Raw genomic sequence first — 59,755 nt, forward strand, 5'->3', positions numbered from 1 at the left:
TATTTCTGTGCAGATAGTGTGAGATAATACAGTCTGTTATGGTCAGATGATACATCTGATTGACGGCTTTAGAGCATTTGTAACTACAGCCAATATGAGAGGTTATATTATAAACTTGGGTAGTTTTATCACCGAATGTCTTGAAAAATCAGGATTGGAACCTCTAAATTAGTGCCCTATAAATTAGTTCTCATTCTCTTTTTTTATCTAGTGCTTTACCTGAGCATGAAATGCTCCATAGGTGCTGCAGAAATGCTGATCCATGTCTGAAGCACCAGAACACTGTAGTGATGAGTATTACTGAGGAGTAAACAGGGCTTTACTCATTCCATCTTCAAATCATGATTTAAATGGGGTGATAACATTGAACAAGGGGAAGAAAACAACCTACACAATAGCTGCTCATTGGTTTATGTTATCTGTGTGTGTACTGAGTGACACAGAGGTCATTAGTTCATCATACATTGTGTCAGAATATAAGTGGAAAAGGAACTGATTAGGGTTGTACATGCAAATTTGAATAAAAACGTGCAGTGTAGCAACCGGAATTTTTAGCAAGTGTATGTTGCACATGCTCAGTCTGATGTCTGAGCATGATGTGGAGGTGGTAGAAGGCAGGAGAAATCACAAGAAGGGTTTATTCTTCTGTCTGTGGACTTAAATCTGCTTTTAAGCCTCAAGAGAGGAAGGAGAGATGATTTTCTGTTCTTTAAGCTATAATAAATCTAACAATACCAAGTAGTGAGGTAATTGTGAATGTTAATGAAAAAAACATAATGTGAATGTAGTTGACATTAACAATATGAAAAGGAATTAGTAAGATGACACTTTGTAAAGTCTGTTTTGCTTAACTGGAAGTGTAGCACCATTATGGGCTACTCAAAACCAGGGTAAAAAAACATGGTAAAATGTGACATGAAATTCGTGCTGGCAGCACAGGCAATCAGGCTTCTTATTTTCAACTGTCCACATCTAAATATCTTCTTTTAAATGGTTGTTTCTTGTGCCAAAGGGAAGAAAACAGCCCAGCTGACAACAGCACAGTCTCAGAGGAACTTTCAATGGAGCTTCAGCTTTGCTGCCATATGATAGTAAATGTCATATCCCAGGCCCAGGGAGGTGAGCGAGGAGAAAGGAAAAGGAGAAAGGAAAAGGAGAAAGACATTGTCAGTATAAAATAATATGCTAAATTACTATTTTACTACTATAAAATGTCAGGGTTTTTCACTTTTACTATTTTTTTTAGTAGAAAATACTATCTGCTTCAAAGAAAATATTAGCACATAGCTAAATTTACCCCAAGCCCTGCCTTCTGAGTTGTTACTGACAATCTCTCTGCTCTGTTCAGATACAGAATAAAGAGAATGATGTCTGCAAACCAAAATGTTCATTTGCAAATGCCTTATTAGGAGTACAATGCTGATTCGTTTTCATATGCTTGATTAATCACAAGAACAACAAAGGACAAATTAGATTTGTTTTTCTTTTTATTGCATACAAGATAAAGAGTGCTTTAGAGATTAACCATAAACTCGTTCTAATTAGTGCCCAAAAGCAAATCAATAATTCATCTGTATATATCTTCTTGAACTTTGCTAGTAATCACAAATTAAATTAATGGCCACGCACAACAAATGAATTTATGGGCTCCAACATTTTTTCTGGGGAGATCGACACCATTTCACTGCAGGTGACACAGAGTCTCAGTGGTTCCTGTGCTATTTATTCAGGCAACAGAAGCAAAGTTACACTTAACGGGATGTCAGGCTTCAAACACCTCTATAAACACTTTTTATCCATATAAACTCTAACATACGCACATCAAAAATGGTTTTAAAAGAAACTTTAGCTCCTAATAAAAATTACATAAACCTTTTATTTTGGAAGCGATTGAGGTTTCCCAAAAGTGTTTGAATACATAATGTCTTTATATTCTGTTATTAAGACAGTTAACCTTCAAACACCAACAATACCATTTTGCTCATTGATTTTACTGTCTTTCCTGATGTTTGGGTTTGCAGCCTGTTCTCTTGGTGTCCTTTAAATCCTCCCCCTTAGTGAGCTGGAGGATTCTTCTCTGTCTCATTCTTTCTCACCCTTGCCTTTTTCTATATGCCTTTTTGATTAGTTTTATGAGATTACTCCAGGATGAATCACATTATTTGTGATTTTATTGCAGAAAAAGCCCAAGTTTCTTGAAATGAAAGAAACAAGAAAGGAAACCGTAATCCCACAGGGAATGACTAAGTCATGCTACCAATGTGTTCCCATTAATCAACCTACAAATGATCCACTAGTTCATTTTTATAATATAATTGAAAGTGATAGATCCACAAGATGAAATGAATCAATAACAGAAGAGAAAATAAGCATTTCCAAGCAGTGCCTCCAGGTTCACTTACTAGTCAAAGAGGGTTGTTTTTTTTTTTCTGATGACATAGTGCCTTTAGCTTGTGTCATTCGTTATTTTATGTCCCTACTGACAGAACCTGAGGTGTGTGTTCAGGTGTATTACCTGATGCTGGGATCAGAACATCTGGAACATCTGGTTCTACTCCATGTCACAAAGACATCATTTCTCTTTGCTTCAAATACTCTTGCCAACTCTTGCTAAGTAAGCAGAAGAGATCAGGAGATTACCGAAGATCAGTTCAGTGACAGAAGGATTTCAACATTTGCCCAGAATATGAGAAGCTTACATTTGCCAGGAGCTTTGAATTTGAGGAAAATATAGGTAGGGCTTTCTCACTCTCAGTTCTCCCACTCTGTTAAATGGGAATATAGACTGAAATCTGGTGAGAAGCAGCACTGAAGATCATGTCCTATGTGGTAGTGGGTGTCCCAAACCAGAATTCCAGTGCTTGCAGTGTGGTTGTAACACCGCACCACTTTCTGTCATGAGCGTGACAATGGCAATTTTGAGAAACTCGGTTTATCTCCCTTGTATTGAAGTCAATATCTTCAATATCTTCAAAACACGTTCCCTCTACAGGGAGCAGAACTGAGTATTTTGATAGAGGACAGAGCCCAATTCTTCAAAGTTTTGTGGTCAGTTAGGGAATAGACCTTAAACGAGTGCCAACAGTTGAATGCTAAATATTTCAGCTCGTATTCTTTCTGCTAGGTAGTTTTTGTGGCCTCTCACATCAAATTAATGCACAGGAACAAATAAACCACTGATGGCTCAAAGGATTTTATTCTAAATAAAACATGGAGCGGTTACATTTAGTATTAATAGCAGAAACAGTAAACAACACTTGCAATAAGGCGTGTGAACTGTGTGAACAGGTTTCTAAGCTAATAAAGACATTCTAAGACAAGAAAATAAATGAACTAGAAAATGCTGTTTAAACATATACAATTTTTTTTTACTTATATGAAACACAGACATACACACACACAAAAAAAGTCTTTTGAAATAATTGGCATAAAAGAGTAATTCTGGTTTCCTAGATTTTCATCTGTGTCTCGTTCATTACTGAATGTGTTCAGTATATAAAAATGATTGATTTGACAAGAAAGGTGTATTGGCTTATAGAGAAGTCAAATTTTAAGCTTCTAAGTATGACCCAGACCATATCTGAAAAAGAAAGAGAGATCTGGTTTTAATTGCATAGGAATGATTGCGATATAAGAAAAATAAGGAAAAAAAAAAGTTTTCTGAAACATATTTAATAAAATATTTAGTCTATTTAATTCAATTTTTAATCTATTTAATTTTCAGGTTGCTTAAAATGAGGTGAAAAGTTTTGGAAGGATATTCTATGTTCTATGAATTAGCTCTTCTTTTAGAACTTAGGCTGAGATTATTATTATATTTTTATTATGAAAGGGCATATGTCAGCCGTGACTGGGATTTGCATGTTCATGCAATGGAGATCACTAACTCACAAAGCACAGCCGCTCCATTTCTTCATAGTCCCATCCCATTATTAATATGTCCCATCACACTACCAGTCAAGGAATAACTGTGCACTGTTGTCTTGATGCCTCCTAAAGCAGAGCGAGAAGGTCGGTCTTCACCTTGTGGGGCTGCCCGGTGATTTTCTGTGTAAGACTTGTACATGCCGATGGGCATCTCATCATACATCACATTTCATTTGGTGCTTCATCTGTACAGGGTAAACAGTTTGTGCTTTATCGATCCCATGATCAGCCACAACCACACAGAAAAACACAGCTGAGAAAAACATACAGCTTTGGTTGACTTTGTCTTCATTTGATTCAATTTTAATCCCATCAAGCAACATTTGCAAAAAAGAAAGTAACATTGTAACTTTCCAGATTAAAACTGAAAGCAGTTCTGTTAATTGTTCTGATGTTTATCTTGAAGACAATTATCACACCCTCCTCACAAACTTATTTAGTTCATGGCCATCTATGACAATTACCCAGTGCTGACACATTTAATTGATTATACAAAACAGACTCTAATTAGATGGCAATCTTCCAATTTTAACAATACTATGCTTTATTTTTGAAATGCTTTCTTATCTAGTTCATTCTCTGCTTCAAGCATCATTTTTACATCTGGTTTTGGTGTGATAGTGCCTTTTGCTTTGATTTACTGACCTTTCCAGATGCTACAGAAAGGTGGAGAGAAGTAAATAGGTGAACAGGGCTATCACATGACTCCTTGTATCACACAAATATTTCCCAAAATACAAGGATTTTTTCTTTACTTTGGATCCTTGGGCATCCAACCGTCCACTTGCATCTTCTGGTCCAAATCAGACACTGTTTGTGTGGACCTTGACACAGCGCATGTGATGTTCATCTGCATGGCATGGAAATAGTGAATCCAGCATTTCCTGGTATCATTTTTACTGTGCATGTCCTACTCAATTATTCAGATTTTTCAGTGCGTGTGATGCACAGTAAGCTTGAAAACCCCAGCAGGAGGAGCACAACTGTTGGAATAAGTGAAAGATATTCCATTATTCAATGAAAGCTCTTTTTCATATTTCTTTTTCAAGAGAGAACAGACATGCTCTGAAAAAGTACACTCTGAATTCAAGGAGGTCCCTGAAATTAGGGAATATTATTAAGCTATTCATATCTCTAGAAATACTATGAACCTTAATTATATCGAATTAACTAAGGGAAAATAAATAATAGATCAATCTACATTTGTGACCTGGAAAATGTAATGGTGGAAGTGTTGAGATAAGCCATACTACACCAAGTGTTTCTTGACAATATCTCCATACAGTTTTATGGACTTTTTCAGGTTCCAGTTCTGAAGTTGCTGATGTCCATATTTATTGTAGGTTGTAATGGTTTTGAGAGGAGGTTTATGTAGGTGATATTTGAGCTTTCTGAAAATGCATTAGGATTTTGATTGGGTCAAAAGAGAACTAAAATATTTCTGTGTACACTAAGTTTTCCCTCCTATTACTGCTCCACATATCTGTGTATTATGTACATATATATGTGCATATTGTATGTACGTGTGTGTATGTATGTACAAACCTCAAATAGCGCTCTAATGTGGTTTGTGTTAAATTTTAAGTGAAGTATAAGCTTACCATAGAAGTAAAATTCTTGTTGCTAATTAAGTGAACCAGTTTATTTAGTTAGTTTGCTAATTACATGTAATCTCTGTATTATCTGAAAGAAAAGCACTAGAGGAAGTAAATTTGCACATGTATAAATTATATATTGAGTGTTCAGGGTGTCACAGACAGAGGCGATGTGAATGAATTCATACTGCTCAGGATGAATCGGGATCTTGCCAAACCAAACATACCTGCACTGTTTGTCCATGTCAAATGTTCATCTCGTTCACTGTTCTTTGTGCACAGAACCTGTTGTTTGATCCTCAGGGTAGAAGCAACACCTTGTCATCAACCCCTTGTCAGTCATATAAGGTGGTTTTATTCTTTATAATACCTGGATCGCCAGTTTTGCCAACAATCATTTTGTAACTTCGATTCTCAAACAGTAAGGATACTATCTAAGCATGTGACCTCAGTATAACTAAGTACACAGGCTTCAGTAGTTGTGCACGTGTAAATGTATAATATATTTCTTTCTTTGCTGTGCTTTGGGTTACAACAGAGTGAGAAAGTGTTAAGCAAAGCTAGAATAGCATCATGTTAGCTGGATCAGAGAGGACTTACATAGATACCTAATTAAAATATCTGACTGTAGTTCTAGGTTGTTTGATTATTTACTCAAATCTCCCTGTGCAATGAAAACTATTCAAGAAAAAAACACAAACAAATTCAAAATAAGTTCAAAAGCAGCTGCTGTTAAATAGTTAATGTAGACTTAGACTAGCCTTCAAACTCCTTCACAGCTTATCCTGAACGGAACAAAACATTTCATCTTTCAGAGGCAGCAAGTAAGACTGTGATGTTATCTTTCCAACAGTACGGCTTTGAACTGTGACATTTATTCTGACTTCCACATTCATCCCTATTCCTGGCTTCATGCTGAAAGAGGACTTCATTCGTATTTGCAGATATTCTTTTGTCACTGTTATTCAACCTTTACCTTGAGGTTTTCTTTTCCCCCAAAGAAAAGTGTTTTTATGAAATTGGGTCCATTGAATTTCACGATCACTTCTGAAAGCAAAGAGCACTTCATGACAGCTTTATCTCCACAACAAAGAGTACATGTTAACAGAAGGGATCTGACCAATGCAGATTCTAATGTTTTCAAAGTTGTCACTAGTGGAGTGATACTATCTAAATGAAATCATTTGGGGACATAAAGGTGAACATTTGAGGTGATATTTTAGCTCATCTAAACTCAAAGCTTTTCTAATTATTTTAATGGAGCCTGGATTCTGCCCCTCCCTTTACTTATTGTTCTTCACTGAAAAGATAACTAACTGATAAATAAAAATGTGAGTAACAATTCCTTTCCTTTTTTTTTTTTTCACCATGGTGAGTGAGCAGAGAGGGAACAGAACAGAAACAGGTGACAGGACAAAACAATCGGGTGACTGTGGACACATTCTGATTGATAAACAGGGATGGTTTGAGCTGCTAAGGGTTCCAAAGAGGAACGCTGTGCATGCAAGTGCAAGGCGTCTGCAGAGTTAGTCTTTGAATCTGAGTGCAGGAGAGAAATCTCTGGGCAGAAAGGGCACAGAAGCAGCTGAAGAGGGATGTCTTAGCAACGCTACTTCGTTAAAATGAAGTGGAGAAGAAGAAACATAAACGTATTTAGTGAGAAGGAATATAGGAGTTTAGATGAAGGGTCATGTCCCCTCAACTCCCCTTTTCCCTAAACCAGATCCAGCTGTTGCTGTTTCTCTTCGCTGAATCCTCCTTTGCAAGAACCCAATTATTTTCTCCCTTTCCCCTTCTTTCTCAGTCATGTTCCTGATGGTCATTTCCTATATTTTCCTGTGAACTGGAATCTGTGAAGAAGTAAAAATTTTAAAGCCTGTCACACTCCTTTTCCACCCCAGAATGGATTTCTCTGTGCTGCTGTTTTAAGAGGAGGCGAAAGAGTCAAAGCAGAAGCTGAGACCTAGAAAGAGAATGTGGAGGACTGTGGAGTGGTGGAGCATTTAAAGGCAGTTGTTGGGTTCCCAGTGAGTTGTGTACGGCTGAACAGTGCGGTGTCTAATGCCTGGATTAAGGTCTCTCATTTATTCTAAGTAATTAAAAGGTGTCAAGCTAATGAGGACAAAAAAAATTACCTATACTTAGTGCAAGGAAATTATTGAAACAATTCCAAAATATAGCGAACCTGTAAGATTAGACTTGAAAACTAAGAAGAATTGGTTTTAATTTTGCTAATTAGTTTTCATTTTCTGAGCTGTCCACTTACCGCAATAAATACAACAGTACTTTTACAGCCCCTATTTATCCCACTTTTGAATCTGTCAGGAAGTTTCCATGGCAACATCACACAGGTCCACCAAAACAATTAGCAATAACTTTGTGCATTACTTGGCATCTCATGACAACTACCCCATGGGTGAGGAACATTGGGCCCATTGCTGTTCTGTCTGCTTGTTTGCAACCTTTTGTTCAGTTTGGTGTTTCTACATTCTTCTATTTGGTTCAATGAAATTATTGAAGAGTAAAAATTTTGTTAGAAGAAGACTTTTAATATAGGATTTCTTGAGTTTACTAAAAAAAAATCCAAGAAGAACAGGCTGCGATGCTTTTCATTTTCTTCACAGAATGCTGAACCACATCAGCTCTTTGGTAACACAGATCAGTCTGGTTTTCCCAGTGTCACTGCACTGGCTGGCACACTGATCCTCCTGCTCCTTTGTCTTCTGTACCTACTCCAGCCGTCCTTATGAGAGGACAAAAAACAATCTAGACTTGGGCACCTCTCCCAACAAGGCAGGACACCAGGAATTCAGCATAGCTCCCAGCTGTGATGTGAGATGTTATCTCCATATCAATAGCAGAATTTATAATTCTAGTCATCTATTTTAGTCATCTATATTAAAATATGTCTAAAAAAAATGACAAGAAACTACAATGGTCCTCTTTTATATAAAAGGATAAATAGAGCATTTTATTAACACTTTTTGCAGCAACAAAAGTGACACAGTCCACATCTTTTTCATTAAACACAGCAAAAGCTATGGTCACATTTTACATCACTTTGAGGCACAAAGCAAAATACTTTTTTGTTAAGGTCAAGGTATGATTTGCATTTAAAAGAAAAATAAAAAAAAAAAAAGGAGAAGAAACAATCCTCAAGTTGTATATTGCGGTAGCAGGGTTTCCAATCACTAGCACAATACAATGAACAGACCAAGAATCCAGAATGGATTATTACATACAATAGTAATCATTTGATTGAATTAAGAAATGGATCATTGTTGTCATTTTAGAGTATTAAGAAGTGGTCTGGTGTTGCTAACTTCAGTTGGTTCAGTTTGGTTGAATCCCAACAACCCCAAATATATACAACAAGCTAAATGAAGGTTAATATATAGTCTAGAAGATTATGCACTTCATAATGCATTGCACTTATTGCTTGGTACACTAATGTTGCAGTCACTGTTGAGTTATGCTATAAAGACAAGCGTGGTGCTTGTTGGCTTCTTTCAACCCAACACTAGTTATTTACCACTTTGGTTTATTGTGAGCTTATAAATTACTCATATTCAGTGTCCATTATTATTAGGTTTAATTGAAAGACAAATACATTTTTTTTATTTCAGGGATTTCTAAAATAGCGACATTTTCTATAATTACAGTATCTTCGATAAACTTATATCTATGTATACAACTGTGGCAAGATGTGTAAAAATATGAAAGCTATTAAGGGAAGAATAAGGGTTAAATTATTCTCTGTTTCTTCTGTTGGCTTCAAAATATTCTGCAAAACAAATACATCCTTTTTATAGGGCTACTTGCTAATAGTAAATTTCTCTTTGGAATTTTGTAAAAGACTATATATTTTTCTAGGTTATATTGGTTATTTTTTCCTCTCTCTAAAGACTCCAGTACAAAGTTGGAATATACTGCAAAGAATAGAATAATAAAGCTTGCTTTTCAATAAAGGGATTTGACAGTCTGCATGACAAGTCAGACTTAACATTATATATTGTCTTTATAGTAGTTGCTAAATGCAGGGAAGAACATGACAACGCCTATAATTTCATAGGATTCTGTAAAGAATAGAAATAAGAATTTGTGCCCAAACATTCAGTATAAAACTCCTAAATAATTCCTTTATTCATCACAGAGCAGCCTGCAGCATGTAATCACGATAAACATACAATACGCCCTATTTGTTCTTTAGGCTTGACACAGTCACCATTAAAGGGACTGGATCAATCCTCTGCAAACACCTGAGACTCGACCTTTCTTCTTTAAGAAAGCTCTTGTCTTAGACTAAACACACAATTCCTACATCGCACTGAGTAAACGTGTGTATTTAACACAATCTCTTTCAATACAGTGTAACAAATATATAAGTGCATTTTTAATGATCAAGTAATTTTGGCTTTCTAAAAAGAGCATTAGATGTGCCAACTTGATTGCTTAGTTGTGCTTTAATCCTTAGTTATGAGTTTTAGCTCTTGTATACTGTAAGTATCTAATTGCCTCTATAGTTTTGACCAGTAAACCCTTAAAACTCTAATGTTTATAGAACAAATATAACCTAATGAAAGTGATGACATGTCACAACTCATACAGATTGCACTTTGATGTATTTTTTTTTACAGTAAGACCTTCCTGTTTGATATGTGTTTACATGTTTATACCACATCTTATTTCTGTGTGCAAACAATCACAATGAATTTAATCACAAACACTACAAAATATACCCAATATTTAGGTTTGTTATGAATAATCTCCTTCCTTGTAGTTGTATGAGTCTTGTACTTCCTCTTGTACAAATTCCTCTTTTTTCTCCCAACCAGTAGGCCAGCCACCGTTGACCTGGGTTGTAGCACCATAAGACTTGGTGGTACCGTAATTTACATAATTCTGAGTAATGTCCCCTGTCTCTTCAGCAAGTTCATCTTCGTGAATAAAGCCACATTTCTCTTCGCTTGTCTGTTCAGGGTCTGCCCAGGGTTGTTTCTCTCCTGAAGCAAATATGCCATAGAAGATAACACCTCCATAGTGAACTAAAGCCGCAATGAGGAAGACGTACTGCCACTCTTCACGTGTCTGTAAAGAAGAAATTTGCTAAATAAGACTAGTGCAGAGACTCATCTAACTCTTCTAAGCTGAAATATTTAAATTAGGGATTGAGGTTGTGACAGCACAGCTGAAACATTTAAGTGTCCAGTTTGCAATTTATATTCATCTTTCTTTGAAAAATCACTCTTTGTTAGCCTACAAAAGCACTGATCTCATGAGCATATAGTGAACCATGTTTCAAATTTGCGTGTTCCTGGATGCTATTCCCTGCAGGTCCCAGTCTCTAATATGAACATCCTGGCAAATTGTACTATGGAAAGGTCTTTTTCTTGAAACCAATTGTATTAAACTGGAAGATTTTTAAACTCTATTGCTATTTACCTTGTTCTTTGTCATGGCTCCGACAATTATAGGGCAAACCATTCCAGACAAGGTCCCGACTCCATTAGAAATGCCCATTAAGATGCTGGCGTACCTTGGGGCAATGTCTAAATGGTTGACATTGAATCCTGTAATACAAAGGTCAGCAAACATTCATACCAAAAGCAGAGCATTACTTCAATTCTGAAAAGTAACGCTGTCACCCGACAATTTTACTATGACATTTTGGGGCTGTTTAATTGCATTTCTTTTTCTCTAAAAGGCTTATAATTCCTAGAGACACTCTGGGATTTCATTTGCTTTTAAAAATATCTTATAAAAGGATAGCAACTGTATTATCTTCACAAAATTGCAGTTAAAAGAAGAAAATCCCAGCAGTGACTGTGTGGAGTAGAGAACCCAGAAGATATTTAGGCAGGGAGAAAGTTCATATTTCACAGTCTCATTCATGGCCACCTTATGCTGTAAATAACATTTCGTTTCTTCTTCCAACTTGTACCATTTTCCTTCCCTATTGCCTACATTTTTCTTTTTGTCACACAGACCAGCAGAAGGGAGTTTCCTTCTGTTCTTGAGTGGTAAAATAAAAGGAGTAAAAAGATAGTATCTATAAATGAGCTATGAATTATTTGTATATATATATATTTGTTTGTTCTCTTGCTTTTCCTGCAGTTTAATTCTGTTGAAATTCATGCAGTAACTGTTAAATAATCTTAGAAAAAAAACACATGCTTCACTGAAGTGACAGAACTCATTGTCCCCAAAATAAGCATTTAAGTGAAAACAGAAACCAAATCTTTGAATACAGAAAGATGATAAAAAGGCAAAGGTGGGCAGTATGATATGGAAAACTGTTAGGGTACAAAACAGGCATGATACCTTGTAGAACATGTGGGATTAAGGACAGATTTGATTAAGGAGAGTTGAGATGTTTGGCACAAAAGACGAGAGAGCCTGTTTTAGACATAAGGAACCAGCATGGGAGAGGATGCGAAAATCACAGCGGGAAACAGGAGAAGGGCACGTGATTTGTGTTTGGGAAAGGCAAAGGGGTGATGTGTCAGCAGGAGAGTGAAGAGCTGAATGTTAATTCAGAATTCAGAAAGAAATTGCTAGTAATTAGGTCCCAAAATAATAATAATAAAAAAATACAACACTAACAAAGCATTAATCAGTGTACACTGCGGAATAAAATAGTAAAAAGCTTACGTTTAAACAAAGGTGTGTAAATTTAGGTATCATTGTATAACATCAGGCCACTTGTGTTATATGTTTCATTTCATGAAAAATCTATGGTGTACCTTAGCACTTCACTGAAAAGAAAGTCTAATTTGATGCAATGAGTATGGAAAAGATTTAAGTATTTGGACAAAAATAATCTGATATAAAAGTTGTGGTACCAATTGTACTTTGTAATGATCATAAATAATGTCATTTGGAACTCTGGGGTTTGTTTAAATTACTATTAATGAATAAAAACTAGATGAGGTGTTCTATCTCTTAAAATAAAATAATTCACTAATAACAATAACATAAACTTACCAGATATGGCAAATCCACTAAAGCCTACAGCAAGCACTAAGAAGGAAATAGCCACTCCTTTGCTGTGAGAATACCCCACCACCAGAAGAAGAGTTGCTTCCATCCCAAAACCTGGGGAAATCATAAAGAAAACCAGGCATCAGATTTAATTCCCTTTCAAATACAGCAGGCCTTAGGATATGGCAATATTTCATAGGGAGACAGAGGCAAAACATTATCTCGGAATGGAATATAATCAAGTATTTATTTCATTCCTAAACAACACACGTTCTCACTATCTCAAATAATCCTTATTTTATTATTTGTATGCTAATTTATTGGTACTTCCTGCCAGTTTTAAGAGGAAAATAAATACTTGTGATTGGGTTAGGTCATTCCAGCCAACCCTAATGGGAATATACACTGAAACCGCTTATGAATTTTGCAGCCCTTATCGCAACCAGGAATCAGCTCGTGTGACTTTAACCTCTCCCAAGTCAGATACGTCACCTCAGGTGCTTGTCTGGGCTCTCTTGGTGCAGATGGTGTTTAAATGAGGAGCTGAGATTCAGTAAATAGCTAAGAGAAGGCAAATTTAACATTCCAAGTGCTTTTTCAAATGCCAAACATCTATATTGAAACTGGGAATAGGAACGACTTTGATTTAGTAACCACATCACTAATATACAAAAAACGCACAAAGGATTGATACATAAATACATAAACCCACGCAGTTTGTTTGGTTACTGTACACAGTATATATCAAGTATAAATATATACAGTGTATATATTTGTCCATATAGACTATTTGGATGTTGAATCTGTATAAGAAGCTTTTAAATAAAATTGGAAGACTTACCTCCACAGTTCATGATCTTTCTCACAGTAGTGGTTGAAAGAATCTGCTTGCTTCTTAAAAAGTCTGCAATTTGTCCCCCAATAGGAACAATAATTGTCATCACTAAATGCGGCACAGCAGACAAGATACCCACCTAAAATAATCATTCAAATTAGCAGAGTATAAACCATAAGAAAATATTGATAATTCATTTTCTGAAGCATTCAGCAACTAATTAATTGTTTCTCTTCAATTTCAAGCTATGTGCTAAACCTAAAAGTCTTGTCTTGGTTTATTAAAAACTGGTGATCTTAAGTTGACATTGTATTTTACAAAGCACAGCCAGAGTTTTTAAGAATCTCTGATGCCGTGACACTTCTTATTTATAGATGGTTTTTACACATCATATTTAAGCTAATGGATATTTCTCCCGTGAGTTATAGCCCCTCTACCCTTTCTTTTCAGAAAATGTATGATCAAATGTGTTGAGCTGAATTGCTACATTTCTGTTGGTGATGTGTCCAGCATAGCATTGCTCAGCAAACCCAACATGTCCAGACAGGCTCCCTGTGAATCATCCTCACGTACACAATGGCCACTTGCCTTTGATTTCTGACTGTCCCTCAAGCTTCAAATTTCACGTGGGCAAAAGAAATGTCTGAGAAACTCTTGTACACAGTGAAAGGTGACACACTATATATCCAGTGACAATATTCCAAATGCTATACATACAAGTAAAGACGTAGTAATCTTGTGATGACTGTCCCAATTATAATAATAGATTTGAAAACCATTTCTTCAAAGCGGGACAGGGTATCTTTGAGCGTGGTGTGAACTGCCACCCGCATGCTCCTGTCAACAGAACTGCCTTGCAGATAGCTTGTTTCAGTACATGCAAGACATTCTGTTCTAACAAGGAATTCTGATTATTGTCTATATCTGAAAAAGTGCTGAAGCACAGGGTTTTTTTGCATAATTCTTGTCTGAATAGTGGATCTGATGTCTGACTCGAGTTACATCAGCGTGCGGAGCAGACTCCATGAGAACAAAAGGAAAACAAGTTTTCCCTACTTTTCAATTAACATCATGAAATTGTGCTTTTTGCTGCAGTTTATATATGTGGCAAGTATGCTTCGACAAATAGTTTTGTGTTAATAGATGTTTCTCCCAATAAGCCATAAGTTAACTACAAGGAAACCATGGTACTGCAGTTACCACTTTGAGGTGTTCCTGACTAAATAGTAACAATTCATTTATGAGCATCCACATCCATAGCAGGTGAAAACTTTGCTGTCATTGTTTATGAAGCTCCTCATTTCCTTGAATACACTCTAAGAAAAATCTTCTGGAGCAAAATGACCAGATTAATTCTACAGGATATGACCATTCTTATCGTGTTCATAACAGTGATGTTTCAAGCACAGCAAAGCTTCTTGAAATAACTCCAGCTAAAGATGGAAGCCCATCTTTAAATGCAGGATGGCATTACAGAATTTTGACCACGCTCCATAATGCAGCAACATTTTGGAAGCCGCTCATCTAATTGCCACTTACACCACGATTTAGGGTGACTATACCTCATAGAACAATCTCAAAAGAACAAAGGCCTCTCAAAAGCACAAGTCCCCATCACATTCACAAGAAGGAAATCTGTATTAGCAGAAAGCTTGCTACACACCATGAAGGTCTATTTGTGTGTATTCATATTTACATTACAGGTCTGATACAAAATTCCTATGTATTATGTGGAAGTTTAGATCATACTTATGTCTCATATTTTGCTTCTTAAGTGCAGCGGCAGCAGTTCTCACCACATTATAAGAGGGATATATTAATAGAAAGGTGATAAAATTGTACTATCCTTCCTAAAACCAGGTGGTCCTGCTTGGCAAAGTGCACCTGGAAAAACAGAACTGTCTGTCGATGATTTCTTCACAACTTTGTTGGGATCCTGAATCCCCTGGGGTGTCAGGGACAGAGGTGTGATGAGTTTCTCGATACCTTTAAGATTTAAGACTTGTAAACCCATGATAAACGCACAGAATACTTTTCTTTCCTTCTAATACTAAATACCACAAATTTAGCTCTGATATGTACTTAGCTAAGAGAAAAGTTTTACGTTATTTTTACATACCTTGCTTATTTCAAATCCAAACACTTCCTCAAAGTAAGCAGGCTGGCTGATAAGCAGCAAGTAAAAAGTCCAGCTTCTGCAGAAGTTTGCAACAATTATTGCATAGACTGGCATAGATGTAAAAAATTTTCTCCATGGAGTTTTGTATTTCTGAAACACAAGTTATCTTCAGTTATCATAAAGTACATTAACTTCAATTATCATAAATTACATACAGCCACATTTGGATGGGCAAGCTAAATTACTGCAAAATTCACAAGTGGAGAAACTCAGTGATATTCAGCTGTATCACAACACTCATGTACAAGTGCCATTATCTCATCATGTAAGCGTGAACATACTAAGTCCAAAATAATAGTGTGTCTGTAAAAGACAATGCTGCTGTATCTAAGGCAAGAGTCAGATTTTACACCGTAAGTGCACTATTTCATCCAGATTTATTTTAAACGTATATTTTAGCATTTCAACCTTAATCCAGGCATTCTGAATATATTTTTTTTTATCAAGCCTCAGCTGAAACTGCTTGGTCAATATATTTTTTGTTTGGTTTCTTGTATTTTTAAAATCAATTGCATAATGAAAGAAAAAAGAACCCATAACAGATGGAGAGAACTCCAGCCCTGCTGAGTCGCAGCACCTCTCCATGAACCCAGCGCTCTGCCCATCTGTGTTGATCCCAATGCAGGATCCAGACCCAGATGAGTGTTTAAAAATCAATTCAGCAAGGTTCCAAGATGAATTTGGTCTATTGTGACTTGAATACTGGCTCTTCTTTCAAGAAAACAAGCCAATAGATAGATATATGTAATAACTTGTATACTTATTAAATTACACTTAAGTGAGAGCTAAGGATTAAGAGGGCCTTAATTACTGAGAAGCCAGCCAGAAAAGATAACTTGATACTATGGGAAGAAACTAATCACTTCCAAAAAATATTTAGTTAAAAAGCAAAAACAAAAACTACACAGAAAATGTCCAGCCCCAGTTAGAATTATATGGACATTCTTTGAAATATGTATTTTCACATAAGGTTTTCAAAGGCGGTTACAGGTATAAGAAAGCATGAGCACTGTTAATGCTATTGATTATCAACACAGACACTACCTCAAGAACACCTAAAAATGTCAGTTGTCGAAGGAATCATTCTGCAGTATTTCCAGTTCCCTATTTAATCTGAATCAAAGTTTTTTACTAGGTGAAAAATAGGGTCTTTTATTGAGCTCAGTCAAGAACCTGAATTAGAAAACACAATGAAAAGTGGTAATGAGGGTAAATGGGGAAAAGATATTAGTGTTCTTGAGTTAGTAAACATGGTGATAGTCCCTTTAAATTATTTCAGTAGTTAGAGAAATAAAATTATGATTTAGTATGATAAGATTATTAAGTGCCTAGAAAATTCTCTGAAATCAGCTGGTTTTTTTAGTCCTTGAGAACTAACCCAGTACAGAACTAAGTCAGGTTATGAGAGGTTCATAGCATGTTTCTAGGAAAATTACCACGATAATGAGGAATGTTTATGGCTCTCCTAGTATGCTCTATTGTAACCTGCGGTCTTTCTTGCATATGAAACATAGAATGGAATTTACTTTTCTTTTTTTCTGATGTTCTGAGGACCTCGAGAAACACTGAGTAGTGCTTTAATTCCAGTTTACTCCTAGGAAGAGGAAAACCTTCCAGAAGGGATTATATAGGAAGGAAATAAACCACTTGAACTCAAGGTGGTGCGAAAGTCTCAATCAAATGTGGCTGCAGGTTGGGGTTTTGTTATACTTTGGAGTACAAAAAGGAAAAGAAAAAGAGGCATAAATTCCATGAGTGATGTACTAGAACTGGAACCTGTATTCTCCCCTTGTACAAGCGATATTCACCCAGAAATCCATCAGGAGATTTCAGATCTCCCCACCCCAAAAAGATGCAAATGTTTGAAACATGCTTTTCTATCTTAAAGAAGGGTGTTTGATTTTTTGTTGTTGTTGCTATTGGTTCTATTTGGGGTTTTTGGTTTTTACTTCTATCTCATAGGAAACAAGGTGTGAGCAATATTCTTACTTCCATTGCACCTAGGAGGTTGGCACTCTCTCCAATGCTTTCTTCTATGTATCTCCTTTCTTCATCTGTGATCGTAGGATGCTTTGCAGGACTCTCATATGAAACCAAAAGCCAAAACATGTACCAGACTATACCAAAGCTCCCTTTAGAATGGAAAGAAAGACTTTAAAAAGATGCACAGTAAAGCAGCAAACAAGGAAAAAAGTCTGTGAATAATGATAACAAATGTAAATGGCAATTGTTGTTACTGATTCCCTATTGAGTCATTCTAACAGGGAGCTGGATCCTGCAAATAGTATCTGTGCAAAATGCACAGAGAGCTGGACCACAGTGAAGTCATCTTTGCTTCGTTTACAGAATGATTTCACTGTAAGTGAATATTCACTGGTATTTTAATATCAGTTTGTACAATGCAATGCAACAAAACAGCTTCCGTTTCATTCCACCCGACTGTAAATTAAATTCTATTCTGCCTTAAGCCACTGTTGTTTGATTGCTGAACTAACTTTTTTACCAGCAAAATACAAGATTGAGACATTGTTTTAAACATAGCAATGCACTTCCTGAGTAGTTTATTAAATTTCTAGAAGATATCCCCCTGACTGACATCAAGTTTACACCTCAGAATGAACTCCTTTGGGCCCTTCTTTTCCATCAGTGTAAGCTAAGGTAGCAAAACAAGTGTGAATAAAGTCATATAGGTCTTCAGATAAAAGTCAGGACATCTTAGGTACTCTAAATTTATAGTTGTATAAATAAAATGGCAACGTTACATGATCTGAGATTTTGTAGATCTGCATGGCAGTTTGCACTACTTGTATTAGAAGTGACAAAGGTTTCACCATGAACTGGTTTCTCTTCTTTTTTATTAATGTTGCTTTCCTACACTCTCTCCTTTAAATTCTGTTCTTTCATTGTCCTTTTGTCTGGACTGCATTTTTAGCTTTATAGACCTACATATCTCTTTTTTTGGCCTCTTAGCAGTAGCTTTTACATTTTTAGAAAGGGTAGAGCAGGGTCGTACAACATCGGAGTGAGACGAGCAGAAACGCGTACCGTACACGTAGAACACAGAAGACCACCCAGTATATTGCACTAGAATCCCAGCTAAAGGCATCGCAATCACAGCTCCTGCATAGGAACCTACAAAACAAGACGAAAGGTGAAAAAAATCAGTCTCAAAATACTTTCACGGTACAAATAAAAGAAAGGCAAAAATAGAAAGTGACTTACCACAAAAGGACGTGGTTGCTAACCTACTTCTTTCTAATGGGGGGGCCCACTTGCTCCAAATACCGTGACAGGCAGGGTAGGTGACCCCCTGGGGAAGGGGTGCCACAAGTTAGCTAATGCCGATCAAGCACTCAGTTCATTGTCTTTGCATGATTTTTTTGTTTGTTTTAATTGCTACAAACAAGAAGTTGAGAATGCTTTGCATTTCTAAAGTCTGAGCACAGCCATAGAAAAACTTCAGTCTCTGTTAAAGTCAAAATAGGTTTTGTATATCACTCCAGATCATTAAAGACGCCTGATGAAACAGATATAAAACATAATTATTTCCTTTGGTACCCCTTCCCCCTTCCAGGAAAGAATTGTGAAGAATTAAAAAGAAAGAATCTTAATGCACAAGTACCAGAATCAAAGGAAAGTTGAAACCACAGACCTTCTGGAGTCTTTCTAATGCTGGGCTCATTTCTCCAACCCTCAGTTTTGGCAACCATCCACCATTTTTTGATCTAACATTTAAAGCATAATTCAGGAAACAGAGATTACTGTTCCACTGTTCTAAAACTAGAAAACAAGATCAATAAGAGCTTAAAAATACAATAGTAAGAGAGAAGTTTTTCACTATCTTTGTCTTCCGTGAACCTTCTTGAGCACTTAAAGTGAATAATTGAAAGATGTTATTTGGTTTGATTTTAAACCAGTTACTTTTTAGGTCTATTTTCAAATCCATCTTCTATCTTTGGCAATAAACTAACAAAAAAATAAAATCCTGCTTAAGAATGATTACGATGTATGCATAGTTATATAGAGTCACTTTTCTCTCAATCTGATGGTTTGTTTCCTATGCAAAAAGAAAATAATAATAACTTTTTTGATTAATCTCAATATGAAAAAGGTTGTAAAATACTTTCTTCTGTTTTGAAAGAAGATCCTGTAACCAATTTCATCTTCACTTCAGTCTCTCTGACAATTTTTTTAAACAACATAAAGATGGAACCTTAAGGTTGTCATAATTTACTGTAAAAATTCTTCAACAGTCCCATTTGAGATGTTTTGCGTTCACAATTCCCTTGGACAGAATCACAGAGATGAGTGGGTCTACAATAGCTGCTCTATTTTGTAATTACCCAGTTGCTTCTGTTCTGTTTGCAGCTGAGCACACCTCTGTACACCCAGATCACTCTTCAGGAGTGGATCCCTTTTTCTACACATATACTTTAGGAATTGGATTGTCAGTTCCCTAACTTGCAGGCACATTCTGCATAATCTTTTAGAGTCTTTTTACACAATAAAGTGCATGAGTTAAAATCAGCTCATGCAACAGAAGCGTGTAGAACCAGTGATCACAGTCCCCAAAATCTGTCTGTCAGTAAAGAAACAAATTTAGAAGGCAGGCTCAGCTTTTTTCTTTTTAAAGTTATGGTAAATCTCTCATTCATTCCAACAAGAGCATGATCAGGGCCTGTGACAGAAGCTTAATTCTTTATTGTAGGTTTAATCTGAGGCTGGAAAGCAAATAACTGTTGAGAATATCAATAGTGTAAACCCTATGCAGTGAAACTCTGTGTTAAATACTTATCTCACTGGCTTCTTAGCAAGAGAAAACTTCACTGTGTAATTGTATAGATGAAGGAAAATCAAATATCTGTAATTCATACATTGAAACCCATCATGCTGAAAACCACTAATAACCTAAAAGCAATTTTTCTTTTCCCTCAAAAGTTGCAATTGCTAGTTAAGGCAAACAAACAGCTATCACATTTACTGCTGCTTTGATATTTTTTCCGTACCTCTACAAGGCCCTGCAAGATCCTCACGAAGATGACGCACCCGTAGTGCACCCTGGCTGCAGACGGGATTAACATGTTGAGGGAGGATGTCAGCAGGATGGCAGCACCAAATACTCTGCAAAGGGAGAAAATAAATTAAAATTAAAAGAAAAAAAAATAAAAGTAAAGGAAGTACCTTCAGTATTGTTCCAATTTACTCTACATATGTTCACATATCAATATAGATGTATTCAGACATATGTTCTTTATGTAGGGAATATAGTACCTGCTGGACTGCATTAGAATCTACTTCCATCTAGTGTAATAACCTGTCTAATGTGACACAGACCAAACATCTCTTTAGCATTTCCTAAGGAAATACATCTTGTGCACTCACGGGTATAGATCTTATTCTGCTTATACATCCCCACTCTTTCCTGTGGTTTATTTCCATATCTATTGCAACTGAATCTGATTGAATTCTCTGCCCTCTACAGAAATCAGAAATTAGGTCTCGAAATGGTTTACTAAATCAGGTGGCCCGGTAAAGGAGAGATTCTCGTTAGTGCTTTAAATATAAGAAAGTGGCACCGTGGTTTCACTACTTATAAAGCAGAAGAGAATCCACTTTAGCAAATGCCAAAGCAGCAGGAAGGATTTCGAACAGAGCTGGGATTTTCTTAGATGCAAGAATTAACCAATCTGGAAACACATATCCATAGAAACCAGATCATTCTTTCTGCTGTTTTTTCAGAGGCTGCTCACTGAATGTTGCTGATTTTGATTCCAACAGCATCCCAGGAATTGCTTCAAATAAGGCACATTACAAGGTCTGAATAAATGTGTGAAGTGATGACTTGTTTTCAAAATTCAATTACTTAGACTGAATTTTGATTTGATTCAGTTAATATCTGCCCCTTGTAGGGTTAAGCTTTTTCTCCAGTATTATTATATCATTTTTTTAATGTTCATTCATTCCTTTATTGTGGAAATAATCCTTTTTCCCCTGCATCTTCCTTTCAGTGGAACTATGCAAAGGGATGGAGCCAGTAGCAATGACTGGCCACTTTCTTTATACAAAACTATGTAATACTAAGATAAATCCGGGCGATGTCTTAACATATGACATCACGATATCTGATGTGGAACTGATTTGACAGAAACCTTTAACCTCAGCATATGTTCTTCAGAAATTGGTTCAGTGCCATAAGTTAGTGAGAAACAGACCTTGGGCTGAAGAATCAGCGTTAAGTTTCAAGATGAAAATTCTCCTCATAGAAATCTACGTTTCACAATCTCTATTTAGAATTACAGCCTGATATGAATCTTTAAATAGCAAACTGAGTATACTCCACTTTTATTTGACAAATATTAAAGGGCAGCAGAAGAAAGCTCCTTGGCACAGTAAGGAAGCTTTATTAAATAGTTCTCAATCTGTTCTCCTCATTGTGTTCCCTGTGATCCTCACCTTGTGTTAAACAAGATCTAGCTGGCTGTGCAGCACATTTCTGGCTTTGTTTGGCAGCATATTCAATACATTTACTGGGACTGATGGGTGCATGTGTTTGTGTTGTACCGTGTGAACTATTTTGGCCTGAATTCTGTCTTTACTATTAATTTCTTTATGTGGAAGTTTCTACTCCAAACATACATGTGGTTCATTTCCTTATGATTTAATACCCCCATATGTTCACATAAACTACAATGGTGTCTAGCTTTTCATTTGCCTTTTCTCTTTGTTTATTAATGAGAAGAGTTTGGGACTAATAGGAGCTTTGCTTGTGGTTTTTACAAAGGCTTTTAAAAAGTTCAGTGTTCCTGTTAACAATTTTTAAAGAGCAATAGACTGTAACTGTTCTAAAGGTTTCTCAGGAAAATCCTTATTTGCTTGTAAGCAGGAAGAAAGGACTATTTGGTTTGTGGCCTTTCTTGTTTATTTTCTGAATAGTCATTTAATTAGATGCCTAACACAGCAATATGGTTTAAATTTGTGATTGTGTACAGATTTGCTGGTGCAGTTTTTTAACTAGTGTGAATCAGTGCAACTCTTTCTAAATCACGATTCACAGAATCACAGAATCGACTGGGTTGGAAAAGACCTCAGAGATCATCAAGTCCAACCCTTGGTCCAACTCCAGTCCATTGACTAGATCATGGCACTAAGTGCCATGTCCAATCTCAGTTTAAAAACCTCCAGGGACGGCGAGTCCAGCACCTCCCTGGGCAGCCATTCCAATGCCTGACCACTCTCTCTGGAAAGAATTTCTTCCTAATAGCCAGCCTAAATTTCCCCTGGCAGAGTTGAAGCCCATGCCCCCTTGTCCTATTGCTGACTGCCTGGGAGAAGAGACCAATCCCCACCTGGCTAGAACTTCCCTTCAGGTAGTTCTAGAGAGTGCTGAGCTCACCTCTAAGCCTCCTCTTCTCCAGACTAAACAAGCCCAGCTCCCTCAGCCTCTCCCCATAGGGCTTGTGTTCAAGTCCCTTCATCAGTCTTGTTGCTCTGTTAAAATCATTCCTGTTAAATCATGCTAAGATAGAACATTAAAAAATGGCGTCTCTTTCTAAGGATGATATTTGCAAAGTTGTTAGAGTATTTAACTGTTTTTTCAAGGAAATTTACTCTAGTTTCTCAGTTCTGTGTCTGAAATCAGCTTCTGTTGACCACAACTGAAAGTTGTGTTTCCCAGAATTGCCTTTGTTCTCATGTTCACTGAAGAGAAGCTGTTTCTTTCATTCTGTTCCTTCTAGAAGAGAAAGGAAAATGTAATTTAAGGAATAATCACAGACATGCATCTTCTAAATTAAAATCTTGCCTGCATTTAGCCACAAAACTACCAACGAATATTTAGTTACAGTGAGGAGCAGATAATGAAATAATTGCACAATGTCACTTGTAAGTCAATTGTCTCAGAACTGTGCTCTGTTGGAACAGCCTTCTCAAAAACAAATCAATTTTTCCCAAAAAAAAATCTATGAAATTAAGGGTAGAATACATTAAATTATGAGTCTTGTCAGAAATGGCTTTTTTATCCGTTTCCTTGAATGCATATTAAAAGCAGTACTGTGAATTTAGTACATGACTATTTTAGTGAATTAGTTTCCTCTCTGACTCTTAGTCAAGAGTAAATTCATCTTCCTACATTTGCTTTGCATGTCTCATACACATCCATAAATATATTCAGTATTTATCCTTCGCGCTCTTTTGTCTTGCTACATTTATTTCACCTCCATAAATACTAAATTCTTCATAAAAGAGAATTATGATATAGTTCTGTTTTTTGTACATACTGTTTTATTGTTTTAAATATCTCAACTAAATATATTTATTATGATTTAGATCAAATAAGAATTATTTTCAGCTACAATAAATTTTAATATATTTTAATGCTTCTCACATTCTAATATATTTAATTGAGAAACGGAGCATTCCAATTGTTCCTAAGGCATTTACATCAAACCTCAAATTTGTGCTCTTTTTTTTGCTTATCATCTTTTTGTTATGTTTATCAAGCTACTGATTTTATGACCTGTTATAGTCTTTAGTTTCATTTCTGCTTCTCAGACAGTTCTCATTTGCTTGATTTTGCTGCAATGGCTACTCCAAATATGGGTTAGAAACCATGTTTGTCTTCAGGATCCTCATGTTTCCATGACAAATTGAGAGTATGTGCATTTCCATAGTTGTATTTATTGCAGTTGAAAAGGTTTATATTCATTCTTAAACAGACATGGCTCCTTGTTTAAAATGAGACTTTTGGCCTATTTAGGAATGTTCATTCCTATCCCACAGACCTATGCATTTTTTAGACATGTATCTGTTTGTCCTCTTGATATCCTGATATCATTTTGAAGGATACCTTATGGGATATGGAAACTTAAAGCTGAGTGCCCTGTGGGGCATGTCTTCAGCCATCCTTCCCCTGGTGGCATGGGCTGCTGGAGAAGACTTTCTACCTCCCACTCCAACACCACTGGAATTCACGTCTCTCATGGACTGAGCCAAGCCTTGCTGCAGAGTGCCCCTTGGGTTGAGCTCAGCCTAAGAATTTCATGTAGCTGTGCTGTTGAATTTTGATTCAGATTTGTACCTGAAAATCCATTTCATGCTTTTCATATTTTAATGGAATGACAGAAATGAAGAGCTTTACCAGACTGAAGGTAAACTCTGGGAAAACTACAATATGCCACAACAACAGCACAGGAGAGACCAATGGCATTGCCTTCACTCTTGAACCTGACTTTAGGAGGGAATTAAAACACCCTGACATGCCTTCAGCTTGGGGGAAAATTCCTTTCTGACCCTGAATCAGCAACTGTGTAACTATATCTAAGAGAAAATAACTGTATGCAGAAGAAGATAAATGAATAAATACAGTAGTAGTATCAAGGAGAGGGAAAAAAAGGTAAATCCTGGTCCTCATAAGTGGCCAGAAGAAGCCCTGAAACAAACAATTATGCTTTGGTTATCTATTTCTATTTCTAGACTTGGTAGACTCAGTCCCAAAAGTCAGAATCTAACATTGATCTCCAGTGTTTTACTGACATTGGCATTATATGAAGGTCACAAGCTGTGACTTACTCCTCCTGTAATACAAGTAGTAATAATAGCAAAATCGTATTTGACTAAGAGACATTTGGGATGGGAGCAGAGGAAGGAAATGACTCTGACAATTCAGGAAAAATGCTTAGAATGGAACGAGATTGCGGGGGAATTAATCTTGTTGGGTTTCAAGCCAATCGGCTCATTTTTTCTCTTTAGGGACAAACTAAAGAGAAAGCAGTGTATTTCTTTTCATCCCTGGATTTCTAATCTCTGCATTTGTGCAGCCCCACTATTCTCATCTACCTTTTCCAAGCAATTCACATGACATGAGCATTCTGCATGGAAGGGCGTTAGAGGTATCATCACTGGGCTGGAAGAAACACCCACTCAAAAAGTGAGTTGAGCACAGTGGTTGCACAGATGCATCCCAACTGCTGAATGTTTGGGTGACATATAGGGTTACATATATTATATCTGAAAGGAAGGGGTCCCAGTTGGAAGCATCCCTTTACCCGAAGGACTGGGAGTGAAGATTGCAACGATGACTTCAAAAAACTAAAATCCCTTTCATATGTGTGCGGGGAGGAGCCGATTCCTCAGCTATCTGAATCCCATGTATTTCTATTTATGTCATTTTTAATATAATTTTTAAATTCCACAATTATCTGTGTTTCTTTATTTTCTGAATTAAAGATCCAACTTTTTGAAAATTAAACTCTTACAGAAATAAAATAATATATCTGTCCTAAAGCATATGAACTACCTTAACTAAAGTTTCTCCTTTAGAAAGAGATGAAACCAAAGAGTAACTACATATGTTCAAAATAACATTTTTTAAAATACTTATTTAAAATATAAAATACTGTAGGTTTAAGATGCTCAGATATATGCTGTACTAATCAATTATGAATGCCATTTCATTAAATTCCAAAATAATTAAAGAATAATATGTGTTGGTCACTGACAACTACAAAACAAGATTGCAGATATTTTAATGGATTTATTTCTATGAAGACACAGAAGGTTTCACATCAATCTTCATGACAACCTAAAGAAGTTTTCAGTGGTTTCAATAGAAAATTAATTCAGGACTGTAACTGAATAGTTTTCACCTCCAAAAAGCCATCATTTCATGGAAGACATACATGGAATAAGAAAGTTTGATTTTTTTTTTGTTAGTTTTTAAGGGAATTATGGAGGGGAATGTGGGATGTGAAAGCATGTCACACTGCTACAATAAATGAAAGCATTATAAGGGGGTTTATTCTGACTGAAAAAAAAACCTATGGAAAATGTAGCCCATGTTCTTTCCTGGGACATACAACCACTGCACTTGACAATTTTACAGTAATACTGATCATATTATAGAGGACATTCTTTTAACTTGGTAAAGTAAATGTATTGAACAAATACTTTATTTGTAAACAAAGATAAAACACTTTTCCTAGTCTTAGTTGAGATTCTTCTGTTAGGTAAGGATGGAAACTAAAGAAGAGTGAGAACATGACTTGTCCTTGCAAAGTTTTCCCACCCTAGTCTACAGATGAGATGAAAATTCCTGCATTAAAAATAAACAAAATTTATTTGTATTCAGGTTGATGAGCTGATTACTGCCATTCTGTTTCCTTTCAGAAAACACATAAAATATGTTGAACCAAACAGATATCAAACAGATAAACTGGGTCATGACTACCCTTTGATGTTCTTCCTTGAACAGTGCTTGTTTGGGAGAATCCTAGAGCAGCAGCAGCTCTGGGCAGCTGAACATGTCTCATGCAAAGTGACTTTTTACACTATTCTGACAGCTCAAGATTTCTGAAATGTATTGTCTTTTACTCCGATGTTGCCTGCTATCATTCATCTTTGCCACACCTCCTTCTACAAAAGGTCAACAGCACAACATAGAACTGATTATGTTATTTTTTTATACGATGCAAAGAATTTCTTGTCTAAGAGGAGCTGCAAGGCTGAATGCTGGATTAAATGCTTAGTTTTTTCAGTAAAACAAAATGTGTAGGGAGGAACAGGACAGGAGCTGGAATGCCTGTAGGCATGTAGCGGTTTTTCAGAATCCTTCCTTCTGCAAACATCACTAGCAACGACAATTTGTGGTTGTCCTTTTTAATTTCTTTTTCTTTGAGTCGTGCAGTGACTGAATAGATGGAAATTTCAGGTGTTTATCTGCCAGTTAACTTTTACAAAATGCATCTCTGTTCATGTCAGCTGTGATGAGGGCCTGCAAAGGCTTTGACACAGAACATGAATGTTTTGAGGACCTGAATATGCTATGGTTTGATCTGTGAGGTTTGAAGATAAATAAATCCCAAAATATTCACAATTCTTTTAGCAAAACAGACCATACAAGGGCTGGATCAAGTGCCAGAGTGAAATGCCAGGCAGAGATGAAGTCAATGTCTATCAGCAACCCAAAGTCCCTTTTGCCTTCTGCCATCTCCAAGCCCCACTGACGCCACTGATTCATACAGGTCAAACCAAGACCCTAAATAATTTTCATGCTGCACTTTTCATTACCTGTTCATAGTCTTATTTTTGATGTGTTGGTGTGTATTTTTTGAAGAACTTGGGCACTGTTGGATGACAGCATCATTGCAATGGATGCTGACTGTAAAAGACTCCTGGGTCATTAAATTCTGATCGTTGCTCTTACCAGCAAGTGCATTGCATCATCCTTTCATAAGCATATCGAGGTCCGTCTCAGAAGTAATTAGCATTTGCCCTACTTATTTTGGAGGCCTCTCCAGCTTGTAGGTTACTCCCTACATCCAGTAGATTTCTTGCACCCATGCTCATTTATTTTAATGGGTTTAATCTCTGCAGTTTACCCCAATAGCAATCCTACTTTCTTTCTTTTTTCATCTCATCTTCTTTGTCCTTCACTCATTTGATCACCCTACCAACCCCCACTCTCTCCCGTCAGAATTCAGCTGGGGAATCTCTCAAACCTGCGGTTTCGTTTTACAGCTCATTATATCCACGTATGTCTAGATAAGGCTCTGACTCATCCCTTCTAGCTCATTAGCTTTGGGATCACTTGCTGTTTAAATATGTAACCTGCTAGATCATGTTTCAAACCAAGACCATCTCATTTGAATTACCGTACTGAGTTCCAGGGCTTAGGCTGTGATTCAACTGTCTCTGTTGATTTAGAGATACATAATGCAGCTATAAAAGAAATCATCTGTGTTTTTAACTTTACAATATTTTATGGAGCTGATTGGGAGGATAATTGCTATCTGTTGGACTTCAAAGCTTTCTCTGTTCTGCTTTGTTGGGTGTTTTCTGGCATACAGGCCACATGTTACAACTGATCGTATCTGAACTGCTGAGAGTAAAAGTGTGTTCCTTCACAGCAAAGTGATTGGGACATCAGTGGTTTTATGCAACCAACCTAAACATCATTTTGTTGCATGAAATCCAGTGTACATATTATATTAGGGTGAAGTGTCAAAGCAGGTAGAGAGGACTAAGGAGACCTGTTGGAAAGAGTGCCTGGAAGTAACTGTGCCAGAAGCTACATGGGTTTTATTTCAGAGGATCAGCTTTTTCCACTCTGAAAGAGACCCTGGTCATGAGGTATCACACATGCAGAAGGGATTCATAGAGGCTGATGAGCTGGAAGCAAAGTTATTTGATAGTATTGACATATCTACAAGATATAATCCCAGTAAATAATATGGAGGTTTTTTATAAGCCTGGTCTGAAAATGTCTTGTGTAATTTTATGTAAACTCTGTGGTAATTTTTCTACAGATACCAGTTTCAGAGGATTTGGATCAATGGAGGGTGGAAAGCAAAAATAAGTCCAAATTTCAGACATAGTCTAACTCTTGTTAGTTATATCTGAATAATCAGGGTCAAGTTCTGAATTTTTTACATTTAGCCCTGAACAAACTCATCCAGAGTAAATGTAGTTCCCTGCTTTCGGTATCACTGCCATTTTAGATCCAAGTAGTTCCAAAAGTCCACATGTAGTAGTCAACTGAGAATAATACAGGTGCTTCTCAGTAACAAAGAGTTTTGCTTGGAAGCTATAAATTTAACACCATTTATAATTCTTTACTTGCTTTCGATTTATGCAAATATAGACTCTTACTGACTTCTGAAAATATTCTTTTTCCTTGGCAATATATCGTGACAATTATTTGCATCTTTTTCAGCTGTTCCCCTGTGCATCAGCAGTTACCTCCTTGACCACAAACTGTGAGTAGCCATTCATTTGGAATATTTACATTACCTATTATGTTACCCATTCATCACCTTTGTAACCTAAATAATCCTGATAATATTTCTATTATCTAGTTATCCGTTTGTATCATGCTGATTACTCTTCTTGGGGCAATTTATATTACTATTTATATATTTAAAATGGACTAAGTGAAAACAAATCCAGTGTGGGGAGATGCTGTTTAGTGATTCTGGGACATATATCATCATTCTGACTTGTTTCTAGTATGGGCTGATTTCGTGATGACTCTGTTGACCCTTTCACTGTAGACACGTGCCTGTGAATTGCCCACCCTGGCAGTTTATGGCTTCATAAATGATCGACAGAATGTGGGGCTGTTTTCTGAATCGGGCCTTTAATTTGCATAGAATGGCATAGAGCTACCAAAGCGGGGATTATGCCATGAATATTAGAGTGCTTGACAAACTCAGCTGCGCAGCAAAACTGATGCAATAAGCTACCTTCAATATTAGAGAGGAACACTTATTCCCACCTCCCAGTCCTAGGCTGAGATTCTTCATGAGAGAATCGCTTAAAAATGATCCTCTTTAATAGCAGTCTGTAGCCAGAAGCTGTGGTGTAGCAGCTTTATTTGGCTTTTTGAAAATGTGTTAAAACAGGTTATTTTCATTCATATGTGTACAAAGGAGGAGGGGGATCTGTCTGTGTGCCCTTCATACTAAATCCTATTATAAGCCCTTCATGAAGCATTAATATGTATAAACCGACCTCCCGCCATCTAATCTCGTATAATAAGGGCTCGGATACATTATTAATTTTTGTCACACATCTGAGGCCCCCTTTTATCAACCAAAGCCCCCATCCAAATCCCTTGTTGCATCATTAAATTGTGAAAACAGCTTCATCACTTGTGACAGAAAGATGGAAGGACCCTGAGCCATATGGCAGAGGGAGCAGTGGTACCAGCCACCCGGAGATGTTTCCCCGGTCCCCTTCCTGCAGTGACTGGTGCTTAAGAGACCCTGCAATGCAGTAGGGTGACAAAACCACCTCGGGTTTTTTGTGCAATATTGGCTTCTTTGCCTGGAAACAGATGAACCCAACACCAGTGCCTGGGATCAGAGCCCAGTTTGATCTGCGGGATTTTGAACTGAAAGGTGGGGTTGCAAATGCAACTTTGGGGATTCTCTCTTGCAGTGCAAGGTCAGTTTATGCCTTCAGAAGTTCAGAAGTTGGCTCTCGTCTGAGCATCCACAAATCCCTTGGTCATGCTGTGAATTATACATGGTTTGCAAATCAGGAAAACACACAGTATGTCCACCTGCTCAAAGAGAGTGAATAATTTCTCTCTATAAATCATGAAAATGTAAAGATGAAAAATTCTAGAAAACCTTTGGGAATTGTATTTCTAAACCAATACTTTCCCTTACAGTTTTTATGCTTGTTGTCATTAAGGCTGAGTTAGGGAGAAATATTCTGATTTCACTGACATAGCAATGACACGGTTTTGCTGAAAATCTTTGGGGCTCTGAGATGAGATGCACCGACATACTGTTGTCTGAAACTCAGTTTATTCATGCAAATAATCCTATCGGATTACTTGCTGGGAAGAAGGATTTAGCCCTTAATAACAAGATGAATGGCACTTTAAAAACAAAGAAGAATTTGAAGTGAAAGGTTGATTTATATATTTTCATTCAGGTTAGAATGTGACAATGATGATTTAACATAAATGAGAGATAATTGCATTGTAGAGAAATTCAGTATAGTTATGCAATGATGATTCTTCATATGAATAGTGTCCAATTTGCTCTTTAACAAGTAAAGAAAAATATGTTGTTATAGAATTATAAGGTGACTTTAATTTTTAAACAATTGCCATTTGATTCTGCCCTTTAGATTCCTTTGTGTAAGAGATTTCAAATGTTTGAGTATACACAAATGAAATGGTCACTCAGCTTTGTTTTACCAAAAAAAGCCTGTGATTATTGAAGATCTATTTTTGAAACAGTACTTGGCATGTACAGTCAAAACCTGCATTTCTATTTTACATATATACCTGTGAATTTGAGAATTAATTCCCTATTCTGTGTAATCTAATAATGATCCATTGATTTCAGAGAATCTTTCCTGATTTACAGTAAGTGCTTAAACTGTTCACTTAGGAAATCAGTGAGGAAATACTGCCACAGCATTTTGGTGATGCTCTTGATAGGGCAAGGGATTTACTGTAGAATTCTAGCATGTTTTTCAAAGAATTTTTAAAGAGTATCAGAAATAAACATATAATGATATTGAAATGATCCTGCGATGAGGTGGTAAAAGCCAGTGCAGTTTCACACCTTTCCAGACACTTGTGACAGCACAGCAGGTCATCTATTCACAGACAGCTGCAGCTTTGCAATAGCATGAATGTGGAATAGGAAATATTAATTTAAATGGAATTATTTTATTTCTAGGTTAAAGACAAACCAAGCGCTTAGTTTTAAGGCCATCTAGTCTGATATTCACTGTGGCATTAACCTTATGTTGCACTTTATTATCCCTTATATTTTACTTAATTATCCCTGTACAGAAAACATTTGTAGTAGCTAAAACAGAACATCCAACATAGGAATTTAATCCCCAAAGAAGAAGAATCTAGCATATAATTTCTCTGGTTGGACCAGTGGTGACGACTCCTTATTGTTAGTATTTATGGGTTTTAATTTATCTGGCTTTCATTTACTGGTTCATGTTATATCTTCCTTTGGGACTAACACACACATTTACACCCAGCAATTTTTCCCAGTGGAGTTACATGCATACTTGGCAATCAAATTATGTCCTAGTAATTTTTTTCATATACTGATACACTGAATAGATAGCTCCTGCCGCCTCTTCCACTATGTGACATTAGATACTATCACCTTTTAAATAAATAAAGATCTCTAAAAAACCTCGAATTTTTCAATGCTCATATTAATATGCAAGTTCGGAAATTACCACAACAATTCCAAGTGCCATTGACCTAAATACACTCACTGCGCTAAAACCAGAAAAATAAATATCCCAGGATTACATTGTGTTGGAAGCTCCTGATGGGTTTCTAGCTCAGCATGGTGAGATCCCACTCAGCACAGCTGCTTTCCAGTGTGGTTCCCCACTCCCTGGTGTTACTTTGCATTTGAGTGTCGTATAAATTGAACAGAACCCAGTTTACCAAATGGTATTTAATGTATCACCTGGTTGCCCCGTCCTTTTTGTACCCACAAGTTTATCAGCATTTATAGATACTCCCAAAATGGCTGATAGAATGTGAAGATTTTGTTTAAGGACTATTCAGCCGTATCATATATTTGAAAGGCTCAGAAAGACTAGAAGGTAAATAAATCATCAGTCTCCCAGTGTGATAAACATCACTAGGCCAGTTACAGGCACTCACTTGTGCAAAACATAAAAATAAAGGGTTTCATCACAGCTCGTGATGACCCACAAAAATACTCCAAGCAACCAGGGGTCCCTACACAGCAGGCAGGCAGGAATATGCATGTTCTGGGCTGGACACAACACATCTAAGCTCTGAAACGTTTGTTAAATCACTCAATTAAACAGTCTAACTCTTCCTGGAGGAGCTCAGAGTAAAGCAAAACTGCACCTGTTTCCAGTTTGCTGTTTTTAAAGCATCAAAACACCAAAATCTGTTTATAGGATAGTTGTTAATATACTACAAAGAACGTAATTATTAAATAACATTTCTGAATTTTGCATCAGAACATTGCATTCTTAGCTTTGGTTTAGAACATTTAAACACCTTGTCCATAGCATTCCATTTAAACCCACTTTGAATTCAGAGTTGGAGAACCACCAAACCACAAATCTCTTTTTCTTTCTTTTAATAAGATTTCAGTCCCTGAGAATAATGACTGTATTTTAATGTTTATCAAGATGAGATGAACTCTGATTAACCCCAGCCAAAATTCTTTTCATGGACTGAGTAGAAATTAAGACTCGGTGGGGTTGAAGCACTGTCAGCTCTTCATACCCTTTCTGCTCACATCTCATCGTAATCATATAATGACAACCCCTCTGGTGGGAGCCTCTGTAATGTTGACATTGAAACCTGCAGTTTAAAAGCATTCAAATGAGATTTATGTCCTTTTAAATAGCATTAACTGCCATTATGAGTAACAGCTCAGCTGATTAAATAGTGTGGATACATGGCATTAGGGCATCACTCTTGAATTTTCTTGTTTTCTTTTGTTTTTCAAGGAAAAATACTTCTAAATAATGCAAAAACAGCTCAGTTCCTTCCTCCTGAAAACCCTGCTCACACTAGTTGAAATCCACTATGATTTAGTGAAAAACATAGCATTGAATCTCCAACAACCTCAAATAAAAGAAGTCTCACTATTCACTTTCTGGGGAGAAAGCTTTGTTATTACTAGTCAGAAAGAGTTGTAACCAATAAACGTTTGTATTATATTAGATTTCTGTCAAATCTGCTCACCTATTCTTGCCCCTACAGTCTCAAAAGCTCTGAATAATAGCTGCTTTTCTCTCAATAAAGATAGTTAGGGAAACATCTCTGCAGAGACCATGAATTGTGCTCTCAGGGTGTTGCAGCCTGGGGAGAAGGGCACTTTTTTAGGGTAAGGCTGTAAATATACTCAAATAGGAGAAGTAACCCAGGTTAGCTACAAACCAGGATGTCCATGTGACAAGATTCCTTCTCTAAACTACTAGAGGAGCCTGTTCAATACCCTCTGCTATCACCATGTTGTGCTTAATTGATGGCAAGGTTAATTGTTCATTGCTCATTGAGAACTTAACCCTGAGAAATGCTATATCAGTGATAAAGCATACCCATGGGACTCTGCATTGCACTTCCTTTGTGCCTCCAGTCTCCAGTGGCCAGTTGCACAGTGGTTTCATACCAGCATCTTCCAGAGGCAGATCCTCCTCTGGGACAAGAGGTCTCCGGCTCTGCAGCAAAAGGGAATCCTGTTCTATTTTCACACACTGCTCAAGGGATGCAAGTTTAAGGCTTCACTGAGTGCAAATGAGGTGGCCCAGTCACAGAATCACAAAATGGTTTGGGTTGGAAAGGACCTTTGGAAATAATCTAGTCCAACCTGCTAAGGCAGGTTCACCTACAGCAGATGGCACAGGAATGTGTCCAGGTGGGTTTGAATGTCTCCAGAGAAGGAAACTCTACAACCTCTCTGGGCAGCCTGTTCCAGTGCTCTGTCTTATGAAAAATTGTCTTCCAATGTACCAAAGGTTCCCAGTTCCTGCAGAAGTCAACAGGGGTTGATAGTATTCAGGATCACTGACCTTTGTTATGTACTAGCCCAACCTCTATTGGCCACCTGAGAGGAAAGCGCTCGGGAGATGTGTTGTTTCTGAATGTTCTGCAGAATTTTCAAACACAGTTTTGTTTGACCTCATTGGTACTACAGCAGCATAAACGCACCTCTTTTAAATAAAGTCTTTTTCTTAGTATTGGACTGAAAATACTCTATAACAGAAACTTCTCAGTGATGCAATATGAGATAAATTGACACCTAAGCTATCATGGGTAATTTCCTGAGAAACTCCATCTCCTACTTGTAAATCTGTAAATCACTAAATCTGATCTGTCAGAAGCAATGGGCAGCTATGCATGAAAAGAGCAGAGGGTCAAGGCAGAGCGGAATAACTATGCAGCAGCAGCCTTGAGTTTTACAATTAGCAAAAGATCCCCGTAAAATGTTACCCATTGACAGACTCAGTTGAAGAAAATATATTAGCAAATTCAGAGCTCAGGGTTTCTAATTGTTGATTGGCAGCAAACATTTTAAAACAGGGTCAGAATCAAAATAAAGGGTTTCAGCCCAGCTTGAAATTATTGCATTGCATGTAGAAAGGTTTTCTTGATACCACAGGAGGGTCATTTCTTTGATGTGTCATACCTTAGAGAAACTTTCTAATTATGTCAACCCAATCCCAATAATTGGTTCCTAGACTGAATCTTAATGTCAAGCAAACTCAGGGCCGTACACTCAGCAACTCCCTGTCAATAACAAATTAAGCTCGCAAAGCACACCTTAACCCTTCTCCCTGCTTCCTTCCTGAACACTCTTAGCAATTGGGAGTCAGCTTTTCATTCACATAACTTTTCCATGTAATCATGATCTCCTTCCCTTCCAGGGAATGAATCTTTGGAAAATCTCCCTTTTTCTTCAGCTCAGGACTGAGTTTCTTAAAGACCGTCTTCCATCTGGTGATGATATTCTAGAGTCTCTTATTTTTTATATAGAGCACATTTGAACTTCATTTCTCTGGATAAATTCAGACTTGCTCTGAATGCAAAGGAAACCATTGACACCACAAAGACATTCAGTGAGTTTACTTGGCTGTCATCCACCACAGTGTGACTGGAGCACAAGACGTAAATCAGCAGAGACTTTTATAGTAACTCATATTCTACTGGTGCTGTAGACCTCTAGGCCTGTGTACTCACTTGTCTGACTTTTTCTCATGCAGTTTCTTGGAAAGGGTATGGACAGCAAAGCTTGCACCTTATTTTGGGTGTCACTTAATCCTACAGTTGTCCTGTTATTTCAAGTTGAAAGCGTAGGTGTCAAAATCTCTGAGGCATTCAGGAACCAACTTGTATTTTCACCTCCTCAATACCCTGTTATTCCAACTACTACACTAACCACTCGGCATCCTATTCTCTGCCATTTTTATCTACAAAGTATAAATCACAGCCACTATCCATATTTTAACTATTTGTAATTACTGGCATGGATGTCATAGCTAGTTCCTTAATTAAATCTGTGATTTCCATAGTCATTTGCCTTATGTTAGAGTTGTCTCAGAGGCTTTCACAATAGTAACAACTAACCACTAATCTGTGAAAATTGCTGAGTTAAAACACACCCAGGTTAACAGCAGGAGCTGGTCTTCATTTGCTATTGTATATGAAAATGTTTGTGAAGGAGAGGAAAATTTGATTCAGATACACCAGGTTGTGTGTTTCTACTACTGAGTTTTCCTAGGAATGTCCCTGCCATTGTCTTGCAAATCTTTGTAGTCGCACCACTTTAAATCTGGGTGGATTTAAATGACTTTACTGATGTTGCTGGGGTGAATGAAGAGGGATTTTTGCTTCTCTGAGTCAGGTTCTACAGTCTTTACTCAAGCAAAACTCCAGTTAATCCTGGAGAGTAACAGACTGTGCAAGGATGCAAAACTGCTCGAAGGAGAAGGAGAAAGAAAAGGCAAGGAATCCTTTAATTGACTGTTAATTGTTATTCGAAATAGCCTTCTACATTTCTAAACCATTAACAGAAAGCTGGCACTTGTAAACAGTCAATGGATATCTCAGTTTAATAAATGTTGTATTTTATTTGCTTTAAAATGAGGTATATTAGCATTATCTCGGTAACAGAGTACCTATCCATTAGTAGATACGCGTAATTTTTAATACAGGTCTCTGGCTTAAAGGTATCTGCCTTGGAGAGAGCATTTTTGCCTAATTCCCCTCTCTCCTCCCCCTGTTTCTCAAATAAACACAAATAAGCTTGCTCGCCTGGCAAAGCCTCTCTGCCTATCCAGGCCTACCTTTGCTGTTGCACACTCCTGAGAAGAGTTAAAGGTATATATTGCTGATTTTAGTATCCATTTGCACTTCGTTTGTTATTGTTTTGAAGCGTGGCACTAGGACCTTGGCTGCTTCTGCAAACGATGAGCCTGTGGCATTAAGCATGGACGTGAAAGCCTCATGTGTCTTGAATACTCAGTGGATCTAATTAACAGGTAGAATCGCACCCTGGGTGCTTGAAAAATTGCCAGACACCATAGAAACGACTCCTTAAGTCCCTGCACCATCTGCACTTTCTTTTCATTGTGGAGGTCTCATTGAAACGTGGTTTTCGACCATTCTAAATTCATTTGTGCCTTAATGGAAAATTCCTGCTGATGGTTTTCCTTTTCATTAAAACAAAAATCATAAAATTCTTTCATTCAATCACGGGGAAAAAAAAAATATCTCAAGCTTTGATGAAATAATGAATCTTTGAATTTGCCTCTGAATGCAGGATGTTTGAATATCATCGCCACAACCTCCCTAAATGACTTATTAAAGGAAAAAGAAACCAAAACGAGATAATCCCCCGCAAAAGCAGAAGGTAGTTCGAAGGTGGGTGATCAATGCATCACCACAGGCGCGTTTCCAGTTTCTATGCTAGTCTTTTTCCCTTTTATTTTTTAAGACGACAGCCCTTGGAGCAGGGCCGGGTTGCTGCAGGGCTCCCCCCGCCGCTCCCCCCTTGGCCTGGGACCGGGCCCTGGGGCCGTTTAGGTGTCGTTACCTGTTCGCTGCCAGTCGGGACGAGATGTACCCGCCGGGGATTTGGGTGATTATGTACCCCCAGAAAAACGAGCCGTGAATCATGCCGACTGTTTCGGGATCCCAATTAAACTTCGCTTTCTTCCAATGCAAGGCACCGGGAGAGAAGGAGAGAAAGAGAAGAGGAAGGCTGTAATCGTGCCGGATTTGAGCTTTCACCCGCAGTAACTTCACACCGGGCGGGCGAAGGGGGGGAATTCCAGCGCCGGCGGAGCACAGGGACAAGGGACAAAACTGCTCCCTTCGCTTCAGACCATCGCAGCAAACACCCCAGCTGCCCGCCAGATAAATAAACGGCAAAATGCATCAAATAACAGCGGTAAAACCAGCACCGTGGGATGCGAGAGGGGCAGGGGCGCTGATGAGTGACCAGAGCCCCGGGTACCCCGAACCGCCGACCGCTGGGCCGGGCAGCGGCAGAGTCGGGGAAAAGCGGGAAAACGCGGGGACCTGCGGCTGCGACACCTTGGGGCCGTGTCTGCCGGGCTTGCACAGACACCCCTGAGCGGCTGGGGGGGCGGAGGCGTCCCCTGCCCTCCCTGCTTGCACGGCCGTGGCTGTAAGCACCTACCTCTTGCTTGTGCAAGGAGTAAACTATCGAGGTTTGTCTGCGGACTTGTATATTTAACACTCATCTGTATTAAGCATTCACCTCTTTCCCGCAAGGATTTAAAACACCCGCTTTAAAAGGGGTCTTCTCATTTAGCGCCTTTTATCAACGCAAATTCTTTCACCCTGGTGTTTACAGACATTCCTGCACAACCTCCCAGTCTCCGTTACAGCGCGGCGAATCCGCCGGCAGTCGCTTATTCGACGCCTTCTTCCCCCATCCCCTACATTTATTTAACAAAGTATCTGCATTTTTCAAGGTTGTGTGTAAAAAACCAAACAAACAAAAAGTGAAAATGTGCCCCCAAATCAATACGGCGAAATAAGGCTGGGAAATGAAAAGAAAAAATAGGAATAATCGGTAGAAATGGTTTCTCCTTCAAGCACGGGGTTTCCGTCCTCCGAAGGGCGGCGGCACCGGGGCCGGGGAGCATCGCGGGCTGAATCGGGGGGAAATGCCCCAAAACCTCCGAGCCCGTCTCGCCTGCGCTAAGGTGCTTGACCTGGGAGTTGTACTGGGAGGACACGGGGTTTACGAGGGAAAAGTTCCCACCTCTTTAATAATCTTTCCTCCTCGGTGGATGGTGCTGTTATTGACCATATCCACGATGGCCACTCCCAAGTTACATCGGATCCCGAAGGAAATGCAGAATCCCAGTCCACTCATGATGGCAATGATGTACCTCCGGGGCAGCCCGAAGCAGGTACAGTCGCACAGCGGCGCTTTCTTTTCGGGCATTTCCACGGGCTTTCCATCTTCTGTCAGCTCGATGGTGTCCCCGGGCTTCTGCCTCTTCTCTAGGACCCTGCCCGGTACAAGAAGGGAAAAAATCAAACCCTGAACACACCTCGAGGAGCTGAAGGTTTAAGTTTACCGCTCCCCCCGCCCCTTTGGCTTGGTTTGGATTGATTTGAGGATATACTCCTTGTTTTCCATTCACCTTCAGCTGTTCTTTAGCAGTGACCTGTGGGAGCCAGGATTAGTCATCCCCAGCTGCCCCCGCCGCAGGAGCCCAGGGAGGAGCTCTAGCTGAGAATTGCTCATCTATCATTAAAGACTTCTGCTTAAATATGTAGGACGCATTAAGAAGACATCAGCTGTAACCACTGCAGAGGCGCCATGTTGGGTAGCCCAAGAGGCAAAGTATGGAAACGGAAACAATCTTTTGGAGAAGGTTTTATTCCCTCCTTGCTCTATTAGAAACACCAAGGGGGATGATCTTGGTGTGCATCTCGCTTCAGTTCTGGGAACAAAAGAAATATCAACAGAAAGCGGGGGAGGGGTGCGATATTGCTACTTATTTTAGATTTGCAAAATGGCTGTCACATGCAGTGGAAGAAAATATGACCGTCTTTAGAGAACTGGTACCTTCGGAGAAGACTTTCCTAAAGATCTCATCTGCTCAGCTACACATCGAGAGAGTGTGATGGGTCATCAGGTTTAACCTTCCCAGATCAGCTCTAAGCTCGATCTCATTGCCCCCCGCTCCCTTGTTTTCACATGGGGATCCTATCTCCTAGAAAACAATGTGCAGGAATCTGAAGGGAAATGGTTATTTGCAGCTATTTCGAATCAACAGAAAAATACCGAAAGAAAAAACCAACAAAACCAGCCCACACCAACCCTGCCATCCACGAAAGGTGACTTAGAACATTTCATTTTATTTCTTCTTTGGCGAAAAAGCTTTAAAAAAGCCGTGTCGGTAGTAAGAAAGATCGGTTTTACCGAGCGAGCGTCCCATGCGGAATCTCTTAATCTTCTTTAAGATTCTCTTTTCTTAATCACTGAGATATTTAAAAGACAAACCGCATCCATCGTGGCTCCGTAGTCTTGAGGAGCGAATACGTGACCATTTCCCGACACTCTGCCATCAACCCTGCTTTAGGAGGGTTTTCTCATGTCAGAAATTCTCCTCGGAGGAGAATCCCTTTGAGGTTAATTCATCCGGCTAATGGGGCACTAACAATTAGCAGAATCAGGCTCACAAGGTTCTCCGTGTTTTGGAGAAAATACAGGGATTTTCTCCAATAGTTACTCTGTTGAAATTCTTCCGATTTTTCTTTGTTGGAAGAATTCTTTCCATATTTAAAGACCGGGAATGTCATATACTTGTGAATAAAATAAACCACCGTGGTTTTATGTTCAAAATTCGTTCGTTCGAATAAAGGATGATGTAGAAGTGTTTTCTCCCTGAATGGGTTTCTTGTCTTCGGGAAGACACTAGGAATCAATGTGCAAGGCACGGGAAAACTGTTTTAATTTTAAGAATCGAAAACAAAATACTTCAGTCCCGTGAGTTGAAAAAGATTTGTAAATCGGACATTAGTTAATCAAGAAGGGTGTTCAAACGGAATTTTGCTGTAAAATACAAACACCGTTTCTTCATTATTCCCTGTGTGACTATATAAAAGCAGTAGACATGATCGGTATATTTATATGTTGTAGACTCTACTAGGGTGAAAAAGAGTTTTATTTCTTCAATTACATTTTAAGAAGTTATTCTGGATTATCAATATTTATTCTTCTGATCATTGAAAATTACTGAAATATGACTCAAACCAGCAGGATATTCACTGCGCTGTTGATGGCTTTGGTTTTGCTTTTGGCTTTTCAAAATTGTACCCTTCCTACTAAAATGGAAGCGTTAATTTTGTCTTTCTCACTTCACTGATATGTTCCCTTCCCTGAAAATGGCAGCAGAAGTTGTGACTCACGCTGTGGAACAGCCCTGTGCCCAACACTGCCGCATAGGTATGGAAAAAGACTCCTGCGTGCCCTACTCATGGCAGATAAATCCGCAGTTGCCTTTAATCTGTAATTTGGGGGAAAAAGAAAATCTTCAGGGTAATTTCTAGTAAAAGGGACAATGGAAAAATACGTTGGAATTTCACAGACTGTTCTCACGCATCCTAGAGGTCACTAAAGTCGCCAGATTGGATGGAACGCGATGTGTCAACTTTGGGGCATACACTTTTTAGGTATGCGAGAATTTGGGCTTGTTTATCTGTGTGTACAGGTCTGGAAGGCGGTAGAAATGTTCTGTACACACAGGAACACACTGCTGAGCGATGCTTTTGAGTTTAGCAATCGCAGTTGTGTATTACTTATAAGGCAAGTGGATGCTTCTCAAGGCAGACGGATAAATAATTAAACACATCCCTCTATATGTTTCAGCTTCAGGGAAAAAAAATCGTTCGGATATCAATTATTTATACATCTCCATGTTTATCTTCCTCTGACGACGAATTACACAAGGGAGAAGACTGGTCGAAACCAGGAAAGATTATTATTGTTATTTTTTTTTAATGATTGGTAAAGGCAGCGAGAAAGATCCTGTGACTGCATTGCAAAATTAACAGAGAACAAAAATTCAGGGGGCTGCTCTCTCCTCATCGTTATTTCAAGATAGGATCCTGGTTTTGTGCGAAAAAGATGGGGTAATCTTTTGCTACATATTCACTGACACCATCTACGAATCAGATAGAGAAGTTACGAGGGTGCCATATTGAGAAGCTTCAGCACTAGTTTCCAGGCTCCAGATTATATCAGCAGTATCTCAGCAGCTCCCAGCCCCTCCACCACTAACCTCCCCAAAGCATTCGACCTCCTTCAGCAGCTGGTAGTAAAGGAAAGCTTCCATTTTTTTTCTAGGAGGTAGAGTCCTAAGAGAGATCTCAGTCTTACCTGTAGAGTTGACCAAGCGATTTTCCAGCAAAATTCTTCAATCCCTCCTTACCAGGGGTCAAAATCCTTTGTTTTACCGACTCCATTCCTGCAGGGATGCTCGCCAGATTCTGCTCTGCTCTGGATAGGGCACTGCTACGAGCAACGATGGTTCATATTGGTTTAATCTCTCAACTTTTCCCCCCTCATTAAATGGCCATCAGTGCACCTCCGGGTAAAGGGAGAGCGAGAGGAAGCGTGCGCGCTGTGTGTGTGTGTGAGAGAGAGAGGGAGAGGGAGAGACGGCGTGCGGAGCCGGGGGGGGAGAGGGCGAGGGCGAGGGAGCGCGCCTGTGTGCGGCAGCGAGCGGGGAGTCTGCGAGCGCTGCAGGCAGCCGCCGGGGTTCCCGGCAGCGCGGAGTTGCCAAGCACGGTCAGAAAGTCTTCTTGGCCTCGCAGGGTGCAGTGGCGGCGGGTGGAGGCAGTGCCATGACCCGCTGGGAGGGGACGGAGATCCCTTTGCGGGAGCGTTTCAGAGCAATCTCGGTTTGGCGCTGGCTGTAGAGCTGGAGGGGGAGGGGGGCGATTCGCCGCCGTAGGCAGACAGCCACGAAGTCCCCCGCGCCCCGGTGTCGCAGGCTAAATCCCTCGGAGGGCGAGGAGCCCTGGCGTGTCCGCGCTGCCCCCGCGCCGCTCCCACCCGCCCAGCGCGGCCGCGCAGGTCGCGCCCCAAGGCGGCGGCAGAAGCGAGCGGCACCCTGAGGCGCCTCGCCCCGTTCAGCACCGCGGACAGCGCCGCGGCCCCTTCAGCACCGCGGACAGCGCCGCGCCCACTCCGCGCCCCGCGGAGCCGCGTCCCCGCCTCCCGCTCCCATCCGCGCAAGTGGGGCCCCGTGAGGGGGAACCCATGGCCACCCCTCTCTTTGAGTCCAGCTCGGTGCCACGGGGTTTGCCACACGTCGGGGTGAGCGTCGCTCACACCGTTGGTGTGGAGAAAGGACGTGGCCTTGGTGCAGTCAGTGGCACTTCTGGGGAAACAGGGAATTAACTGCAAATAATGCTGCTGTTGCTATAAATAGATAATATCTATTCTAAAGGTATATTTATCTCTATATTCGTATTTACTCAAACAGATTACTTTGTATCATATGAGGCATCCATTAGTGACTGCTTTCTCATAAGCATTTCATATTTTCCATCTCTTTTGTGTCCTCTTCTTTCATGCCTCCAAGTAGGCCAGTGTAACATTTAGACTTCATTTGTGGCATTTACAGCACTGGAATGAGCTGGGCACATTCTGAACAGAATTATTTTTCTTTCCAGAATCTAGTAGTAATTTTCTGACTTAAAATACTTCGAAGTAGATTGAAGATGCAAAATGTAGTATTTATTTAGAAGTCATATCCATTGTATTTCTCTTAGGCTTTGTGTTAATCTTAAAGTTTCTGTAGATTTGTTAATTAAAAAAAAAAAACAACAACACACAAAAACAAAAAAAAAGTATAACTTGTGCTCTAAACAAATCCTTCTAAAATGAAGCAACTTCCTAGTTGGCGATAGGAAGTAAACAGCATACTTTAAAAGTAAGATTCCCTGATGAAAACGTGTGTCGTAGCTGCAGTATCCTAAAAACAACTGCTCTTTGGATTTATATCAATATTTTTTTCTGACGTTGCCCTCTGGTGGAGGGTTAATGAAGTCTTACAGCAGCAAAGCACGTTTATACAAGACCAATTATTTTAATATTGACATTTCCCTAATGACTAATCCGTGTAGAATTTCGATATTTCCTTTCAAATTTGTAAAAGCACTACAAAGTACTACAGTAGAAAATAAATTTAAACTATATTGAAATGTTGCTAATTAGCATCATAACACAGAACTGATTTCTAAGTCAAGGTATGTACTGAATGTGGTTTTCAGCACAGGTTTCAGTACAGCATCTTCACTACCCTTATGCTGCCAAAAGGATTTTTCCCAGTACACACCAAGCTGCACAGTTATATAAGCAACTCTTCCCAGTGTTCCATGGCTCCCGTGTGTCATTGCAGATGCTCAGAGAAAACCCATGTTGATAGATTTTTCTGAGGGACAGCAGGAACAGGAAATTGTTTTGCAGGGATGAAATGGGGCCAGATTCCATAACCTTTCAGAAAAGTACTGAGCACTTTTCTGAGCTGGAATCTGAGGGTGTAAAGTCTGCAGGGCAAGGGTGCTTTGTTTATTTGCACACTATATACAAGAAGCTCTGGCCCTTTTTTATACAAAGCTCAGCAGTGGCATGTTTTTGATACTATGGCTACTAAGTAGCAGCAATAATTATTAGTAAAATAATAGCATTTAATAAGTAAAGGCTGACTGGTTTGGGAAAGATGAATATTTTATCATATCACACAAAAATGAATTTAAGGCCAGATGAGACATTTCTGGGTGTAGACTCTTACTAGAGGAGAATGAGTTAGTCCTTATTTAGATAAAATACGCAAAATAGCAAACAACCCTGTTATAGGAAAATGCTGTAGTGAGTGACTAGGCTGCTGCTGCAGCCATCTGAAGTAGAAATTTTATGTCTATCACATGTTATATCCTGATATTCCTGAGTCACATTCTGATCAAGCTCAGCTGTTGTGGTTTCACATGAGGCACTAATAAGAGCAGCAGAATGCTGATGTCATTAGTGTTATAAAATATATACAGACTTGTCAGCTTTTTAACATTATATATTAGTGATTTAACCTTGGTAGTATAAGCAATTTCTAGAAGAAACAAAACATAGCACTAATATATGTTATTAAAATTGTTATCAATAATCATTTCTATGATGAATACCTGTCACAGACAGACTTGTCTCACAAAAGACCTAATTCAAACTCCAGTGGAATCACTGTGAGCTCTTTCCACTGGTGTCAGTGACAGGTGAAACAGGACACTATGCAGAAAATTCTAGTCCAGATAACACTGCTGAATGTTCACGTCTCAACTAGAGGGAAAGAGATTCAGTCAAAAGTCACCCACTAAAAAAATGCAGCTCTGCAAAAGCTCTAAGAATATCTGTGGGATGATATGGTATGATGCAGGATGCTGCAGATGCCTGCAGTTTTTCACATAGAGCAGGAAGCTTATTGTTTTATCCTGAAATCTTGTAATTAAACACAATTCTCTTTGCCTAATAAGATTTTCTTCTGGTTGTGCGAAGGCTAAAGGATTGAGTCCTTGCCTGCCCTTTTGTTTCTATAAATAGTTCCTTTTTACAAGTTTCTGGCTGAGCTATTTCAACAAGTTAGTTGACAAAGATGAATTACAGATGTGGTTCTTAGCTTGGTTTTTCTTATCGCTATATATCTAAGATCAAAATTTTCCACTAGTGTCTAAATGTAGTATAACCCTTTTAGAGGACTACAAAGTCAACGCAGCACTATAGATTTCTCTAAGTTTTTCATTTTGCTGAAGCAAACTATACACTAAGCTAAAATTTTCATCCGTGCTACATATCAGTGATTTAAACCCACAAATTATTTAAATTTCATTTTTTACCTTATCTTTGCTGCTAATACACTGTAATATGGGTTTGCTCTTTCCCAAGTGTCACTAATGCAGAGCTTATAGATGAATATGTATTTTATGATCCATTTTGAAAATGAATCACATGTGTTACTTTATATTCATATGATCATACAGATAAAATCTAAGATATTTTTTCTCCATCTATTCAAAGATGACAAAAGATTTGTCTTAATGATACACTATCATCTTCAGAAATATATTATGTGCTTAAAATCTTAGTTATGTCACTAAATACATGTCTGTAATACAGAGTTACTTGGGACTGAGGATAGCGTAAACATGCCTCCAAAATTCTGATCTAATTCTCACTCCTCTTTATGGCACCTTCTTTGGGACTATGGAACTACAAAATCCCAAAGCAATGCCGAAACAATGTTCTTGCTTGTCAGGCCACCAGGAAGAAGCAACAGTTTTGTAAACACTTTTTCAATAAGCTGTTTATTGAAAAGAAATATCCAACATTTCAAACAATCATTGAAATAAAATCTCCACCTTTGACTGAGAAAAGAGGGACAAAGAGATTTTTTTATACCAGGAGCCTCCTCGTTTTCCCCAAATTTTGTGAAGGTCACACCTTAGAACAACATAGGTGGGCTTTTGCTTTATATTCCTGTGTCATGATGATTCACAGCAACAACAGGAAAAAATCACACAATTGAACAATGTGAGGATTTAGATGTGTTCATGTGTTGACACATTAAAGAGGTATCTATGCTGAATCCTGCACTCCAACCTATAAAGATTCCCAAATCCCAGCTAAAACTACATGTAGTTGGCTTGGCAATACTTTATAGATGATTTTGACTTTTGGAGATATGCCCAGCTGTGGCTAAAGATGTATTTTATGAAATTACCTTGGGTTTTTGTACATGTAACTCCAGACCTAGGCTGTGTTATATCCTGTTGAGAAGTGTATTACACAAGGGTGTTGAAAGGAGTCGCTGTCATGTACCATAATGCTGGAAGTTCACACAATTTCTTTCTGTTTCCTCCAGATCTGTGTCACATCTTGAGTGATATTTTAAGTTCTTCACCTGTGGGCTAGATTGGTAATATATTTGCTATAAAACAAATACAGCAGAAGTTGAAGTATTGGATCAGACTTTGGCTTCTTGGAAATAGAAATCTGGGACTTTGGGCCAAAGTCACACGGACAAATATAAATACCTAGTGCAGGCAAAATAAACTATGTCTGTGGATTTTGTCAAGTGAAGTTGTGTAGCTTTTCCACTACTTCACCTAAGTGTGATATATGACAGCTTAGAGCTTGTAAATTGGGCTACTCTCTTTCAGATGCCCTCATTCAGTTGCTAGAACATTACTATATTGCTTTGCCAAGAGCCTAATAAGCACAAGAAATGATACCTAATAGGGGATAGAAGTTGCCCACTAAATTTTCAGGGCAATTTTTAGTTTTAAGCCACACTGGAGGTAATTTTTCTAGAAATCTTGGTGCTAACATAGATGATTAAATACTCTAATGACTTGCTACAAACCCCAGTTTTTGGAAAGTTGCTATTGCTTTCCAAGAAGGTAACAATGGTCATTAAAAAACAAAACAAAACCAAAAACTGAAAGGTGTACTTTTTTTTTCTTTTTTAATTAAATTAAATAATATCTTAGTTTTAAGCTTATAAATTCATAGTGTTAACTCTAATGGCAATGCCTAATTTTCAGATAGTCCAGCATGTTTGGCTTGTGTAGCCGGGCAGGTTTGTTGTCGTGTTGAAGCTGTTGATTCAGCCCTCTAGTGGTAAAAGCCATTAGGGCACTAGAAGTGCAGTCAATTTTTATGTTCTATTAGTATCGCGAATTTCACTGTGAAAAGCAAAAGGCAACAAAAGAAAAGAAAATAAAACCCACTAATTGATTTCCAGTTACCATATATGACTACTCCATGGCTGGAATTTTTCCCATTACGTTACATAAACATGTATTTATTTCCTCTGTCCTCCCTTTCCTGTCTAAAATCTAGCTTGTTTTTAATATTAGTGACTAGATTTAAAAATAATAAATCCACCCAATGGCAAAAGACTTCCAAATCATGAAAGTAATGATATTTTTATTAAAAATCTGAACTTTTTAGTATACCTGAGGAGACTGTATCAAATGTATTTCTCTTAAAAGTAAGGGGGAGTGCTTATCTTCTTCCTGGATATTACAGGAACATCTGTTACTTTGAATTCCTGTACTGCTCCAAGAGGTAAATGCAAAGGATCCCGGAGGACTCCAAACCATCTGTCATGTCACACAGGCAGAAACGCACCCACCTCTGGGGCGAGCAGAGTAACAACTCTCTCCGTATTCAAGAAAGCTCTGCAACACTTGGCGAGTGGGATGCAATTACTCACAATGATTTTTAGCCAAGGATTGCAGCATATTATCCTATCTTTTATTAATAGGATGGTTAATGATCTTTTATGTCATTCATATATTGTTATTTTATTGTTCCGCGATGTCCATCACTGGACTGTTTAACAGCTTAGGCAAGGCTTTTACCCAAGAGTCAGCTTGGTCTTAGTGATGGCCACGTCTCTTTTCACTGCATGAAAAACCTTGAGGGAAATGTAGAAGTTGAAGACTGTATTCTGGTGCCTTTTTATTGCTAGAATTAGAAAATCAGAACCGGCTTTTCTAAGGCTGCAGTAGTCTGTCCTTTCCTGTTGACTTATCTCTTAACATTATTTTAAAATGTATTAAGAGAAGTTTGGGAAGGAATTTCTGTTGATTCAGATCACAGGTCACACTGATTTGAACAGGGATTAAATCTAAATTCATTTGCTAGCAGAACTGTTAAAGAGATACCAAGTCTAACTTGAGATATGTCATTTGATCTAGAAACTATTCCTGGTGGGGAAAAACACACATAGTAGATATTTGGAAAATAGTTGTGCTAAGTACAATGGGGAGGTGACGTGAGTTTGCAGGCAGAGTCTGGGACTCCAGTGCTGGGTCTGGGATTGGTATTAGAGCCTGAATTTGTCACTCATTCTCTCCATGCCTCAGTTTGGTTTGTTTTGGTTTTTTTCTATTACAAAAGAGGGAGAATAATTTACAAATATTGAACTGTCAATAGACTAAACTAAACCAAAATTCATAAAATGCTGTGTAGGAAGAATGTATGGAGATTCCCTTACACATAAAGCTGTTTCTCTAAGGAGACGCACATAAAGCTGTAATTAGTAATCTGTATCCACAAAGTATAATTTGCCAGTGTTACAGACAACCAACACTTTTCACCTTCACCACCAGACTCTGCCAGAGCAGGTTGCAGTGACCTAAGAACAGTGGTGTACTTTCAATCACTACACCATAGCTTTTCTATGCAGAAGGATATTGAGTCAGTGTGTATAACTGTAGCAAAAAATAATGTCTTTAGTTGATGTTTGGGTTTAATGGGGTCTGTAGAAATTGTTTCTCATGCCTTCCCAAGAAAGAACCATGTTCTTCAGTGAGGGAGGCTTCCAGTCATCCGTTATTTCCTTCTTTAGTTTTATTTCTTGACAAGCTGACAACCATACCATGAATTCAAGACTGAACATAATCACATTTCATATTTACATTTCCTTTAAAACACCCTAATAGAATTGTCTCCAATCTGGATCCAAAATAGGAATAAAAGGAAATTTGGGGGATGGTTCTTATGTCATACGTTTGCATCAGATAACACCAGTCAAAGCTAGCAATGCCAGCAGACCTTCAATGACTAGTGTTTTAATCAAAAGATTCTCATAATTTTCTTTATAACATAATATCAGTTATTACTTGTTCTCTGAGCATCAGACTGAAGGTGTTTGGCTCCCCGAGGCTTCCTGTCTTCAGTAACCCTGGTTTTCTACTGTTCCCTCCTCACACCAGCCCCTGGTCCGGACCTATGAGAACTCCCTGATGTTCCCTAACGCTTTCCTGTCAACATGCATGGTTTCCATCACCATGCCTTCATCAGCATGCCTTTTCCCTCTCCCTCATCATGTTTCTTTTCTTTTTCTTTACGTGTCTGCTTTTGGTAAATTATTTTTCTGAAAATTGTAGGGAACAATTAACTATTGACACTTTCCTGTTTCTGGCAAATTTGACTAAAATAGGTTCAAAAGTGATTATGAAGAGGAATAGACACACACACAAACTGTAAGTCTCATTTCATTAGAACACTGGACTGAAATAATCAGTGTTAGATGCTGTTTCTGTTGATCTCATGTTTCATTAACAGTGGAAGTTATCTTTGATATTACTTTATCTTTTGAGAAACAATTCCTCTGCTTTCTATAAACCACAAAGATCTCACTTCTTTTATCCAATAAATATTTAAGAAGTGCTAGAGAACATGTCCATGGGTTTGAAGGCAGAAAAGTCCAAATGTTCTTTTTCTTACCACAAGATACAAAGGAAAACCAAAGACTGTAAAAGGTTTTGAGGGAATCTGAGCACAAAACTGCTGTTCCTGTTGGTTTGTTGAATACATAAGATGTTCCTTCTCCCCCAGAAACATTAGAGCAGCACGTAATTCAAGACAACAGGAAAGTCTCTGCTTTGTTTTAGGGCACTGCTGATGAGCTCAAAGGTGATGACCTTGTGTTTCACAGGGCAGGGGGATGACTGGGGTATCATACAGTTAGATTTAGGCCAAAGCACTCGACCCATCCCTTTCAAAATATCTATGATCTCCAAATGTAACTAAAAATACCAGGTTCTCTGTTCCCTTTTCTAAATGTCACAGGGAGCACCCTCAAGCTTGGGCTTCACAGGCATTTCATTTTATAATCTAGTGTTTAAGTGTAAATATTTTATATCTATTTTTTCTTATTGTTTGCTATAAATAAATCATCACAGATCTGGTGAATTAACTACTTGATTCTACTAGAGGAAGCTGTGGCTCCAAATGTGTTGTGTCGGGCCACGGGGTGATATTAGCTTGGCCAACAGCACTATGATGGCACCGCTGGGGCATCATTAGGCTCCACAGGCACAAACTAAAATGTGCGGAGTGCTTCTGGAACCTTAATTACCACCTTAATTTTATATGTAGATATACCAGATTAAGGACAGGCACATCCACATATTTAAGAGCATGATGCTGACTCACTTTCCAGTCTGTCCTTCCCCTTCCCTCCCAGGTTCCTCTGGATGTAGTGAGCCATAACTTCAAGTGTTCCAAGGAATGCCTCTGGCTCGTTCTGTTCCATCTGAGTCAAACTGAGCCCACTGATTCTTGTGTGACTCAGTCTCTGTGTGACTAGTTCTGATGTCTTCAGCTATTCCGGGGTTTCTCCTACAGAGGAGGTGAATTTTAATTGCATATTTAGTGGTCTGCTTCCAAGACTTGGAAGTTTAAACAGTTCAAAAGACTTATGCTGAACCTTCAGCCCTTACCAAGCTCAGGATTCTTGTTTGTCTCTGAAGTTGGCATTTTCATCGTGAAAGCAAGGACAAGCTTTTCTGTCTTTTGGTTTTCAGCCCAACAGCCCTCAGCTTAACAGGCCTACACCATGGACTTTTACTGTGTTATCACAGAATCACAGAATGTTAGGGATTGGAAGTGACCTTGAAAGATCATCCAGTCCAATCCCCTGCCGGAGTAGGAACACGTTATGTCTGATTATTACAATTCATTCTGTAGCTGAGGCACTTTCTGGCTTCCCTTTTGGCAAAGATTTTCGGGCTGTTTCACTTTTGTACCCAAAGGATTTTATGAGTAGTTCTTAACTGGCTTTTTTTCACAGCTGGAGAAGTGATCAGTGTTACCATTAGTGCCATTTCTGTTTGCTGCGGTGTATGATCTATGAATCCCACTCTGTTTGCCAAAGCCAAATACTAAAGTGTAGATAGAAAGCTCTTATAAGGCGATGCTACTTATTCTCTGTCTTACTGCTACAGAAACTTCTCAATGCATTACAAAAATAACAACTTACAGGAGGAATAAGACAAATGTCAGAGTCTCTGCTTGGACTGTATTCCTACCTAACTCAGCAGGAGGCAGGTCTCTGCAGAATATCAACAAAGGAATTCAGGATTTGGCCTTCTGTATGGATCTAACTTTAATGTGCTCTCTGCATTTTGCCAGCGCTCTATCTTTAGCCGAGAACCCTTCCATACGCCATTTCACATCCTTTGCGCCCTCCTTTCAGAAGTGATGCCAGCTCCTCAAAAAATTGTCTTACCATTTGCTTGCTCTAAAGCCCTGTTGAGGAACAAGTATTTCTTAGATACTAAGCCTGTTTTATCCATGAAAAATTTGCATTACACTACAGTCAAGCAAAGATCAAGACTGAGATGTGTCTAAATATGTAAGGAAAGGCAGGCAATGAGCACAGTACTGTTGCTGTTTGCCAGATGTCCTGAGATCACACCCTGGGGGCTGCAGCAAGGTAATTAATTTCTGCAACACATAACTTGTTAAATTTAGCTGTTTGTTTTCTTGTTCTCTCTCACTTAATATTCTCCTAGAGTTCCAAACTGTAGGTTTTACTTCATATGTAATTCCAATAAAATCACTGGGGCTATTTCCAGAACAAAGGATCTAAATTTTCTTACAGTGATCATGCCATGATTTTTTTGTGCAGATCATTTTTTCCCCTTATCATGATAGACTGACTTTTAACTCAATGAGAAAGGTACCAGTTGTACCTTTTGTGTGCGTGTGTGTTTTTAATTTTGTTTTGGACTGATGCATGTGTCCAGTAATTGGTCTAAGACTGCCAATTCATTCACATCTAGCATGCTGTTATATATTCCCTTTTTTCTGGATGTTCTCTGCTTTCTGAAGGCGTGAACACATCAGAAACATTACAAAGGCTAGTTTTTGTGGCCTGTGGAACAACAGGATTCATGCTTTTTTGACTTTCTGTTAGGAATAATCACATAATACTCAAAACTCTGAAATAACTACATATCCCCAAACTGAACGGCTGGAAAGCAGGTAGTTCCTAAAAATCTGTTCTGTCAGTCACGTCTTCTTCACTTCCAAATTCTCCTTTACTGTGAGGTCCCCATGGCTTATGGAAACACCTTTCCTTGGAGGTAGCTTATCTTTAATAAAAATCTCCACTGAATCCATGAGTTCAATCAGTCTCAAGTTACTGAGTCGCTCTTGGTGAATTGAGTTGGTCTTCTGCTTTCCCAGACAGATTTCCTTGGCAGGCTGCCCATTTCTTTCTGTTCATGACAAGAATATTAATCACTCTCTGAATGGTGCGTGCTCCATCATCAGTGCACATCATAAATCATGGAGAGGTACTTTCGCATCTGGTTAACATTACACCTAAGGGCTTCATGCAGCCTACACTTTCTTGGTCTACATGGGCATCTTTCCTTCGTTCCTGTCTTGTACCTTGACTAGTGTTCTCCAAAAGGCTTCATAAATCGATTGCTTGTCTTTCAAAAGCTGCCCTGTACCCTCCAGCACTTTTAATAGACTTCAAAATGATCCTCATTAATCCTTCTTTACTACAAGGATGGGTGACCAACCATACAGCCTGAAGGAGATGGGAAAATACGACCAGTGAGGGAAACAGAGAACAGGATTCTCTCTTAAGTCCATGTGGGGCACCGGGGAGGTCAGATAGCATGAAAACCAGTCCAAGTTTCTCTACTTGAACTCAATCTCAAGGAATATGACCTTAAATACAATTGGACATTTTCACAAGTTCTAGCATTTTTGCAGGAAATCTCACCGCAGTTCACTTTCTGGAATTGTTTTCCCATACTACAGCCTGAAAGCAGACCAGAACTAGGCTTTTTGTGGGCAGTGAAGGGAGTTTCTATTCCACATATATATTCCAAAATACTCTATGCCTCATCATCCCATGCCTCATCTACCTCATTTCCCTGTAACAAACCAACAAGCAGTTTACAGATCCAGTGGTTCCCAGTATTTGAATGAATGTCCCTTTAGCAGCAGAAGTGAGATGGCAAATGTACAGGAGAGCTGAATCACCGTCCCCTCCAAGCTTCTTAATTTAATCCTTGGTATTTCACAAAAAGCTAGAAGGACATCAATAGGAAAAGATCACCACCAAAATGAAAATAAATCTAAGCAGTTGATCACGTTGCTAAACATTTGGGCCCAAATCTGATACCCTTAACAAATACTTGACCAAAGTGTAACCTAATTGTTTTTTCTGCTAGTAGCTACTCCAAGAGCAATCAGGCTCAGAAGTTCTTTGTGCACCAGGAAGGGAGACTGACTAAACTGAACATGTGCAAGAACTTTTTTCTTCTTGTTTACATTCAAATAACTGATACTTCTTAGGTCAATTCTTTATTTATGAATTGACCTGAGATTTGTTCTCCAGCTGATATGAATAGGCTACTAATTGTACATAATCTGTCTGATCTCATGGCCACATGGCAACCCGCACATATAAGTAGCTGAAATGCAGCCTGAATATGGCAATTGGTAACTCAATCTTGTAGAACAAGACAGAAGATCAAGAATCACAAGAAGTAGAAAACTTTTTGCCTTTGATGCTAACAAAAAATAATGAAAACATCTGTTCTTAATTTTTTAAAATATTCCTGAAAACATATTTAACAACTATTTAGAAAATTTTCTATGACTTAAAGCTTTTTCGGTTCAAAAACTGTCCACATAAAGTATGTTTTCATGAAAAAAATTTATTTTAGATTAAATGGTTTAAAACCCAGGAAATAAAACTAAGGGAATAATTTCATTTACCAAAAATGGTGGGTCAAAATCTGCTAACTCCTTTCACTGGCATTTTTCAGTAGTACATGGGATGTATTAAAACAATATAAGAAACAAATGAACAAATCTTGTTTAAGAGATCAGTTGTGAGTCTTCAAAAGGAAAATTTGAAAGTGTAATTTTTGTCAGAGTATTTGGGGTTGCAGGTTGACAACTGAGGTGCCTGAAGTCGTTCTGCATGATCCCTGAAGCTGTCCAAAATCTCAGAATAGAAGAGCAAGAACATAATATAAAAATATACAAATGTCAGTATGTTTCCTACGTATATAGTGTAATCCCACCTTGGGAAGCTGATGGTTTCATTATTCATATTGTTTTCAATAGCAGAAATATTTTAATTTCTTCAGCTAATTCTGTGGGTGGCTTGAGTTATACTGGTGATACAGATGCTCTCTGCTGCTGACTTTTCTGAATTATGCTGTTACAAAGCGAGGAGGTTGGGCTGATAGCAACCTGTTCCTAAAATTCCACCCCAGCTAAGAAGCAGAAGAAAGGAATGATGCGAGTATTTAGGCTGCATGTTGCAGCCTTCAGAAAACATCTACCAACCCAATGGATTTCCCAGCATTTGGCCGCCACGCTCTTGAAAAGACACAAGTTTCTCTTCACAAGGGTTTAGAAAAGCAAAGGAAGGCAAAAATTATCAAGGTAGAATACCTAAGTTTGGTGAGTTTATTCCTGTTAAGAAAAGGAAAGGAGGGTTCCATTTGTCAGCATCCTCATGCTGCTGCAGTTCACAGCGGCGAATCCCAATGGAGGGCAAGAAGCAACCAGAAACTGCACAGCTCAGAAAACGGGGGAGAACTGGAGAGGTGAAGCTGGAAACAACATAGATGCAATAAATAGTATTGGTGTTTGGACATATCTCAGCACTGACAATAAAAAATGAATGGCACACTGGTCAGGGAATTCATTCCCATACGGGGAGGCAGTTCAGAACCCACCACTGTTTTACACCCTCAGTGATTTCAGTGGGTACATCAGGGCCAACTAGTGATACACGCTCCAACTCCTGACAAAATAGATATTCCCATGGTAGCAAATATGGTGAACTGTCCCGGTTATCTTGCAAAAAACCTCTCAAAAGATCCAGAGCAGTTGGCTCAAATGGCGATCAGAGAGGGGAGGGTTAGGAGCCACCTGGTTTCAGCTAAGACCAGACTGCAAGAGAAATTCATGCTGAGTCCAGCATTTCCCCTGGAAGATGAAGAAGCAGATAACAGAGATGTTCAATCAGCCCCACAGATGGGAAGGAGAGTCCTGTGAACAGTGTTAAGGATGGAAGCTGCATTTCCACAAAAATCTGCCTCAGTTTTCTATCCAAAAGCAGAGACATAAAGTGCGATGTTTCCACTTTACGTGACAGACGTCTCCTCTCTCTGTTACAGTTAACATGAACATCTTGCGATTGCCTGTGTCGTTATTGCCAGTTCTGAGAAGATATTTACAGTGGGACTGTCTTCATTTTTTTAGGTGTTTGACATTTTATTGGCAAATCACTGTGGACTGATCAAAGGCATTGAAATCAACAGAGAAATTCCTATCTACTGCTTTGGACTGGTGCTATCAGAACATCTCCAGGCCAGTTCCAGCACACTTTAAGAAGTGACAAGGACCATGTTCTTTGAAGACAACAAACTCATATTGCTTCCTTTTCTTACGCTAAATAATATCAACCCTTTTGCGGGATAGAGGTTTAATTATAAAGTTTCAGAATGGCTGAGAATTTTGTGCATCTGTGTTCCAAATACAGGCCAAATAATTGGCATTTATTGCAGAATGAAGCAGCTCGCCAAGGTAGCCTGATAGCAAGTCGTAGCTGTTCTCTCCACAAACTGAAATTTGTCATGTCCTCATCAGACCCCTTGAGTTCTTTGGAGAAACACTTGCTCCTGTCACTGTCTCTGTGGCCACAGTGAGTCGGGTCCCCACAAAGACAGAAGGGTGAATAAATCCCTGATGAGCGATGTGGGCTCAGGAGAAGGGGAGACCGCTCCGTGCACAGGGAAGCATCTGGAAATGCTGGGATCAGAGTTTATTCTCACACTGAAAATGAAGCAAGTGCTCCAAATGATTGGGGTTTTTTTTGCATTTAATTTCTTCCAGGTGCAAAAGCAAAGGAAAACCTGCTTTTCCCTTCCCCTCAGAATCAACCTCTTGGATGCCCCATCTCAGTTTCTGCATTAACTGCTAATAAAATTGGCTCCTCTCTCCTCGGCAGGGGAGGTTGCTGACAGACTAACATTTACATTTAAAGGCTTCCTCTACACATCTGAATATTAACAAATCTCCATAGCAGTTTCTTTACAGGCTTTGCCTTCAAGCCTGTCTGGTGCCTCAGTTTTTCTATCTTCTCCAGTTCAAGAGCCCTTTTACACTTCCATTTATCTGCCCTCCCCCTTTTGAAGATAAAGTCACTTGTAAGGTCTTCATAGCTCCTTGTTCAATCTGGTTCCCTCCACATGTTCAGCAGGTAGCTCCAGCACTTACAGTAGAAATACAAAGTATTTCTGAATGTAAATAAAGTAAAAATAAAGTAAATTAAAGTAAATTAAAAAATAATAAAGTAAATAAAAATAAAGAAAATAAAGTAAAAATAAAGTAAATAAAAGTAAATTAATAAATAAATAGATAATAAAGTAAATAAAAATAAAACAAATAAAGTAAATAAAGTAAAAATGCTTTTTGCATTGATTTCCTCTACTTGTGTCACCTCCTTCAGGTCTAATCACAGTAGTGACCCCATTAACTAGATCATCATCTTTTTACCAATCCCTGAGAGAGTACTTGCATTCAGTGAAAAAGCGGAATGTTGTTCATTGGTACGTGGTGACTCGGCATATTGTGGCATTTCTAATTAAAACACGAGTCGTCATGACGGGCTGGTTGTAGCCACAGAATCATTTGCTGTTTTCACATGAGCGCACAGCAGCAAAAATATAATGAAAAAATATGCCACTTATTGCTTACCATAAAACACACAGGATCTTGTTCCCTCACTCAAAGCATGAGACTTCTTCTACTTAGAAATCTTTGAGAGAAAAAAAAATCCCTTTACAGTGATACATCAGGATGTCCCATTTGTTTTTTTAAAAGAAAGAAGTAGAGGGGTGGGATATTTGTCTTTTCCCAAGGAAACAGCCCTGACACACCCCACAGGACCATCTCTCAGCATTTCTCTGGACTGAACCTACTCACCCCAGCTTCAGTAGCATTGAGGTGCCAGGAACCATCACTGACACAGAATGCCTGGAGTTCTTGGCTGAGATACAAGGAGCTTTTCTGGAAACGTTCATGCGATGTGGCACCAGCACGCATATCCTTCTCCCCAGCACAACCCTCAACTGCCTGATGAGCCCATTCGCACTCTGCAGCATCGCGAGAGGATGCTCTGGAGGAACCCAGGCAAGGAAGCCTCTGTTAGCAGACGCGTGGAAGTGTGACCTGGCACCTTGCATCCCATGTTGGGTGCTGCTCCCACCTCATCTCCTGTACTGCTTCTGAAGAAGCCAAAAAAGCTGTCATGACACAAGTGATCCTATATGAAAGGGAAAGCAGCAAATCCTTCCTGATTGGAATGCCCTGGCAGCTTGCTTAGAGCAGCACCAAGTCCAGACATCTCAAAATGAATGGATTGCCATTATATGGTGAGCTGTATGGAAAGCTCTCGGCCCACCTATCTTGGGTGTTTTCTTTTTTTTTTTTGCCTGGGTCTTTGTTAGAGAAATGTTGAAATCTTGGCTATATGTGAAAATAATAGTACAATTTTCATCAGTAGAGAAGGATCCAGGATTTTATCTGAAGAATTATATAGATGCCACAACCAGAAAACAGGCTTAACTGTGGTGTTACTGTTTGCTGACACTCTACTAATGGGATAATATCAACAGGAATATTTATTCAAGAGAATCCAATAGCAAAACTGTCTGTTGTGATGAGGTTGTAACACAGAAGAGAATCCAGCCTTTCCACCAGATTTCCCTGCAAAAATCTTCAGTTTGGAGCATTTTTATTCCTTTTTGAAAACTTATTAAGAGCCAGTGAGCACACACCATGTGATTCTTGAACATCAGCTTGCAGTATCATTGCACTAAGCACTGGCTGAGAAGAGTTAGTAAAAGCCATCAGCTTGGGAGATGTGTGGAAACAGGAGACATTGGAGACAGAACATTCCCACCACGGCTTTCCATTGCTGGTTTAGTTCAGATACACCAGCAATGCCAAGCATTGCAAACCCACTGTGGTATGGAAGGGCCATAATAAAAAGGCTTATTTATTTCATGCCACTTGACTACAGAAGTAGTTATGATGTCTCCTACATCTTTCAGTACCAAAACTGAAATGCTAAATAGTGTTGGATGTGTGGAACACCCAAGGGCAAACCTGGGTCAGTCAGTAATTTAAAGCCAAACGTGTTTTTGACTAGTTAACAGCACTGGTTTGTTGGCGAGCTGAATAAAACACGAATGAGAAAGAATCATACCCTTACTAAATGCTTCAGACTGACTCATTTCTGACTGAGAAAGCATAGTCACTCATTATTGCAGTGGAATGTGCATATGCACCTTCCAAAAATTGATATGGCTGCTGAATTTCACATCCTACTCATCTCCCAGCAGATTTCTCGGTACACACGCTTACATAAAAAAAACAGCTTCCTGAGCTGCATCTGAATGATGTAAGTGTTGGGTAGAGACAACTGATTATTTAAAACCAGAACAAGATTGAATTTAGTTATTCCTTTTTAAGGAAGCCAAGACTATGCCACAGAGTTGTTGTGACCACACTGAGCATGCAGAAAGCCAGGCAAGAAATAGTAGCTGTGGCTTAATGAGGTTACCAAGTAATTAAAATATTCTGGAAATTATTTTGTTATCATTCATCTGGTGAGGATCATTGCTTTTTTTCCCTTTATCACTTTCCATCTGTTCAGTGAAGGAAGGATTTTTCATGTCTAAGTGAGTCCTTTGGGAGGGCTGTGTTGGTACAAACTCTGCCACACCAGATGTGAGGAACCTCAAACTAAATCTCCTTCCAGTTACCTTCTGGGCTCTCAGATCGCAGGAGCTGTGCCGATCTTGATGTATTTTCAGTGCCATGTTTAAGGTGTTAGTTTCAGAAAAACTGTTTTTCTCTTAATTTTGAGCATTTCGAGGAACATTAGGCAAGATTTTATTTGTTGCAGAGCCCACACATCTGAAGGAGACATGAAACGTACAGACTTCAGCTGTCGGGATAACGTTTCTTCCACATCTTGCTGTTCTTTTTTGCTGATCTACAGGTGGATGGGTTGCATGTTTTTCTACTCCTGTAAGACAATGTATTTTACACCAGTTTGATTGAGATGCACATTCCTTCTACTTCAGTGCTCCCTACCATTTTTTCAATAGAATAAACATGGATTTATTTTTAAAACGACCCTTTAGTCTGGGTAGGTGAAGACACTGAGCGAACTAGAGGCCTTACATATTTTTCTGAGGCAAAAAGTACAACCACCAAAATCTTGGTGCATCTCTTCAGTTACTGCAGATAAATGAAGGAATTAAAATTTTTGAAGGATAGCTACAATTTCTGATCGTAGGGA

At 38.7% G+C, this 59,755-nt stretch overlaps 1 protein-coding gene across 1 annotated transcript; it reads right to left on the bottom strand.

Annotated features, from left to right (window-relative positions):
• Window positions 1–10,277: 10,277 nt before the first annotated feature.
• On the bottom strand, window positions 10,278–42,011 carry SLC17A6 (solute carrier family 17 member 6; the record flags this gene model as incomplete). The annotated part of the gene is made up of 12 exons (XM_082058540.1): window positions 10,278–10,610; window positions 10,965–11,092; window positions 12,507–12,617; window positions 13,345–13,477; window positions 15,458–15,607; window positions 17,507–17,649; window positions 18,563–18,649; window positions 18,740–18,827; window positions 20,524–20,638; window positions 37,594–37,712; window positions 38,794–39,046; window positions 41,926–42,011. The coding sequence occupies 12 exons, from the start codon at window positions 42,009–42,011 to the stop codon at window positions 10,278–10,280; spliced, it is 1,746 nt and encodes a 581-aa protein (XP_081914666.1).
• Between the last annotated feature and the right edge of the window lie 17,744 nt (window positions 42,012–59,755).

Source organism: Streptopelia decaocto, assembly GCF_964273445.1.
Source record: "Streptopelia decaocto genome assembly, chromosome: 7".
Classification (NCBI taxonomy): Eukaryota; Metazoa; Chordata; class Aves; order Columbiformes; family Columbidae; genus Streptopelia; species Streptopelia decaocto.